The sequence below is a fragment of the Salminus brasiliensis genome, chromosome 4, assembly GCF_030463535.1.
Source record: "Salminus brasiliensis chromosome 4, fSalBra1.hap2, whole genome shotgun sequence".
Classification (NCBI taxonomy): Eukaryota; Metazoa; Chordata; class Actinopteri; order Characiformes; family Bryconidae; genus Salminus; species Salminus brasiliensis.
In genome coordinates, this window is record NC_132881.1 from 2,383,287 (window position 1) to 2,455,375 (window position 72,089).

Here is a 72,089-nt window from a genome sequence, read left to right on the forward strand (position 1 = left end):
CCCGGCCCAGCAACTGCGCTATGTAACTCTGGTGAAGCAAGCAGGATAACACTCGTTAGAACTGTGTAACGCTGCGTAACCCGAGTCAGGCTAGTGTCAAATTCTGTAGTATTACTCTGCCGCCACAGCCCACATGTTTCCCCACCTTAAGCAGAGACTGCTTCTGGCTCTCTCGGCTTGTCCAGAAAAGCATGTGTAAAGAGAGTCCTTTAGTGGTGCCTCGTTAAAAATTTCAGTAGAGCACTGTACCACCGTGAGTTCCGACTTGTGTCCTGATAATATTCACGCGTACCCTAGTAACAACCACCAGCCCATAAAAATACCTGTAGTTTAACTCTCCAGTTAATGAGTGGCAGCCGCAGCGTCTCCACGTTCTCCAGGCCAGTCAGCGTCTGCAGAGCTCTGTTTCCAGAGGAAGCTGATGTTCTACCAAAAACGGCATGGTTAAACAGCCATGTTTAATCAAACCATGGATAAACCAGTAGAGGTGGAAACCAGAGAGCTGTATGACCCTTCCTCAGTTTAACTACAGCAGTGCTCCCAGCTGTTTGTTGTTGTTGTTTTTTTGCTTGCTTGTTTGTTTATTGTCTGAAAATATGAACAATGTTTAAAACAGTGGTGTAAAATTGCAAGAATACCCTCAAGGTCATGATGTCCTTTGAGATATTGGCATTGGTGTGCTTATCTACTTGGCCTTCAGCGTAACTCCAGTGCCAGTATCTCACAGTACAGCACACCTTTTCATGTATTGCTGTGTAAATATTAATTAAGTGCATAATACAGTGTTCTGATTGGTGGTTTGAATGACAGTGGATCTTAATACATGTAGGAATTACAAACTGAGGTATTCTTAAAGAGGAATTCCACCAATTCTTCAAAATTTCGACATCATTAAATGGTTAAGACGTAAACAAAGCGCAGTGCCTTCTTGTTTCCACAGTTTCTAAGCTGAAATCACCAAAGCTGGTATACGTAGTGATGCTTACCTAACGTAACGCTACACCCATTTGTTTTTCTCCACTCTTTCATCCTTCCTTTCTTCACCCCTCAGTCATCTAGACATCAACTGAATTTTCAGGCCGTAGCTTGCAAACATGCTGAAAAGATGAAACTGTTGAGCAAAAGCATAAGTGCATAACGTCTTGCATAACGGCACTTCGTCCTGATAACACTTTCCCAATCTCCTTTCTTTCATCCCACCACCATTCCCTTTGAGGGAAACCCATTGAGCTTCCCCTTTCATGTTCTTGAAAGTTGTCAAGCTAGACAGCTTAAATGTTCTAAGGTCACGCGTTTTTTCTAATACATGCTGGCAGATGCTTACAAAATCTCCTTTCCAGCATCATTCGGCATCACTGCACCTTCGTCTGGAGGAAGGACGTGCAGCGGCTCTGCTCTGCAAAGTCTTCAGATTAAGGAGCATCAGTAGAGGGCGCAAACAGATAGACGTCCCTCCCAAAATCTGCCCTGTTAGACTTCTCATTTATGGCTGTTCCTACATGGGGAAAATATGGGAAACAAAAAATACAACTAAACAGCTGGCATTGTAGTTTTATCAGTCATCACACCATATATCCAGTGAAACGTCTATTACATTTAAATAACGTTATGTGTAATATGACTTCTTATAACTGCAGATTTTTTTCACTACAGCCAATTATTACACTGTGAACAGATCTTTAATGTGAGTCTTAAATGCTAAACTACGTTATCTAGCTGCCTATTTCACTGCTGGCTCTTTTCCCCACCCATACGCCGCTAAACCCCAGTCATTCAGGGCTCGGTCTCAAATCGCCCCCTGCCACCTATGTAGTGCGTTATGTGAGTCTGTTTTTACACTTTACAAAGCGCATTATATGTCTAGAAGAACTCCGGTAATATTCAGCTATAGTGATCACTATTTAGTAGGACACTTTAGTGGACCATTTGGGTGTGGGAACCCTAGTTTAATGACGTTTGAGGTGATCTATGTAGGGAGTAGAGATTCATTTGAGATTGAGCCGAAGTGTCCGTCGAGCCGATTAGGTTGAATTAAATAAAATCAAATAATTGTTTTTATATATTGTTTTTATATAAACGTAAATGTTTAATAATATTTTTAAATATTTATGTACTTATTTAATTATTTAGCCTAATTTCATCAGTCCTCGCGCGCAGCCAGCACTAACGGTTTTCCAACGGCAGCATCAGTCCAGAAGGTTCTCCGTGGTGGAGGTAGGCTAAACTAGCTAGCACTAGCTAACTTTTGGTAGCTAATTTTTGCTAATATTTTGGTAATTTTTAACGTATTGTTTGCCTAACTGTCGTTTAGATTCACAAATTAGACACTTTTTCACTTTTACTAGCTAGCTAACTATTAACTGCGCTGAACTTCAATATGGCTGCGTCTCAAATGGCTCGATGCTCCCTAGCAAGCTACCTAGTGCGCCAGGTTTTCAACTACGGCTTCGCCCCCAAAGTAGTGCACCAAACGTGAAACAGAGAGTCGCACAACCTGTAGTTTAACACGCCTAGCTTTTCTCTACACACATAATGCGCTAGGGGCTGTTATTTGAAGACTTATTTTATTTGAAGATTTTCCGACTTTCCCTAAAAGTAGGGACTGATTTGAGACGCAGCCTACGTTAGCGATCTAGCCCTCTCAGCTGAACTGAACGCTTTCTGCTGCAGTTCTGTAGAAGCTTGAGTGTAATTTTTTTTATTTACTTATTTCTGAGGTATCTTTGAGTCATTTGGGGTCATTATTTCCTCCTAAAATATAAATAAAATGTATATTTGACTATTTAACTAACGTTACTGTACGCGGCTCTGGTCGGGATCTGACCTGCCTTCTGTCTACTACTGAGGAAAATCCAGCGCGGGAATCAAGGGGGCGGTATCCATATGGACCCGTCACCGCCCACCGTGGAGTGCCGACCAATGGGAGCGCAGGTTGTGTGGCCTAGGCCACGCCCTCGCCTACTTTCGGCGGTTGCAGGGAGCCGCTGAACTTGTGCTCCTCAGAAAGCAGACGGAGGGGGAGTGGATGAGTGGGGACGGAGCTGCATGAGGATAACGGGAATAAATTGGGGATTTTATGATGGATAACCGTGTTTTATTCCCCGTGAAGCTCCCTTAACCTGACCGGAGTCATGAGGAGCTACCTGGGCAGCTGCTTCTCAATAGCTTGCCTGATTTTGTCATTTTGGACTGAGGTGAGCGGCTAAGTTTGCTAACATTTGTGCGCCTTTCCTTCACAAAAGTTGTTCGTAAACGCGAAAATTCGTGTTTTTACTCACTTTTAGTAGCTTTTTTAATTTCACCCAGCTCATTTTTACCAATTTATTGAATTTTATTTTTCTCAAATTCCACCCTTAATGAAATTTACCTCGTCTCCCTCAAACCATGTGATCTTTAAAAGTTGCTCGGGGTTAAAAGGTGCACGCGCGCCGGGTTAGCGCATTACCAGCCCTTAAAATGTGCAAGTCTTTAAAAGTCTTTCACTGAAACGTTGGTGTTGCACACTGCAGCTTAAATGCACTTTATTTATTACATGTCAGCTAGCTAACTAGCTATATTATAAAGATCGTGCATCATTGCAAGCCCGTGTTGCACAGTTCTAACTAGATAGTGTCGAAATCTGCAGTGTATCCGCCTGTCTCGTGCGTTATGCCATGCTTAAATGCTTAATATTACCTGTGCATGAGCCCATGTGCATGAGGTAGCTATAATAAGAGTCTGTGCGTTAGTATCAGCATGCATTCTCAAGTGTGCATGAGTTTTAGATGCTTAATTAGTAACCTGGCTAACCTAATTAGCTAATATATTCATAATCATTGTTTTTGCACTTCAAGCAGATGCTAGCTAAGCTCTATTTCGTTGCCTTGTGTTTGCACCGAGCAGTGACAATAAAGTAAGATTTGTAATAAAGGATTAGCTGTCTAATCTAATATTATTGGCTTTAACGTCGATGCAATCCACCCTCCTGCAACAGCTCTGCAAAGTCTGGCTTGCACAGCCGCTCTACAGCCCTGCGCTAACGTGCACATCCCTCTATTAGCATTAGTGTGAGGTAGGCGCGCTCTTGCCCCGGTGGCGGGTCTCAGGCAGCTCGTGCATCGCTCTCACCCCAGATGAGTGACGGCGTATTCCCCCGATACCTGCACGCGCCTCCATCCCCACTTCACCTCTCTCTAAGGGGGCTGCTGTTGTTGATTTTGTCGTTTTGTTTTCCTGGCAGGTGTGCCGGTCATCCGGCTATCTTGAGCTCCGCTTGGCGCGCGTGGAGAACAGCGACGGGCGGCTCGCGAGCGGCCGCTGCTGCGGAGGAGAGGGCGTGTGCGCGTGCCGCACGTATTTCCGCGCGTGCGTCAAGGAGTATCAGGTGGAGGTGAGCCTTGGGGGCCCCTGCATCTACGGCAACGGGGGCAGCGGCGTGCTCGGGGGCAACTCCTTTCAACTGGACAACAACCGGGATAAACACAGCGAGACCGGAACCGGAACCGTGCTCATCCCGTTTGATTTCGCCTGGCCGGTGAGTACTGATGAGAGGAGACCATGTCTCAGTTCGGGCACTGTGCCCACTGTGTGTGTGTGTGTGTGTGTGTGTGTGTGTGTGTATATATATATATATATATATATATGTATTTTTTTGATAAAAATACACTGTGTTCTTATTATACACTATTCTTAGGCTGTATGTTCTGCACTGTATTTTTGGATTATACACTATTATAGTCTACGTTCTTACAGAATGTAATTAGTGTTATTCTTATACATTATGCTGTAGATTTTGAGATTATACAGCACATTCTAATACAATACATTATGCTCTATATCATGCACAGTGCAATGTATGTTTACACTCTGCACCAAATTCATACACTATACACACTTTTACGCTATACACTCTGCACCAAATTCTTACACTATACACACGTTTACGCTATACACTCTGCACCAAATTCTTACACTATACACACTTTTACGCTATACACTCTGCACCAAATTCTTACACTATACACACTTTTACACTATACACTCTGCACCAAATTCTTACACTATACACACTTTTACACTATACACTCTGTACCAAATTCTTACACTATACACACTTTTACGCTATACACTCTGTACCAAATTCTTACACTATACACACTTTTACACTATACACTCTGCACCAAATTCTTACACTATACACACGTTTACTCTATACACTCTGCACCAAATTCATACACTATACACACGTTTACGCTATACACTCTGCACCAAATTCTTACACTATACACACTTTTATACTATACACTCTGCACCAAATTCTTACACTATACACACTTTTACGCTATACACTCTGCACCAAATTCATACACTATACACACTTTTACACTATACACTCTGCACCAAATTCTTACACTATACACACTTTTATGCTATACACTCTGCACCAAATTCTTACACTATACACACGTTTACGCTATACACTCTGCACCAAATTCTTACACTATACACACGTTTACGCTATACACTCTGCACCAAATTCTTACACTATACACACGTTTACGCTATACACTCTGCACCAAATTCTTACACTATACACACTTTTACACTATACACTCTACACCAAACCCTTACACTATACACACTGCACCAAACCCTTACGCTATACCCTCTACACCAAACCCTTACGCTATACACTTTGCACCAAACCCTTACGCTATACAGTCTGCACCAAATTCTTAGGCTGTACACTCTGTACCAAATTCCTACCCTATACACACTGCAACAAACTCTTACACTATGCACAAAACCGTCACGCTGTACACTGTAGATAACATTTTGCACTATACACTGTTCATTATATTCATACACTGTGGACTACACATTGTGCATTATATGCTAATACTTTACATTGTGCAGTATATGCTAATACTATATGCTGCACACTGTGTTCTTATATTATGCACTCTGCCCCAAATTCATACACTATACATTGTGCACTTAAAGCTTATACTATACACTGTGCATTACATTCTTACAGTATTCCCTATATATACTAGCATTATATACCAAGCTGTGTTATTAGACTGTACACTACATGCTTTTTCCTTACACTCTACACTATGCATTATATACTATCTATGTCCCATATTCTTACACTATATTTTTACAGCATACACTAAGCAACAGGTTTTTAGACCAAACACTAAACATTTATCTTTTACACTGTGTTCTTAAACTGTACTCTATAATAAACATGAAACAAGAGTTTCATTTAAAACTGATAGTTACAGTTCAGTACTCGGTGCGTCTAGTGCAGTTTGCTTTTAAACCAGAGGGGGCGACAGAGTCTTAAACACAATGACTAAAAGAGGAAACATTTAAGAAGCAGCTTTTAAAGTACAATAATGAATGTCCCTAATGTAGCAGCTAGCAGCTTACAGTCATTTACGCTGTGGCCTTTAAGGTGACTCGTGGCTGTTTGTGAGTTTTAGTTACACTTATATTTGCAGATCTTAAAAAAGATTGCATTGCAAAAGATATGAATCCAGTGATGATTCTCAGTTCAGTTTTCAGTCTTAATAGCTGTTAACAACCTGTTAGAGATGGCACAGTGTCACACTACTTCCCCCTGTACCCTATTTCTTTTACTCTAGTACCCTGCAGGAAAACACACAGCTAACAACAAGCTAAATACCAGCCTTTTCCTATTCTCTATTCTCTACACTCTGTAATTCACTGTATCATACAAACATGCAATTTAAACACTCTACAGTATGTTGTAGAATTTAGCATTTGTAATCTTTGAGGTCATACTAGTAGATTAGATAGAGATTAATCACTTTTAATGCCCATGGTGACTTCAGTGCTGGTGGGTTGCAGTGTGGTGTGCCGACAGGACTGCAGTATGTGTTCCAGGCATTAGCTTAGCATGAGGAGGATGGTGTTATCTTAGTTTAGTATAAGGTGTTTCATTTGATGTCCGCAGCAGCTGTTAAGAGCAGGGTTGTTACAATAGCACAGTTAGAGTTTTCACCTAGAAACACTCTTAAAAACGTGTGTCCTTAAAAAGGGTCGAAGAACCATGTTTGTAGTAGAGATGTGTGAGTGTGTAGAAGCAAAATATTCTTTACTTTACTATTACAAACATGTTTTTATGGAACCCAAAATGGTTCTGCTATTGTTTCGCTCAAAGAACCAGCATGGTGCTCGATCTGCCTTTAATAAAGACTTATTTTTGATAATTTCATTTCTTTTAATGTCAGTACAGAACCCTTCATATCTAAACTCAAATGTCTCTGAAGCTGTTTAAGCTGATTGTATGATTATATAGCATAACTCTACTCAGATAATTTATTATAAGTACCTTAAGTATAAGGTATAGAATTGTTTACCAATATTTCAGCACGTCAGAGACCGAATACAGAAGCTGAATACAGATTTTGTGGTGCCAATCAAGCTTGCAACGTTTTTTCAAAGCACCATAAATATACAAGCCATGCATGAGCAGCTTATGTCAGCGTGGAAGCTCCACACATATCTGTGATGGTACAGTGTTGAAAGCGGAGGTGCGTTTTGCAGTGTAAGCAGGACGACAGTCATGGTTTACATAAGAGAGTGAGACTAGACCTGGCATGCTCAGAGAGCGATATGAGATATGGGACAAGGAGAGAGAGAAAGAAAGAAAGAAAGAAAGAAAGAGAGGGAGACGGGGGGGCGAGGGAGTTGCCTGTGTGATCGCATTTCAGATTGATGCATTGTGATCGAATAACCAGGACAGATTGTAAGATTAGAGACATTCCTTTTGTTGAAACAAGGAAACTGACAGAGTTTTTCATTAATGGACGTCTGTCTGTTGGTGTGTTTCTCAGGAAAAAGTGACTCACGCTGTATGAGCGTGCTGGATTTAGTCCACCAATGGTGATTATAGGCTTAGCTGGTCAAGGCCAAAAGCTTGTTTCAGGTGTGTTGATGACTTTTTGCTTTTCATGGTAAGAATGATTGATGATTGATGATTGGAATGTCCTCAGCTCGGGTTTTCTGGCAGGCAGTGAACACATGCAGTAATGTTTCATGACTCAGCACGCAGAAGATTGCATGTAAGCCTTCTTTTTTATTTCTTTCTTTCTCTCCCTGCCTACCAGTAATAGGACAGAAGCTGATATAACACTCTTACAACTCATTAATCAGTGTGTTATATAAACCACATGGCTCTGATGGTGACTCCGGGTCGATTGATTTGGAAAAGGGTTACTAAATACACATAATTGTACAGAAATTACACAGAAAAATCCTATAAAAATATAAAGCGACTAAATCACAGGTACACTGGCCAGTCATGTTAGAATAAAGGCCAAATTGCAGTGTGAGGTCTGACAACAGAATTCTAATTTTACACATTTAGTTTGCTCTGGTGCTTGTTTGGAGTGACTTTTGCTGATGCATGGTGCTCTCGTCTCATTATTAAACACAGCGATGCTCTCCTAATCGTGCTTCTCGTATAAGACGTTTTTTATACATAGGCAGCATCAATGACGTCACATTGGAGTTCCCTGCTCTGGCACGGTTAGCGATCACACGAGATGTGTACCATGCAGTTGAACCAGCGCTCGGGCACGGAGTGGAGCAATCACACCAGTTGAACAAACCCAGTCCAGAAGTGGGCACTTTTTTTGTGTGCAAAAGTCATGACAACATAGGCCAAACATGCACAGACAACACAGGAGAGAAGAACAGTAGTCACACTTAAGGCAGGAAGGTATGTCCAAATACAACATTACAGCATTTGATGTAAAATTATAAAATACTGGCTGGCAGCAAAATCAGCTACTTACTCCATTATTTATGGAGTTACTATGTACTGGTTGTTGGGCAGTGGTGGCTCAGCGGTTAGAGCGCCGGGATTTCGATAACAGGGTTGTGGGTTCGATTCCCGGGCTTGGCAAGCTGCCACTGTTGGGCCCTTGAGCAAGGCCCTTTACCCTCTCTGCTCCCCGGGCGCTGGAGTTGTCTGCCCACCACTCTGGGTGTGTGTATGTACTCACTGCCCCTAACACATGTGTGTGTGTGAGTGTGTGTTCACTACCAGATGGGTTAAATGCAGAGGACACATTTCGCTGTACAGTGTACAGTGACAAATACGTGCACCTTTGCAGGCTCTCTGTGATTGGTCTGAATCAAATGCACCTCTGATATACTTAGGAAATATGAGTAATCTGAATAATTTATCATAATATATTGTCATATTGCCTGGCTCTAAGGGATCTATAGACGTTTAAAGATGAGTTGCTAAACACCACACAACATAATGCTAGGTTCTCTGAAATTTCCACAGAATTGAATCAGCACCTGTGAACTGGTCTGAACAAAAACTGAATGTTAATGCGCTTCAGAAAACTGAAATTTACAGCAGGGCTGCTGTCCAGAAACCTCTTGTTTCAAAGACCGGTGCACAGATGCGAAAAAGATGTTCTCCACCCACTGTAACTATAAAATATGGTGGAGCTTCTAAGTGGTATGGAGTGCATGGTCAGCCAGGGAACATGAGGCTTTTTACAGGATAAGATGGACCTCATCATGTTGTCCTCATATTTTTGGTTCTACAGCACCATGTTACACACTGAACACACATAAGCCCACATAAACCGAGATGACCCCAGAATCCCAGTTAATTAGTTGCAAACATCATTGCTATCAAAAAAATATCGACTAGACTGCACCATATTTGGACAGTCAAGGAACTGGACTGCAGAACGCACCAGTTTCTCATTGCGTGAAGATCAGGACATTAGTAATAGTGTACTGAACTCAAAGTACTGAAGCTGTTTTGAGGACTGAGTAGCCATGCTCCTTATACCGACTTGATGAAAAATGTTAGGATTTTCAGAGTTTAAGATCTTCTGGCCTGAGGATTAAACCCCCAGTCTGCCACAAGATGGATGGTGGTACTATCTACACCAACTGTTGTTTTTTAACCTAGTCTCTGTCTGCCACATGTGAAGCATTCAATCTTAACAGAAAGAAAAGGGCTTTGTTACAATAGCAGAATCCATTTCAGTGCTGGGTAAAGCCATTTAATCACGCACAGATTTATTTAAATACTCAAATGGTTCTTTGAATTTTCTATGTTTGTAATAATTTATTCTTCTATATAGAATGATTAAAGTATTGTCCTGATATTTGACCATATACTACACATGCTTCAGACTCATAGAATCTGCCCAACACATCAATATTCTATTAAAAAGTGCACATTATTGTTGAGAGAGGTAGACTGATATGATCTTTGAGAAACTTCTCTGGTGGTGTCAATCAAAATGTCAATAAACCCATTTTTGCTGGAACAGAAGCACCAGAACCTTGAGAATTTGTCTTGAGAGCTTGCAGACAGACCACACAACATGATGACTTTGTTTCACACATGACGGCAATATTTCTACGTCATTACATCAAGCGAATTAAAAAGAAATCTACCAGGGCTGCCATTGTCTATTGTGTCTCGCCAATGTGGGTGCGCCTGAGGAAGAGGGGCACCGTTTAGGAAAACGGTGTTTATGGAAATGGAGAAGCATGCTGTGTGTGACGTCTTGTTGATGCAAGATCTTTGATATGGTAGAATCCCACCCTTAGATTGTATATAAAGCACTAGCCCTTTTATGGCCAGTATAGTTCTTTTATGACTTTTTTACTTCTTTGACATAAAGCGAATGTACTGACACACTGAACTGAACCTACAGTTACATTTGCAATCCCTAAAATGAGACCACAGCTACAGAAGATGTAGGAGACTTAAGAATGGTTGTGAAGGTTTGATAGATTTGACTTTTCATATTGTATCATTATATCTAATGACTGTCTTAATAGTGTTGGAATATTCTGTGCTACAGTGAAAATGCTTCTTGAGTGCATGGTTTTAGGAATATGAACATTCCCCACAACCATTTGATGCCCTCAAAGCACTCACAGGTGTGCAACATGTGTGGCGAAGCTAAAGATAATGGACCGGCTGGGACTGGCCTGATAAGCAGGAAAAATAGTCAAGCGTAAGGATCTGAGCAACTTTGATAAGAACCAACTGTGATGTTCTAGACGACTGGGTCAGAACATTTTCCAAAACATCTGGCAGGTCTTGTTGGGTGTTCCTGGTGTTTAGTGGTCAGTACCTACCAAAAGTGTTCCAAGGAAGAACAGCTGGTGAACCGGCAACGGGGTCATGTGCACCCAAAGCTTACTGATGCTCATGGAGGTCCCACTTCCCAACTTACAGGACTTAAAAGATCTGCTGCTAACGTTAGTCTTGGTGCCGGATACCACAGGACACTTTTATAGGTCAGAGCTGTTGTGGCACAATACTCAATATTCGGCAGGGGGTTGTAATCTTATTGCTGTTCGATTTATGTCTTTTTCTCCTGGTTGTACTTAATTGTACTGCATGGTGACTCTGTTACCATGATCTTCCTAGAAGACAGAAATGCTGCAGAGACCAAAAACAAAAAAAAGACTTATGAGCATGTAGAATTTATGGTGTGATGACATCACATTGATCTCTGCAGTGGCGCTCTAAGAAGCTCTGGAGCAACAAAGGGAAAATGCCTCTCATTGTTTTTCTTTTATTACTGTTTACCCAGTTCCCTACCCGGTGTTACTTGCCAATTCCTCACCACTGACTAAGTGTCCCCTGAGGATTGATAGCTACCAATCTGGGGTGGGAGGCACGACACGTTCTTCCTCCTCAACTCAAATAAGCCATATAGTGCTAATGTTTTTGAAGACAAGGCTGACCTCTCAGTTCTGTATAGCTAAATCCATCGCAAATCACCGGGTTTAAAGAAGAGGATCCTTACTGCTTCATACTATCAAGATGTAATTATATTGTTGAGTAGATCTTAGACAGTTTTCTTTACTTCTTTGTAATTAATTCTGAGATACAGAAAATATGTTGGCCTGAATAGTCTTTGTCTGAATATATGATATTTTAAACCATTGATTCAGAGTTTGATTCATGATATTTTCAGGGACTAAAAGGGACTGGACACCCAAAGATACATTTTGCTGAACAAACCTAGGAACAAATACTTCTAGGCATTGCAAGTTTGCATCTTGCACTTGATTTAGGACAACAATTGAGGCCACTCTTTTTTACATGCTGTCTGCCAGACACAATGACAATTCCTGAAGGGAGTTTATTAAGCAAATCTGAGATGGTCACTCAGGAGGCCTCACATAGTTTGTCCCAAATACGTGGCCTGTCATTGCTCTGTATGAACAGGCTGAGAGAAATTAATGCGCCCTTGCCAGTTGTGGTCTCTTGGACTCTGGGTCATGTATGGCTGCGGCATTGCTGAGATTCATTCTGGGGTCTCTGTGACGGGGCACAACCGTCTTAGCCAGTTGTGCCAATTAAGAGCCTGTGGAAAAAATGGCTCTTAAATAGACAGAGCAGAGTTCTTTGTGGCTTACGGAGTTTTAATGCATGCATGTTTGGAATAGCTGTAGATACTAAAGCCATTGTTGAGAAGAAAAGTCAGATCACATACCCTGTAACTCAAATCGAGCACTTGTGTGTTCGCAGCGCAGGTATGTACTGTGTGTTCACTGTTAATTACCGGAAAGTGGACTAGAACTAGGCTGCCTGCCTTGGCAAAAGGACTGGAACTAAAAGAGGACGCTTCAGCTTAGTATTTTAGATGTTGAATATGTTAACTTATGTTAAATACGTTTAGTATTTTTGTGCAGTGTTATTGCAGTATGTGGCTATGGATGTCAAAGGTTCTTGCTTCTAATGCAGTGCTATTTAGTGATGGCCGGTGCCACGTAGCAATTAGTTGTTTTTCTTTTTTTAGACTTACAAACCAAAGCCAAGAAGTTTGGTAATTGGTAATTGATCACAGGGTTATTGGTTCAACCCTGGTCTACTAGACTGCCACTATTGGGCTCCTCTTAACCTTAGATAAACCTACCACCTATGAGGCAGTGTTGGCTTAGGAATTAGAGGGCTGAGCTATTGTTCACAGGGTTGTTGGTTCGATACTCAGGTCCACTAATCTGCCACTGTTTGATTTTAGGTCAGTGCACATAAAACACTCTCTGTAAGCTGGAATAGTTGTGTTGTACTGAATAAGTATAAAGACAATAAAGGTGCTTAACTTAATAGAGTGTAGAGTATTCAAAGATCCACACTCTATATAATGATTTGTTATGTAGGAATAGGAGTTCATATTTGCCCAAATAAGGCACAGGTATAGTTGAGGATGCACCTTTGTAGCTGTTGTGAGCAAATATCTATATTGAATGCCAATACTTTAACATAAAAAATGTAGTAATTGGAAATAAATCCATGTTGATCGTTATTACAGAGAAATGTGGCTTTACTGGAAAATCAATAAAATGCAGGTATTTTAGTGTGGTAGATCAGTGCCGCAGACACATCCTGCTCTAATTGGCTTTAATAATATAGATCTTTAAATATCAGCTTCTAATATTTGACCGAATCTAAACATCTCTCTGATGAAGCTTTTTTTTTTTAATCTGCCAATCAGGCAGTTCTGATATTAAGCACCTCTGCAAAAGTTAGTTTTCACTATTGAGGAAACTTGAATGAATCAGATGTTGCAGGGCACAATTGGAATGAGCACTTAGGTATACGTAGGTACCGCAGCCCTCTGTCATGTAAACATGAATTAGACAAACAAAGACTTCTCAAAGATAAAAACAGCCTCTCCTGACTCTTCTCTTTCCAGTAATTCCTGAGGTTATTTTGAACCTTTTCCTGTTCCCTTTCCCCCTCGCGCCTCTCTTGGTTTGAATGGTAGATGAGATTTGGCTCTCGTGTTTTTTCTCTCTGGCCTCAAAAGTTGAGCTCTCTGCTCTGCACAGCCACAACTGGAACAAATAGCGGTGTACAAACATCTGATGTTTAAGAAAAGTAGTGATTAAGCAGATTTTGTTGGGAGTTGGGAGCAAAGCTATTCTTGTGATCCGTTTTTGTACTCAGTGGAAGCGTATTTGGTCTCAAACTTGGCTGAGAAATAAAGAATGTGAGTGTGAAAGCCTGATATTAAAGTGAAGAAGTGACCCTGTGAAGAAAAGGCACTATATTCTTCTTTAGTTATCGTTGTTATTATTATCGTATCAGAACCTCCTAGTCAAACCCCCAATGAGCAGCCAAAGAACAAGACACACAAGGAGGACCCATCCTTCTCTGATTATAAATATATGAACTATTTATAAATTATCAATAAATGTCACAGAACCAAGACCATGTTCTGTAATATAATACCTACTATAATCATAGTAGAGATGGTGAGAGTAATGAGATTAATGATGGTTAATGGTGGTAATAGGGAAATAATAACAGTGGCAGTTAGTTTCATGTCCATGTAAATGTTAACATTAGTCATAAGGCAGAGAGCAGTGGCAGGAGGGTAGGCATCTAATCTGACACGGGTGACAGGGGAGCTTGGTGGTCAGTCTGGTGGGTGGCTGTCTTCCAACAGGTCGGGCCGGATATGTGGGCAGTCATTAACTCTAAGAAGGTAAAGAGATCTGATTGGATTTATGGAGAACAGAGTGTGGCTGATGAATCTGGCAGGTCTGACTATAACAGCCTAATTAAAAGGAGAGAGCCAGAGGGTAACAGAGCCACGAGAGCACCCTGAAACACCAGGAAACACTGACCAATAGAAGTGGCCCAAAATGAATTACTGTACCTGTAAACATTACCTTTCTAATATAGTTTGTAGTTTTGGAGATATGTCTGCTTGAAAATCTTTATAGTCAGAGAGTTTCCGCTCTCGCTCTGTAAATAAGTAATAAGCATAACTTCATTTTTTTTTGCTTTGATGATCATTTTCGCTTTCTGTGAAAGTGAATGTGGATGAGAGATTTTTGCTAAAGGCAAAGGTGTGCATTTTTAACATGTGCGTGCATGCTTGTTGTGTGGGTATCCGTGCCCATTTCACATAAGCACATCTGTGTGAAATCTCCGTCTGTTCTGTTACTAGACTCATGGTTCGGTCGGTGTTGCATCAGTGCTGTAGGCCGCTAATTGCGTCCACTGTCTGGGGCGCAGTTGAAATGCTGTCTGAAGAGTGGACTGGTTCACAGCAGGGTAGGGCAGGGAAAAAGACCTAACGGCATACTGTGTGTCCAATCATACAACTTTCAGCCTAAAACATTTGGAGAATAGATAGTGGAGCAGCAACATTAGCAGTAGCACACGACTGAAAGTTAGATGAAAGAACGTCTTTAAGTGACTGATTTATTGTTTTCTAGCAGATGCTAAGATTTCTTTTGCTAGACGCTACAACCAGCAACATGACAACCCATTTGTTTTCACTAGTGAATGGACAATTCCATTCGTTTACACTTACTGGAATGGACCGTAGTGGATAGCTCCGATACCACTGCTCCACATACTTGTGTACATAACTATATGGTTGCAAGAAAAGTTATTGAGCTCTTTGGAACTAACTGGGTTTCTGCATTGATTACTAATAACAAATGTGATCTGATAGTTCTGATTGATAACATCTAGGTGGTCTTGAGCAAACCTGAGATGGGCCACAACAGCGGACAACAGCGGCTTTCCTTCCATGAGTGTATAAATTCGGACCTCATAATTGGGTAAACTACAGCGGTATCAATTTCATGCGGTGATATCGTTCACTCCTAGTGTGTTAACGGAGTGCTGCAGGATTCCTCTGAGTGTGTATGACTGTGTAGCACGTTTAGACTTGCTTTTCTTAGGAACATTAGCTAGATGGCTGATCATAGACGACCCCCCCCTCGTTTTTGCGTGTTTAATGTTGTAGAGGGGCATAAAGTGGACATGTTCCACATGTAAAGCAGCAGGGATGGTGGCTAATTTATTCATTGAATAGCTGGTTTACGTGTGTGTGTGTGTATGCGTTTACACATGTGCTTGTATTTGTGAGCATATGTTGGCGTGTCTGTATGTGTAGGGTGTCTCATTTCTCTCCCACTAATGAAAACTAACCCCCCCCAGTAGACACGTTGCTGGTGTCTTGTATCCCAGTAAAGGTTAGGCGCTGCTTCAGCCGAGTGCTGATTCAATGACCGCTCCAGCGGAGCTCCAGACCACACGCCGGCTGAAGTGCTAAGCGTTTTAGAGAAATTGAGTAACTGGACCATTTTCCTTTGCTGGAAGCTCTTTCCTCTTGGTTTGATTTACCGTAAACAAGGTATGCAGTATAGGTGTGTGTAAATCTTTCACTTCACAACAGTTTGGTTCCAGTTTTGTCTTGGTATCCCCTGCCAGGCTCCGCCCCTTAAAGTCTCCACCCTCTGTCTTTCCCGGGGCTGTGTCACTACTGATGGATTTTGTCTGTGTTCATGTCAATCGTGATGAATATTGTGTATCATGAAAATGTCTTAAAATATGTAATACAATATTTTTACCATATCGCCCAGCCCTAGTTCACATCCTTCACAACACTTTCACAATGCTTTAACGCTTTATTAAAGGATGCATTTATTGAGTGTTTAAGTTGTTGTTTGATCTATAAATAGTAAGCATGCTCAGATATGTTTACCACCCTGTTATTTAGCCTCAGAATAAAACATGCTTGTGAGAAATACAGTTAGGAGCTCTGCTTTTATTCACTGGTTTACTTCACTGCCACAGATGATCAGTAGCCACATAGAATATCATAGCTTAGCTTAGCCTAACAAATACTTTTTTTATTTTTTGGTAATCATTCCTGAGTTATGTGTTGGTAGTGTTGCTGTCTTCGCTAGCTGAATAGATTGTAGCCAGTCAGGTGGAATAGCTTATAACTATGCTTCCCACCTCCCTCGCACCCGTTCGGCCCTTGTTAGCCTAGCGTTAGCTTTAGCTGCGTTTCTGGCTTCTTCGCTAGTTCTGCTTCGCAAAAGCTCATGTAGGTTAACCAATACTTTTGTCCATATAGTGTACATGCAGCTTGATACCAAATACAATAGGCATAGCAAGTGCAATTCTGAATGAGCTGCATGCACCCCTGAGTAACAAACATAGAAGTGAAATGTGTAGATGGATTTATTTCTCAGGGCAAATGGTGGGAAATCATGTGTTTGCAAGACAAACTCCAAGAGTGGCTGCTGGCATATGATTCAGATAGCGGGTGGGAATTGATGATGACTAATGATTGGGGGGGGGGCAAGTGGGCAGAATTCGCTCCTGGGAAAAAAAGAAGGGCTTTTACGTTTCATGCAGTTTATAAATGCAAGAGTGACACAGAAACTATTAAAATAAAAACTGTTAAAATAACGATTATAATTATGATGTTGGCCTCATACTTGTCCTTACACACACATGTGCTGTCTCAGTCTCTCCCTGGCATACACACACACACATGCGCACACACACCCACCCTTGTCTTTTACCACTGTTCATCTGGTTTATTATGAGCTAATAAGTCACCACAGCGTGGGAACCAGGTTATTCACATATTCACACTGTTATGACACACATACAAACACGCACAAGTTTGTACACACATTCACACACCTTCTGGCCCATGCACTCACTTACACGCTCATCCTCACTCTCACAGTCTCTGTCACGCACAGATACACACATTCACCGACTGACAAACATTACTCCCTGCAAACAAGTGAACCCAAGCTACTAAATGCAAACACTGCCAGTCACTGTTCCGCTTATGTGGTGACTTTTTTTTTTTTTTGCATGTTTTCATTGCAAAGTCTGATAATCCCACTCACTTAATAAGAAGCTATAGCCCACAAATCAGTACTGATCAGTGTGCTAAAATGTCTGCTGAAAATGTTCTGTGTAGATCGTCTGGGAAGTCGTGTAGGAACCCCTGATCTTCTGCCAGTTTTATCTTTCTTGCTAACCAAATTACTATTATTAAATGGAAACTCCACCTCTTATTTTCCTTTATTAATCTTAGCATAATTGATAGGCTGAATGTAAACACAGTCGTTCAGAGTGGGTTTGGTGTGAAACACTCCGTTCTAGAGAAACATAGCCCATCAAGTTTAATGAGTCATGATTTCACAATAGTTTGGCCTATAAGACATACTAGTACATTTTTTTTTAACCCAATAAAAAAAAAAAAAAGGTTACCCAATTTTAAATGGCTGAGCAAATTAACCAGTTAATCACATGCAAGAGTGAGGACAAGCTCATGCCTCCTCTGATGTAAAGTCAGCCTCCGCCTCTTTTCGGACTGCTGCCGATGCAGCATCGCAAGGCAGCCAACGCACTTGGAGGCAAGCAGCGGATCCCCAGCTTTGACACATCCTCGAACAGACGCCTGTGCCGACCAGGATTACAATGGGAGTGATGAGGGGAGATCTACCCATCCAGAGAGAACACAGCCAATTGTGCTCTCTCTGGCTCCAGCTGCTGATGGCGAAGCATCCTCAGGCCGTAGGGTCAGCATCTTAGTCTGCTCAGCCACCCGGAGCCCCTGGCCTAAAACATACTTACAACACATAAATAGATACATAATTAATATTTATGGTGGAGAGATGTCATAAAACAAAATATTCTTCTCCAAAATATGTAATTGGTCAGATTTGCCACTATTGTACCATCACCAGTATTAGGGCTGCACAATATACCATTTCAGCATGGTCATCGCAGTCTGGGCCTGTGCAGTAGCGACATCGCAGGACGTGCGAGGTTATGTAAGACAAATTGAATTACATGTTGCAACATTTTAGTGTTTTGATGCAAAAGGAAAATCTGGACTGCTCTCATTTTACATAAGAATCTTGAATGACGGAGGACATTATTCATATCATGTTGGTGAAATTAGGTAAAATCACAGTGGATATATAGCAGAAAAGAAAGTATTGCAATGTCAGTTTTTTTCTGTTTTTTATGTTTATTGTGTAGATCTCTGGTTTCCATCACCACCACTGTTAAGAAATCAGAGTGTAAAGAATAAGAGATTTATGTCTGCTGATCCATTTTATGATTGAGTTAAGCAGAAGAGCATGTTATTTCAATCAATAGCTTTGATGTATATTACGTATATGTTTGTGAGTGGAGCATGGATGGATCAATTTTGAGGTGGTGTGTATTTTGTCTGTGTGTGTACTGACCTTTTTTTTTTCTCTCCCCCTAGAGGGCATTCACTCTGATTGTGGAGGCGTGGGACAACAGCACAATCAGTGATGACAGTAAGTAGCATATTTAATTAAAAGTTTTAGCCTAGTGAAGAACAGCGTTACAAATATAATGTCTTGTTTTGGTTTAAGGGCCCTTGTGTCAACACAATGTCATTACCTTCAGAAAACCTAATGTCATGGTGGTGTAGTTGCACAGGGTTTTTTCGCTTAACAAATAACACGCCTCGATTCACAGTTTGGACCTTGCAACAGGACAACATAACAATACTCCTGAATCCACTACAGTTCCGGCGGCACCGTGCAAATCCAAACTTTATTTGCTAATGTCTTATAGCTCGAGGTTTCCAGGTAAAACTTGCAAAACTTGTGAAATTTAGATGACGTGATAGACCTGTTGCTAATATTGTAAACTACAGGGAGCACTTCGGGCCTTGGTGATGAAGGATAGTCTCTACTTTGTGCTTAGTAACACACTGATTTACTGAGTAGTGTTCTCCTCCAAGAGTTAAAGCAGAACTATATTAGAAATAAGTAGATTTTTTTTATCTGGTTTAAACAGAGCATACACTATGTGTCCAAATGTTTGTGGACACTTTTTCTAATGAATGCATTCAGCCACTTTAAGTTTCACCCATTTCTGACACAGATGTGCAAATGCGCACACACATGGCTTGTCTAATCTGTGAAGAGAAGTATTGCCAATACAATAGGAATATTGGCACCATGCTGCCTAATGCCAGGCGTGGGCTAGAGGGGTACAAAGCCCCCCAGAATTGAGCAGTGGAAGAAACTGTGTTCTCTGGACTGATGGATGGTGGTGCTCCATCCAATACGTTTGGGATGATGAGTTGGGGAGGGGACCATCATTCAACATCCTGACCTCACTAACGCTCTTGTCGCTGATTGCAATCAAATCCTCACAGCAGTGCTCCTTTAAAATCTAGTGGAAAGCTTTTTTCCATGGATAGTTGAGACAGTTACTCCAACAAAGGCAGGAGAAACTCTTTTTAATACCCAGGAGAAACAGTGAATAAGATGGTGTCCCAATACTTTTGTCCATATAGTGTAAATTGTACTGATAAACTGCTATTGTTTAATTATTATTTATTATTTGAGATTATTTAATAAAGCAGATGTGTAGATCAGAAGGAATGTTCTAGCTCCAAATAGCGCAACTATACACCTGCTTGCAGCGCTTGTTCTCACATGGGCTTTCAATAAAAGTTTCAGTAGTGTGAATTTACAGTAGATTTGGAGGTTAGTTAGGGCTGATGTTAAAATTCTGTTAAAAACATGGTGCAAGGCTCTGTTTGGATTGGAGGTGTTCTTGTAATAGTTGCCCTTTTCTCCATTTTTAGATTTTCCTCTCCCTGTAGATACAATGACCGTCTCTTTTCTGAAGCCTTGGTGTGATGTCTTTGGAGAGTGTGGCTCTGTGGGTTGTTGTTGTGATTACAGGTAGCTTGATGTTGTGTGTTTTCTGGGTCGAGGTCAAGCCAGCTGTATCCTGTTTTCCCCAAATCCTGCGGTGCTTTTGCTCTGTTACGTATTCTACTCCAGCAGGAAATGAGGTTAATTGAGGAATTCGGTCTATGCGAATGATGTCGTTGGCTCTACACTTGGGATATGTGTGTTGGGTTTTTCGTACCTTTTGCTTGGCTGAAAATAAGACCACACCTTGAGGCTCAGGTGGGATTAGGTTAAGATTGACCTTATCGTAGGTGAGTGTGTGTGTGGTTAATGTGTGCTCATTAAGAACACTGTAATTTTGTAGGGTGATATTAATTGATAATTGATCATTTACCTTGTTTAATTGGTTTAGTTTCCCTCACTCTGGTTTTTGTATTTTAATACTTTTTTAGTATTTCAGTATTTTAATATTTAATTATATTTTAGTATTTTTATCATTCTGTCGTTTAAAGATCCTGGGAGCCTACATCTTTTCCTTCTAATTAAGCTAATCTGGCTTGTGTAAACGTACAAAATGTGGTTTATGAATGTCTTCCCTAATTCTAACAAAAGTATGAACACAATGCAAAGCAGTAGCATCTAAACAAACCGAACCCAGAGTTGAGCACAAGCACGGGCATGGGCAACGCCATGCCACCCACACGTGCCTGCCTTATCACGAGTGAGTCTCCGTGCAGACCTGCCCACATTTCTGTGCTTTAACTTCTTCTGTCTGACGCTTTAGTTTGGCTAAGACTGTGGGGCTGTGTCCCAAACCACACACTACCACACCATTACACAGTGGTTCAACACCAATAGAACTGCGCTCATTAGTGTATTTGCCTTAGTAAAGTTAAGTCTTCTTTAAACAAGTTAGCACATGTTAGCATGTACATTATCAGAATTGTGGATTAGTACTGATATCAAGATGACTTTGTTTAATAAGATCCAGTGGGTAAAGTATTATTTATTTATAAAGTATTATTTATTTATTATTTATTTGCATGGATCAAGCAGGACCTGCAGACAAACCCACCTCATGCATCACCTTTTTCTCCTTTTGGTTTGTTTACTCGGTCTGGACCTAAGAAATCAAACGAGAGAATAACTTCGAAAGTATGACCTTGAAAACGTAGTTGCTGTAACAGTGCCTGTTTTTTTTTTTTAAGTGTTATTAAAAGAATGAAAATGCATATATGAAAATGAAGCTACAAGAGCATTGAATTGAATTCATTGGTTTTATGATGTGACCTTTACATATATCTGCATATTCAGCCTACAGTGGCTCAACCCCTCCCATTCACCCTGTAATCATAAGAAGTGTTGAAGAAGCTCTGATCTCCCTGGTTTCTCCCTGATTTAGTCATTTCCAGTTCCGACCCAGTGGCTAGGACTCCCCATGACACGATGCAACCATTTGCTTCCTTTGAGACACTACTGCTTACACTACTGCTAACGCAGCTCCATTGGACAGCTGAACATGCTTGTAGAAGTATGCTAACTGCCAGTTTGCATAGAGCTAACAGACGTCCAACCTGGCTAGCATCGTGCTATGTGATGTCACCGGCGATAAAACAAATACAGGCTTTTACACTGATCTAAGTTAACCCATCAGTTAGAAGCACCTTTATTACATTCGTATATTCGTGTATTCTTGGTTCAGGATTGAGTTCCCCTCAGAACGCTAAAGTAGTGCCCTTAATAGGCAGCAAGGGGATCCAGCCTGAAGCTTTTTTTTTGAGGGACTATGTTAAACTCCTTGGAGAGATTGTGTGTGTGGTGTGTGTCTCTGTCTATCTATATAAAGCCATGAGAGCATCGCCTTGTTAAGCCATTAATTACTGTCGGCTGCTCGTTATTTTCCACTGATGTGTGTATGCTCATTACTCCACAGACAGCTGCAATGCTACTGCATGCCACACACACACACACACACACACACACACACACACACACACACACACACACACAAACACCAACATGCACGCTAAAATACTTGCCCACAGCCCAGTGTGTGTCGGTACACACATCGTCTACTTCATTATCGGCCAATGAGGCTCTGACATGAGCTAGTTACCTCGTTAAATGCAGAAATGAGCACGTTCCACTGGAGCTGTCTGCTGTCTGCAGCGGTTAATGTGGAGTGAGCTGTAGCTCTTAGAGCTGTGTATTGCAAGCCCAGTGTAATCTTTTATTAGTCTGTGGAAAGGAAACATTGTGCAAGAGTAGTTTTAGAGTTTTTAAGATTCATTTTAAAGGCTAGAGAGCACTCAGCAAGAGGGTATGAAGAAATCTTAATGTTGAAAGTGTGTAAAAGCGTGGACTACAGTATGTGGGCCAAAAACTTAATTAAGGAAAGTTAGTTCACTCTGTGCAGTCTTAGCCACACCCCCGGGCGGTTAGCTCCTGCAATATCAGAGCAGTCTCCTCTGTTTAAATAAGAAGAGACCTGCAAACATGTCGTTACTGTCACACAAAAACCTTGTCTTTTTGAACATGATCACTGCTGTAGAAATCTACTATGACTTCTTCGAAAAGAAAAAGATGCGTGACGAGTGGTCTTGTAGCAGTGAGGGACCCCACCCAATGCAGCACGTACACCAGTCGGGGTTGGGGGGGGTTGCAGACGTTTTTCCAGCTTTTCACCTTTCACTTTGCTACCAAATTTAGACGTAGAGGAAAGTCGATTCTTAGACATCTTTTTAATCACCTGTTTTTGCTGGATGAGAAAGCTGCTTTACGTAGCTTCAGGTCCGAGACCCAGGTAAGCCAGTCAGCAAGCTTGTTGGTGTAGAGTAGCAGGCTTGCCTGACTTGGGAATTGAACCCTAGTCTGCCATGTGGAAGGCTGTGTTGTTACCTACTGTGCTACACCATCCTCACATCACACAGTGTTGTTGATATCGAAGAGATATTTTAGCAAATCGATCAAAATATATAGTCACAGTTTCAGTAAGTCAACGTCTCTCTTCATTTTCTGTTTAATACACCCTTTGCTTGTTTTGCTGATCCCCTCTCTAATTCCAGCTAGAAATTGATTATTACATATTCCGCAAATATCTCACAATTACTACTCGTCTGGGTGGCAGCTTTTTAAGCCGCCTGCAGTTGTTTTCGTCTGTTACCATTTACAGTTACATTAACAGCATTTAGCTGATGCTCTTATCCAGAGCGACTTACGAGGTAACTCGTATTACAGAGGTGGGCCAATGCAGTGTTAGGAGTCTTGCCCAAAGTGGGCCGGTCTCCCACATGGTGTAATAGCTCTCTGGCAGGTAGTAGTGTTGCACCACCCAACCACACATCAGCTCTCACGATCCTGTGTTTATGTCTCAGTGTACAGAATGTGACAGGAGTGTGGTTTGTCCAGCGGTTTGAGGCGAATGCATTTAAATAAAAGAAAGCTTCACTGAGACACTTTGTGTAGCTTAAGAATAGATTAAAGTGTAAATAGCAACAGTGCGCTGAGCTCGAGCTTGTCTTCGTCAGTTGAGCTGCTAAGTGTCTACAGCTGGGAAGCAAAATGGCTGATTAGCCAATCTGGCCACTTTAGGCTTGTACTTTAATAGATGCATTCAATGAACAGAGAAGGGACTGTTAGATTGTTAATCATGTTGTTTGTATGGTGATTAGTAGCCAGCTAAAGGGTCCTGATTGTGACAGGCAAACTGCACATTTAGGCTCATTCACATTTATATAGATTGGCACCACATTTGTGTTTCTGTAGGGAAACATCTAATGATTGGAATTGGATGAGACGTTATTGCCTATTATATTATATATTGTTTTTATTTTTTGACATGAAAAAAACAGAAAAGGCTCAGACTAGAGCAGTACTTAATGTTAACAAAGGTAAATGTGATGTATATGTTACCCATACAACTAATTGTTAGGATAAATAAATATAATGTGTAGCAAAAGGACATCATAACAGAAAGTCATAGCACCTGGTAAAGCAGATCCTGCAGATCTCTGTGGGCAGGTGGAGTGTTAATTACATTTCAGACTATTAACCAGCTCTTGACCTGCGTACTCGCTTGATTATGACGACTCCCATGTGTGTGTCTGCTGGATTACCTGGACTGAAAATGAACAGGACGTGTGGTTCCATTTGTATAATATATTTGTAACTGTATTTATATATTGATAATAATAATAGTAATAATAATAAGAATTTGTGTATCCCATATATATATATATATATATATATATATATATATATATATATATATATATATATATATATTCAAGACTGGATTGTGTCCTAAAAGGATGTATACACACACACACACACACACACACAAAGTACTACACTTTCAAAAATACACTCGTGTGTAAGTGCGGCCACTCTCCCCAGTAACAGTCTGTAATTGTCTCCTTCAGTGTAGAGAGGGAGAATGATTGGTCTGTATTTTTATAACTAATTGCTGGAAGTGAATTAGGCGATGAGTGCTGCTGCTTCTTTTTCTTTTTTTCTTTTTTTCTTTTTTGTTCAAGTAGAGGGTGAGGGAGAGAGGGAGGAAAATGGGGGATGACACATTTTGATATGAACCACAGTGTTAACTTCTTTTTTTAAGGCAGAAATTAGGACAGTATGTCAAAGCATTTTGTTCCATTTCTCAAATCCCATCTCCATGTATGGAAAAGGCTGAAGGGTGTGGGGCCTGATGGAGTATTCAGGGAGCAAATCTGGAGGGGAGGGGTTTTTAGAGCACCTTGGCTAACGGTCAAACAGCCCGCGCCCCTTCGGAAGGGTATCGGAGCTCGTTCCCCTGCAGTTTTTAAGAGGTTCAGCTGTTTTGGCAGATTTAATAGAGTGGGTCGTATCTTTCTTTAAAGGAACGCTTTGACCAGAAATGGTCACATTGCTAATGCAAATAACGTCCTATTAACAGCTGGGTGTACTAGATTTCACTCTGCAAGGGTCTGTATGTGGGCCCACTTTTCAGTTCTTCACTGCAGTAGTTCTTCACTGCACTGTTTGTAGTGGGTATTTTAGAATTGATGGCTCTCATTAAAAAAGAGATATTACGAGTAATAGCTGCATAATTAACTCCTGTGCAAGTGTCTAAGTGTTGTGTACAGAAATGTGGGTCATGTTGACCTCACTGTGCTTTTATAAGCTTTAGGTAGATTAAATGGACCATGCAGAGCTTCACAACTGGTTTGTTTGTTTCTTGGAGTCTTTCACTGAATGCCCCACCTGAACATGGCTGTGGCTTTAAATAGGGTCACAGTGTCCTAGCTGGAGAGAGAGAGAGAACAAGGGAGTGGCAAAAGAAGAGTGAGTGTGTAAGAGGAGGAGAGAGAGCGAACAGGAGGACCAATGTGAGAAAGAGTGCTTGAGTGTGAGTGTTTAAGTGCCAGAGATGAAACCTGTGACTAATCCCTCAGAAATCACAATCTCCTACACTTCTTTAACAGTTAGTTAGACTAGCAGCACATGATGTAAAGTGAATGTTAATGTTATGCATTATCTAACTGTATAATCAACTGTAAGTATATATAAAGAATCCCACAATTTAAATCTAATAAACAGCAAAAGCATGACAAATTGAAGTGATACTATAAGAGCAGGGCGAGCCATCACTCCAGCATTGAAAGGGGTTTTGGTTGTCAGATTTGGCTTGGAAAGTCACATGGCTAAATAGTCTCAGACCTCTTCATAAAGTGATCAGATTGAAGTCTAGTTTAAATATGTCTAAGTTTGGCTCCAGAGAGCATAACATAATTGGCGTTTAGTGTTCTCCTCCAAGTTCGTTTAGCTGTCCAATGGTGTTGCGTTATCGGCAGTTCAGGAAGATGTGGTGGAGCTTTGTGAGATGCAACAGCGTATGCTAGACTTTACCCTGGCAGAATGGGTGGCATTGTGTGATAGTGTTGAAATCAGGAAAGCATTAAAATATGGCGACCCATCCACGTATAATACTGACACTGAATACACACCGAAAAGCCAAACAGGTGTGAACAGGGGTGTGTGGAAGAGAAAGCGAGTGGTTGTGAGGAGAAGGGGAAGATTAATTGAGTGAGTGAGAGACTGAATGAATGAATATAAGTGGAAAAGAGTGAGAGAGCGAGAGAATGGAAGAGCGAGAAAGTGAGCTTTCTTCAGTCGCCCTTCCTCGTCAGTTCCCCCTATTATTTCCTCTCTGGCTCCCAAACTGTCTGAGACTTTGCTTCCTGAGAGAGAGAGAGAGAGAGAGAGAGAGAGAGAGAGAGAGGGTGAGTGAGTTAGTTTGAGTAAGGCAGGAAAACATTGAGAACGGCTTTGTTATCGAGCTTTTGCAGCCCGCTGTCTGTGTTCTTTTACATTTCTATTCTCCGCTGTTCCTTACTCCGGGACCTTGGCGCTCGTTTGACCTCGAGTCGCCCTCTGTGCTCTCGAAGGGAAGCCATAAACACTTAGGACCGATCTAAGCATTTCCTCGAAGGCTCTGTTGTTGTGGATGGGTGTAGAGCTGGCCGGCGTCCAGCCATTCAAATATTCACAACAAGTGATTGGGAGGGGCATTAATAGCGGCCTTACAAACACACCAGCACCCTCTCATGGGAATACGGACAGGCTACTGTGCTCCATAAGACAGACCTGATAACACAGAACAATGTTGGTGAAGATCACAAACATGCACATGTTTACAACTCTCTGCAGCCGGAACACATTAAAGTGACCGTTTGTCCAAAGAAAATTAATTCAATTGGCACATTTGTGCCTTTAGTCCAAAGGTAATCAATCAGCCAAGATTTAGCCAAGACTATGATGCTAATGTAGCGACTGTGTAATAGCTACATGTCAAAACTTGTCAAAAAAAGTTGATGCACAGTCTACACCACATTCTTTTATCAAATAGCTGCCTCTGTATGATATATTATTATCTGTTGCCATAACAGTAATAAACATTGCATACCTTTGTATGTTGCATAGCTTGAAATAAGTGATCTGGTGCAATCTCCTAGTCCAGCAAGATGCTTGGTTAAAGCAAAAGACAAGAGTAGACGAGAGTAAGATCAGCAATGATGGGAGAATTTCACGCTGTATTTATCACCAACACATGATTTGGAGTTGGAGACCATCATGGTTGCATGGTGGATTAAATAAAAAAATTGTGTTGGGCACTGTGTTAGTCTGATTTATCGACAAACCTGGCGCTTTAAAAAAATGTTATTCCCCAGACGGTAGACAGCTGAATCCTGGAATACATCAGAGTATCCCTATGAAGAGCTTTCAGTGTTTCTGTTGATCTGAGTACAATCCTGAATGTACTGTATTTATCCGAGGTCTGATGTTCTTCTTGTGTGTGTTTCTATAGAGAGGGATTTGCTGATTGAGAGGAATGTGTATCGTGGGGAGATGAACCCTGGAGACGAGTGGCAGTTGATCCAGCACAACGGCATGACAGCCAGCTTCCAGTACAGTGTACGCATACGCTGCGAGCGCCATTATTACGGCAACAAGTGCAACAAGAAATGCCGGCCGCGGGACGACTACTTCGGCCACTACGAGTGTGATCACCTCGGCAACCAGCAGTGCTTGGAGGGCTGGACTGGACCTGAATGCAATAAAGGTGAGTGCGTTATACTGTTGCATACATCATCTTCTGAGAAGGTGCTTTGCTAGGGTTTGGCGCTATCTGCTTTTTAATACCATCAGCCGTGCTCTACGTGTTTCATTCTGGCTCTCGTGGCTCAGTGTTTACAGACCGTACCGTTTTTCTCCACACGCTTCGTTCAGGTGTCAGACAGCTGCAGCTCTGTATCCAGATTGAGGGAACTACCACTGTAACAGTAACAGTGGCAGAAAAACTGGATTCCACACTGATATGGTTAAATTAAATTAATTTACTGTTCACGTGCGTCCTAAACAGATTATCCTTAACTGATGAACTGTGCAGAAACAAATGGGCTGCAGTCTGTAATTGTACATGTGCATAGTGTATATGATAGGTGTTTCTAATAAAATGGTCTGTGAGTGTGTGATGTTAATAAGATGTACATGCATTGTTTTGATTATACGGTTCTCTCTCTTGCAGCTATCTGTAGGCAGGGCTGCAGTGAGTTGCATGGAAACTGTGCTTTCCCAGGACAATGCACGTAAGTTTCTAAACCTACTGCACCTCTGACTCCCTTCTTCTAACTGTTTCTGAATTGTACCTGCATTTGGTGTGTGTAAGCCGTAGTGTCTCTCTCTTGATCCCTCCCCCATTCACTTGTCCTTTGCAGATAAAATACTCCATTAAGGGCTAGTCGCAGCTTGTTGTTTGTGTGGGTTTGTGGGGATGTCCGTGTGCGTGCTTGTGTGTGTATGTGTGTGTTTGTGAGATGCCTTTGCTGAGATACGGATCTGTGGTAGGAGGATTGGCTTCAGCAGAGCTTCTCAGCTCAAATAAAATAATCCTCACAATAACATGATTCATATTCTCCACCTCCTTCACCACTGTCAGTTAGGCCACTTTTCCCACGTTTTTTCTTTTGGTGCTTTGAATAGGCCACTAATAACCTGCTTTATTGTTTGCGAGGAGAAGCAAAAGCATGCTGGTCGTTGGCCTGAAATTTGGCATAATGTTTTTGCTCCATGGAAGATTATTGTTGTCAAGTGTTTTTCTGTGGTTGGAGTCCATCCTGGTAAAATGACTGGCTGCTAAACATGGTTTTAGTCAAGTGTACGCACACCCACACTCATCTTTGTGTTTGTTTACTTAATTGGTGTCTCTAATTAGGTATGTACAGCAAAGATTCATGTGTTTGTACAGAATTAAAATGTTAAATATGTTTTTATCTAGGGGGCGAAAGTGTGTTTTTTGGGGGGGCAAAACAGATCAAGGGCGGGGCTGGATGCCACATTAACCTTTCCATGCATTATTTGGTAATGTTCCAACATTGACTTCAGCAGCGATCTCATCACTTTGAACGGGACTCCTTCAGCTTTCCGACTGCTGGTTAAATGTGGACTGCACTACTGCTTGGCGATATGATCTCAAATCAGGATCACGATTAATTGGATATTTTACCTAAATTCTGATTAATGAACATTTGATATAAGCTGCTTGAGTTGCTCATCTGGCTTAGCATTTTAAATCTCCTCCATTTTGCTTCCATGTCTGGACCGGTGGAGTCACATGACTATACATGCAGTAGTATGTGTTTAAAGGGTCAGTACATTAACCCAGTGGGGTAATTAATTACTGACAGACATAATATTTAAGTATTACCCGATTAAAAAAAAGAGTAAATGACACTGGAAAGATTACATGAATTAGAGCTTTTGACCTATGAAGAGAGCTGTGGAGATGTTTTAATAAACACTATGATGGAAAACCACAACTTTCTGTAGGATTGTTATGAGTGTTTAATCTAATATTAGTGTTTACCTTAATATTAGTGTTTGATTTTCACCAGGGACTAAAGGTTTTGCGCCACAGGACTGTGTATGTCAGTATATATATATATGTATATAGTGAAAATGTGTAGTATTGCGACGTTGAATTTTGACCAGATCACCCACCCTTAGGCTGGTAAAGGTGGGTGCCAGAGCGTTGCGTGATTCAGAGGTGAGTGTTTGTGCCAGGGATGAGTTTAGCACAATGCCATTGTCTGTTGCTGTTGTCTGTCAGAGGGCACACTTAGCCAGTAGTAGGTGTGTGTGTGTGTGTGTGTGTGTGAGAGAGAGAGAGACAGACAGCCACTTGGGCTGTACGATATGGAGAGTGTAGGCGCTTTAAATAGTTCTGAATGAAATGTGGAGACAGCTGGAACAAGGTTGCCACTGACACAGAAATAACACCACATCACACTAAACCAACTGATTAGCTAATCCTACACCTGTGTGTGTATGTGTGTGTGTGCGCGTCTGTGTGTATGTGTATGTGTGTGTGTGTGTGTGTGTGTGTGCGTGCGTCTGTGTGCATGTAAGAGAAAGAATGCCTTGTGAATGTATTTTACAATATTTATTCAGACTTCACTGATGGTCGATTCAGAGTGGTACATCAATTGATGATTCACCCTGATTAGGTTTCAAACACATTTCTGCAGCCCTCCAGCTAAACGCACTTCTTTTATATTGTGCACACAGCTGTAAAGCATCCAGACTGGTATGCATCATGATTTACATGTGCTCGTACTAAGGTCACAGGCCATTTCCATAACCTGACAAAACAGCAACTGGTGGGAGACTGGTGGTGTGGAATACGAATGCAGGCCTGATACAGTTTAAATTCTTGTTCTTGCACAGTGGAGTTTTACAGTACCACCAGATGAACACGCTGGCACGTCAAATTTGATGTTTCTCAATGTTTCTGTTAATAACTGTGTGATAATATCGGACAGGAACACGGTTCTAACATTTTCCCGATCTGTCGGGCCCGCCCTTTCCATTGCAGATCGTACATGACTCACATCCGGAGATGCTGAACACGTGTGTCCGATCATCTGTAATTGGTGCATTTGTGTATTAGTCTTTGAAACTGTCTGTGAGATTTTTTTGTCACTCCAGCGAGTATCTACTGCAGACAACAGTTGTTTTTTCATCTGCAGTTGAGCCATCACTCTGCATACACACACACACACACACACACACACACACACACACACACTCACACAACCACACACACACACACACAACCACAGACAGATCAGCATTCCACTAAGACTGAGGGTCAAAGGCCATGTACACCACACATGCTGTCCAAACTCTAGGGGGAACTGCATTTACACACACACACAAAACACACACACAGAGCACATAGAAGTCCACTACAAACAATCTGAACATGCATAAAACTCTTAGACAATCATCCAATAAAATCCACAACTCTAATGTCCTGATAATGTTATCAAATACGCTGCCCTTCTCATAAAACAGACACACGGTTTAACCCTATGGAGTCGAATCGTTTCTAGATTTCTTCAGTAAGTCGTCCTTAAAGGTGTTTGTATGTAATGTTTTATATCAAGTCAGATTTTAGAATTTTTCATATTTCCTGTCAAAACAAATTGACAAATTGATTTGGTGCTTAAACTGGGATTGGGGATTACCAGACTCTTAGCTTCACAAAGCAAAAGGATTCATGAATAACACAGTATATAAACGGCGAGAGGCAGAAGACGAGTGCCCATTGGTCAGTTTCACCCATCTAAAAGTAGTTCCCCCCGAAGTTCTGATAGCATGTGTGGTGTACATGGCCTTTCACCCTCAGTCTTAGTGGAATGCTGATCTGTCTGTCTGTGTGTATGGAGAGTGATATCTCAACTGCAGATGAAAAAACAACTGTGGTCTGTACACTTGGACATTCTGATTTTTATACCATTTGTAATGTCCTGCTACCCTGCGCAGTGTGTAAACATGTCATGTCATGATAAACCTGACTGATATATTCTTTGGCGAGTGTTACTGATTGGCTGATAACAAGACTGCCACTGTGGATCCAAAAGTGAGTGTCATGGAAATACAGGCTGAACTGGTAGAGTTATTACAACAAATCTAGAACAATTAAAAAAAGTTTATTTATTTATTTATTTTTTGGGGGATTATATTTGGATTAAATAATGACCTCCCTCTAAAGCACCTATTCTTTCTGAGGTCAACAATAAACAATCATTAACAACTCAACAATAAGTATAGGGGAAAAAACACAAAACTATTGAATTTCTGACCATATACAATTAAATCAACCAGCATATTAGCCAATGTCAAAATGTTTAGCTGTTTATGTATCAGTAGCATTTTCATATTATTCAGACGTGGGGTGCACAACTATAGTTGACTAAATGTAGTCAACTAAAATCGATGACCAAATTAGTTAAAAGCTTATTTAATAGTCGATTAGTGGGGTCCTTGCACCCTCTAAGACGGTGTGTTCTCATTTCAGATGTAATTACGGATGGCAGGGTCCTCTGTGTGACGAGTGCCAGCTATTTCCAGGGTGTGTTCACGGCACGTGCGTGAAGCCATTTGATTGCACCTGTGAGAAGAACTGGGGCGGGCAGCTGTGTGATAAAGGTGATCAACGACACACACACACCTATCGCTCTGTCTCACGATGAATGTTTACTGTAACATGCTTTTTACATTCAGGAAGATGTGCAGATGTACAGAACTTCACGCTGATACACAGACGTTTCATTCATGCAGGCCATTTACTAATTTTACTCTTTTTCATTCTTTTGCATTTATTTTTTTTTACAGACCTGAATTACTGTGGACGCCACCGGCCGTGTGTGAACGGAGGGACGTGCTTTAACACGAAGCCTGACGAGTACCACTGTGATTGCCGCGAGGGCTACTCAGGAAAAAACTGTGAGATAGGTGAGGAGTCATTCCTAACTTCACCATCATGCATAAACATCAGCGAGGTGTTATCTAAATAAGACTTGAGTGTGGTTAGTGTAATCAGTTATACAATCTTATTTAATAAGATATTACTAATCTTGTGGTTGTGTGTGTGTGTATGTGTGATTTTGTTGTGTGCAGCGGAGCACGCGTGTATGTCCGACCCATGTGCCAACGGCGGTACGTGTCATGAGGTAGAATCGAGATTCGCGTGTCACTGTCCACCGGGTTGGTCAGGACCTACCTGTGCCAAAGGTCAGACACCACATCACACCTTAACATTTAAGTTCAAGAGGCTTTATTGTTTTTTTAGCCAAATTACAGTACATTTTTGTTTTACAGTTAATACACATTATGTAATTATTCACATGTAATTATACTTTATAGTTATAAAGGATGCACTGATCATACTTTTTCTGGCCAGTTCAGATGCAGATTATTATTTTACAATGAAATTAATCAGTAGATGTTTTTGGGGCCTATTTTTGAATAATAATAATAATAATAATAATAATAATAAGACCTTAATTGAGCATAATTGACTGATCATGATATTACATGATTTACATTTGATTTACATTGTGATTTTGACTGATGTTTGTTTCAAGATGAGAAAATGTTGTCCAAATGTTTGTGGACACCCCTTCTAATGAATGCATCCTTCTACTTTATGTTGCACCCATTGTTGACGCAGATGTTTAAATGAACACACACACAAACAGACACAGCTTGTCTAGTCCCTGTAGAAAAGTGCTGCCAATAGAATAGGACTCTCTGAAGCAGATAAACATGAACCTTTTGTCACCATGCTGCCTAATGCCATGAGGGGTATAAAGCCCCCAAGCATGGAGCTGTAGAGCAGTGGAGATGTGTTCTCTAAAATGGTGGATGGTGCTACATCCAGTACTCTTGGGATGAGGTGGTGTGGTGATCATCATCCAACATTCTGACCTCACCACAACAGCGCTCTTCTAAAATCGTCTCTGGACAGTAGAGACAGTTACTCCAACAAAAGCAGGGTCAACTCCTTTAATACTCTTGATTTTCGAAGAAATAATGAATGAGCAGGTGTCCTAATACTTCTGTCCATATAGTGTGTGCTTATTTATTTACAGCCCTGTATTTTTCTTTCAGATATAGATGAGTGTATGTCTGGTCCCTGTGCACACGGTGGCACCTGCATTGATCTGGAGAACGGCTTCGACTGCGTGTGTCCCTCACAGTGGACGGGGAAGACCTGCCAGATAGGTAGGACAGACTGTGTGTGTGTGTGTGTGTGAGACTTGTGCTGATGTATTGAACGTCATGTTTAAAGAGTCGTGGTGCGGACTGTAGGAGAGAGAACTGTAACGTGTGCAGAAAGGTGGATTAATGCAGCATGACTAAATGGGGGCAACTCCTCTCAGATATCAGCCTCTCTCTGAGTGTGCAGATTGCATGTTTAATTTAATGAGGTGTGTAACCGAATGTTGTGTTTAAATCTTACACCCAGCAATTACTGTGTGTGTGTGTGTGTGTGTGTGTGTGTGTCTCCGTGACTGTGTGTCCATGGACTCATTTATGTGTGTTAGGGGATGTCTAAGGTTCAGACTGCATGTCTGTTACAGAAAGCTGTACATTATCAGTAACCCAAGCCTAGCCATTTGAGTAAATCTAAATATATCTCCAGCCCTGGCAACTGCCAACCAGTGGGCTAAATATACCCAAACAGGGGGCTATCTTTGGTGGAGAGAAAGAGAGAGAGAGCGTGTCTGAAGGGGGGTTGGTATTTTACTCCAGCGTTCTTGTTTAGTTCAGTAAGAGAGGGACTGCCTAATAACCTGTAAACAAGAGCACCCTTGAAGCCACACAGCAGAGACCACCCCAGTGTCACGGGCTAGGCTCCCTTTACCTTTACAGAGATAGTAGGGCTACCTGGATAGGGCACCGTTTTCCACATACAGACAAGACGAGCCCCAAGTACCTGCCCTGCTACCAAGAGCTTTATGCTCTCTGACAGTAAACTGTTGACCTCCACTGCCTGCCAAAAGTAATGTAGTAATATGTAATGATTTTTTTAATTAAGCAAGAAAAATACATGTAGATGATATATGAGTAAACGTCTTAAACGGAACATTGTTGCTGTCATGTCTCCAAAAAGTCATTTGGCTCGTTTCCATTAGTCCATTCATCATGAAATCCTAAGACTGAAACTGTCAGATTCACATTATGTCAAAACGGGAAAAATTAAAATTAAAATACAAGAATTTTCGGACAAGACGGTTGCTAGTTAGCTCTTTGGATGAGATCATCCATGACCAGCTTTTGTGTAGTTATACAGTACAACACCATAACCTTAAGTGCTCCTTGGTGGCGGGACTTTTTATTTATCTCTTACTCCCATGCTCTCTCTCTCTCTCTCCCTTAATCTCTCTCTCCTCTCTCTCTCACAGATGTGAATGAGTGTGTGAAGAGGCCTTGTGTAAACTCTTACTCTTGTAAAAATCTGATTGGTGGATATCACTGTGCCTGCTACCCAGGCTGGACGGGACAGAACTGTAACATCAGTCAGTACATCAGCTCAGATACAACCTGCTTATTACTGTCTCTGTCCTACATGAATACACTGTCTGCACTGAGTTGCCTGCATAGTAGTTCAGTAAGTCACAGCCGAGCAAATATCATTAAGGTAGTAGATCGGCACTGTCAGCATGGCATGCTAGTGGCAGGTAACACTTGTACCAGGGCATCATCCACTGACATGCCACTACCATGCCTCTGTTACCTGACAGTGGTCCACCGTCCAATTAAGATCTGCTCTGGTCTTTTTCTGTAAACTGGCAACTCTGTGTAGATCAGTAATCAGTAGACTGTTAGCGTGTAGTTTTTCCCTGTTTATTGTAATCAGCAGTGTTGCTGCCTGCTTCTCCTTTTCCGGCCCTTTCAGCTTTAAGCCTCTGTAGACTTTTCACAGTGAATATTTCAGCCTTAAAATAAATGTACTGACTGATTAAAAAGGATGAACTTTAAGGGAAAAATAAGAACTTCGAGGAATAAAAATGTTATTAATTAATTTGTAATTTGATCATTTTCAGATATTTTTTTTAATCTTTAAAAAAATGTTTTGGATCTCTTCGGATGTCCATACCTGTTTTGCAGGTTATTTTCCCTGGAGAGCAGCTCAGCTCTCTCCAACATCTCTGTATCCTCTGTAGCGTCAGTAATCTATCCAACCCAGTTTTAGATTGAATAAAGATGTATTCACGCTGAAAGGAGAGATTAGTGGCTTTGTTGTCTTTCAGCTCAAACTCTTCCTGTCCAAGTGCATTCCCATACTAACACGTTCCTAATCGAAGCTTTAACCACGCATGTTTAGACTGACTCGGGACTGCTGCTGTGCACTGGCCTGCAAATCACTGAGACTTTAGCTGTTAAAGGAACACTCTGTGATTTTACAACAAGCGAAGGGCAAGCCCTATCAGTTAACTGCATTAAGGGGGCCATATCATTCCTATTTCTTGCACTGTATATTTTTATTACTCTCTGAAGTCCAACTTTTGAGTAGGTTAGTATGTTCCAAAAAACGCTGTAGAACAGATGTAACTTTTTATATGAGCATTCTCCAACCTAAATACCTTTATAGATTTAAACAGAGTTCTGTTCTCAGTGCCTCCACAGGAACCATCTATTCTAACCTGGCTGAAACACTAGTTTTAGTGACTACTTATTCAGTGCTGTCTGTTTTTTTTTTAAATAGGTATTTTAAAATGACTGAATGGACAGCGTAAGGAATGCTAAAACTAACAACAATGAGTGATCTGGTCCTTTATAACACTTTGATTGGGTTTAGTAGTACTCCAATCAAGAGTACTCATAAAAAAACCTCTATAATCTACTATTATAGAAACAAAATGGCTCCAAAAACACAGAGTGCGTCTTTAAACTGTGAGCTGAACACCTCGTTTTTATTAGTATCATATAATAATTCTGATTTTCTGTTGCAGATATCCACACCTGTTATGGTCAGTGTCAGAATGGTGGCACATGCAAGGTGAGCACATACGGCAGTTTTGTCCTGCAGTTTGGTGAAAACCAAACATTTAACCCATAAATTATTAAGTGTTGGTTTTATTGATATTTTTATAATAACAAGCAATACAAGGTCTCATTACACACTATAGCACTATATATGTAAGTGTTGGGCTGAAATCAGTAAAAGGGTTAAAACGTTAACGGGACAACCCAGTTTAAAGGTGCAGGGTAATTGTCTTGCCACTGCTTGTTTTATGCTTTCATGCTGTCAGCAGTGTCTTAGTAAGCATCAGTGAATTTGGACATGCACTAAAACATTCACATGTGAAATGTTCATAATACAGTCCAACATAGCTGCAAGGTGTTTTCCAACTTCGGCTCCTGTGTGTGTTCCTGTTAGGATGGTCGTCATGGCTATGTGTGCCTGTGCCAGCCGGGGTTCGTGGGTAGGCACTGTGAGGTGCAGCAGAGCGGGTGCGCGAGCGCTCCATGTCAGAACGACGGTCAGTGCCGGACAACTCACGCCGGCTACGAATGCCAGTGTCTGCACGGATACACAGGGACGAACTGTCAGGTGGGCAGTGCAGAACACAGAAACGTGCCTTCTGAGTCTCACGTTCACATTACAGACTTTATTACACAGGTGGTTTATCCATGTTGTGCTCAGAAATAGTTAACATTAGAGTTTCTCATCGGGTTAAATGGGATGTTTGGGCACATTCTGTGAAGCTGGTCCAACCTGCCAGCAGTGGTTATGGTAGGAGTTGGAAAGTTAACACTCTTAAACTGTAACTCTAGCAGTATTTATTTATTAGATTTTTATGTTCTGACAGGAAATAAATGTAAGACTTTAATTCCACCACAAATTCAATGCAAATTTAATGGTAGTCCAGCAACAGTGGACGTGCCTAGTCTTGTTACTTGTCCTTCCGCTATTATATCTTATATTTATATAATATCTCTCTCTCTCTCTATCTCTCGCCCTCCCCCAGGTGCAGGTAGATCCATGCACCCCAAACCCCTGCCAGAATAAAGCTCTGTGTCACGCTCTGCAGGGTGATTTCTACTGTGCGTGTGCCGACGAATATGAAGGGAAAACTTGCGGTCAGCTGCGAGATCACTGCAAGACCAGCGCCTGCAAAGGTTTCACACTACACTGTTTTTATAGAACCCGAAGCTAAATTTAAAGTATATTATTGTGTTAGAATGCTTTACCAGTAGCCATGGCTGTATCTACATACCTAGTCACCAGTATAAACTCATTGTAGTAGTGAACAGTTAAACATCAAACACAGTGTGACTTTTTATTTTGAAAATAGTTTCAAAATCATAATGATTTGAGGTGATGCTCCATTGACCTGTAATAGGGAGAATAGCGTCTGTGTCATTACTACGACATACTCAGCATGCTGCTTATTGCGGAATGTAACTGTGAAGAGGCGGGCAGGAAAACGCTCACAAGAACTGTATAGTGCTGTGAAACCTGATCTTAACTCGTCCAGAAAAACATGTTCTTTAGTGGTGGCTCAAAGCACGAATTACACTTACTAACTCTAGGGGGAGCTCAGGAGCAAGAAATGCCAATTTTCCATAGTGTTGCTTTAAATCTGTCCACACATCAGGCTAGACGGCCTCTAAAAATCCAACTGTAGATATCAAATAAGCGTGCAGACAAACAGACGTTTGTAATTGCCTTAATCGTGTTTAGCACACGTTCAGCCCTGTTGTTGAGATACCCAAAGAATCTGATGAGGCCTTTTGTGTAGAATGAGTGAAGCAGAACCATTTTATGGTTTTGGTCAATCGATATGAAGAATGTGAAGTTTGTGGGACGAGACACAATATTTGAATTGCACTGAAGCACAGGAAGATCTTCATCTGGTCCTGCAAATAGCCTACATTTGATTTAATATGTAAAAAGGATGTTTTGGTGACACAATCTCCCAGTTATCTAAATAAATAATAAACAAACTACAAGCCTAAACTGCATCACCACACTCGCCTCACACCCCACTAAGTAGAATAGATAGACAGATAGAAGGAGCACAGATCAAAGTGCAGGAGCAAAATATTCAATAAATATGAATACAAAGAATATGACTATATATCTATAATAAATATAACAAGCTATATGTTGTTATACATGGGCAATAGATATGCACAAGCCGGTATAGAATATATAGAGTGCAGAATATTTACAGTCTGTTGTTATTATACAGAAATAAATATATAAATAAATACAGTGTATACAAGTGAACAGTATGGTGTGTATTTGAGACATTTTAGTTTTTTTAGTGTTTTAACTAAACTCTAATCTGACTTAAATTAAGCTAAAGAAAATTCAAATGATGCTTTTGCTGCCACAGTGTAAAAAACCCTCATATTTTTATTTTTCCTTTAATCCTAGTGATTGACAGCTGTACCATTGCTGTGGCGACCAACTCTACAAAAGAAGGAGTGTGGCATATCTCTTCCAATGTGTGCGGCCCTCACGGTCGCTGCATCAGCCTATCAGGAGGCAACTTTACCTGTGCATGCCAACCTGGGTTCACGGGGTCATACTGCCACGAGAGTGAGTAACTACACAAATGCCAAAACGCACCACACCACACAAACTCTCAGTACCTTCAGTTCCCCTTTCCCCTACACCTCAACTTTACCATCCAATATAGTGATAGAAGATGCAGTAGCAGGCAGAAAGCAACAGTTCCATATACTAATCCTTTTTTACTGACCAGTGCAGATCACAGAGTTCACTGGAGCCAGATTCAAGTTAGTTAGCTGATTAGATGCATAGATAAATTACACAATATAAATAATAGAAGTCAAAAAACTTGATGGGGGAGATGGGGGGAAAGCATCAACATGTACAGAGCATGGTGATTCCTAGACCAAGTTTTCACAGATGTCCTCTATTAGACAGGATCGATTTATCTGGCTAATCTACAGATCCTGCTTCATAAAATACCCTCAATTCTCACATTTACTTTTTGCTTCACACTTATACATACTTCTGCTAACATTTCGATAAGATCTTCAAGCTGCCCTGTCTGATTCTGTGCTCCACACTACAGATATTAACGACTGTGCGTCTTCTCCATGCCGGAATGGTGGAACATGTCTGGATGGAATCGGCTCCTTTCAGTGCCTTTGTCCTGACGGCTGGGAAGGAACCCTCTGTGACCAGGGTCAGTCTGTTACTCTCTTCCGTTCTCTAAAGCGTGTCTCAGTCCCTCCTTTTCTCTTCTCACTAATCCCCCTTTCTCCTGTACAGATAAAAACGAGTGCATGTGTGGACCCTGTATGAATGGTGGTCATTGTGTGGACCTGCTCAATGACTTCTACTGTCAGTGCACTGACAACTGGAAGGGCAAGACCTGTCAGTCACGTAAGTCTGTTTGTGTGTTTGTGTTTGTTAGTATGAGAGTGTGTGTTTTAATACATCGAGCTCTTCAGCAAACTCAAAGATGGTCGTGTCATTTCTTGTGTGTGCGCATGTTTGTGTGTAATAGGGGAGAGCCAGTGTGACTCAACTACCTGCGCTAATGGTGGTACGTGCTACGATCATGGAGCCTCGTACCGCTGTGTGTGTCCATCTGGATGGCAGGGCAGTACCTGCAGCTTAGGTGAGCATTAGCTGTGTGTGTGTAGATTTGTGCGTCCAGCTTGGGCATGGAGGATGAGGAGGTGCTTTTGCTTTAATTAAATTTAATTGAGCCATGATGCAGATGCACAGGCTTAAGAGAGTGCACCGTAGGCCCCGTTCACACCTGGCATTAACATACGTTTCAGCTGATCCCATCACAAATGATTGCCACAACACATTGCCGCTCACAACTGGTATTTTAAATAGGTCTCCTGTGACCACTTGTGACACACTCGTGTGGATGGTGTGGTCCTGCAGTTGTTACATATTTTCTGGCTGTGGGCGGTGCTTTTCTGATGGGAAATATCGAGGCGCTTTGGCATTCACACTACAGGAATAACGTGGTCATGTGCCTCTGATCACCTTTGATTGTGCTTTGAGTGATCGGATTACATTGCCACCTAAAGATGCACTGTACCCCGTTTACTTTGTGCTGGCCACATCTGATCAGATCTCCCAGGACGCGTGTTAGTGCCAGGTGTGAACGCGGCCTCAGAGTGCTGTATGTTTATAAGACAGTGACGCACAGTACAGATACAACAGCATACATAGCACTTCATTATGAAGTGCTGGAGGCAAATTAATAAATTACATTATGTTTAGTGATTATCTAAGATAAAGCTGAAGTGCTTAGTGCGCTTGTTGTAGGCTGCAAATGTGCATAATCAAATGACATGCACAACGGCTACAAATACATTAGGCTGAAAAGATACACAGGTAGTTCAAGTGGAAGTGATTCTATCAAATGTACATGCAGTGTGAAGAACAGCTGGCATTTTTAAGTAGTTTAAAAAGTCAGGTTTTTTATGATAAAAACAATATGCTAATTTCTCTCTTTTTTTGTCCTGAACGTCCTCCCTCTGTAGCTACAAACAGCACATGTGATTCTCAGCCGTGTGCCAACGGGGGAACATGTGTGGGAGGGGGTGAATCTTTCACCTGCATCTGCAAAGATGGATGGGCTGGGCCTGACTGCACTCTGAGTAAGACCACACCCTTAACCTGAGTGTCGTTTTCATCTGTATTATAGGTTCATCAGTGAGAGCCTGACACTGACATTTTCCCTATCTCACAATTTTGTTTGTTTTGTTAATTTTGCAGATGTTGACGACTGCAATCCTCATCCCTGGTACGTTTTGCTCAAAGGAATACTGTCTTGCACAAATCACTTACACGATTGCTGGCAATCATGCTTAATAAATAACATCTAGATCATTTGGGACAGCTGACACTTCACTATTCGCCTCCCCTGAATAGTATGTGTCACATTATACATCAGTAGCTAGGCCCAGACACCTCTGTCAAGCTTTCAGAAGTGTACGGTATGCTACAATGCTCTGTAGTTGACATGCCAGGCTTGAAAGTTCCTCAGCTTAGCAACAGTAACCCAGTGACTGTATTTCTTAGTTGAGTGATTTGTGGTTTCTGAATTGACTGTGTTGGAGTAACATTTCCTCACTTCTTCTCTTTTTAATCTTTTCTGTGTTTAGTTACAATGGTGGTAAGTGCGTTGATGGCGTGAACTGGTTCCGCTGTCAGTGTGCTTCTGGGTTTGCTGGACCTGACTGCCGCATTAGTAAGTACAGCAGTTCCCAAATACATTTAAATTGTTTAGTACAACTCTGAAGTTTACTGAGAGGTGAATTGGTTAGAAAACAAACATTCCCCCCAGGATTTTGTTCAAACAGCCTGACTTGTCTAATTACCTCCAATCAGCAGCAGAGGTCTAGAAGCGTTGGCTCTGAGGTCTCGGAAAGGTTGGCTTTATGTATGATGTTATATAAGAATTGCATATAGGAGTTATATACTGCTGTTGTGGACTAGGTTGTTATTGCCTTATTCTCATATCTGCTGCTGCTCTAGTGTAGTGTAGTAAGTGCAGTGTGTGTGTGTGTGTGTGTGTGTGTGTGTGTGAATATGTGATAAATGCACGTTCCCAAGAAACAGTTTTTCACTCCTCACTCAACTCATGACCGTGTCGAGTGAGAGAGGTTTGACTCGACGTTTCCCAGGTTTCTACATACAAATCAAAATGAATGTTCTCTCTTTTTTCTCTCCTCAGATGTTGATGAATGTCAGTCCTCTCCCTGTTCTTATGGAGCCACCTGTGTAGATGAGATTAACAGCTATCGCTGTGTGTGTCCACTGGGCCGAGCTGGACCTCATTGTCAGGAATGTGGGTACCCTGCAAAAGCACTCTAAGCACTAGTGCAGGCTGCATGTTCTTTCCTGTAGACAAATGTCTAATCATTATTTCTATACGTGAAGGACGTTACCTTTTTTTGTTAGTTTAAATAAACATTTTATGCCTTTAGCTCTGCCTTTTAGAGCCTTATTAGGATCTCAATTGTATGATACTAAATGGGTATTGGTGAGCGACGGGCAGCGGAGCATCTTTGGCTACGGTGGTGCGTCACGACCTCACATGGGCATGCTAGGCTCAAGCTTTAGCTCGTCAGGTTTAACTTTAGCTCTCCAGGTTATTTAGACTCGAGGAGAGGGCGGCACCATGTTAGCCTTGTGATTGACCTGACACACTTTTAGGACCCGCCCATTTCACATGAAGAGCAGAGCAATACTGGTGAAATACAGCAGATGTTTATTAGACAAGGGAAGAAATGGGATGGGAAGATCTTCATGAGACAGACTTTGTACCTTTATACTGGGGGCCCTGAAGAGCCAGATTCACTTAGTTAGAAAGAAAAAAAAAAAACCCATAGATTTAGGTTCTCCGAGGTTCTTCAATGTAATATGTAGGGATGTACAGTGATCGAACAGATGGTTCGATTTGACCTCTTTTTCAAGCCAATATTTGATGAGAGGTTTGTAACGTTGTTGCACTTTGTAGACGTTACTTGGACAAGTAAGCCACACTGTTCGGGCCCAGTTACCCAGAAGCATTAAAATATTAAGATCACACTTAACCGGTTCAGAAAGTGTTCAGTGTGATTCTCGCCCAACCTTTTAAAAAAGCACTTTATGCCAAGGTGCTTTTGGGAAGCTCTGCCCAGAACAGTTCAAGTTCACTTCAGGTTAACAGTGCTTTGTATGCTTGTCAGTTGGCAGGAAGTATTTGCCATGGCCTGGTGGAATTCAACAGACTTACATTTTGTCCTTCTATCTTCTCTATTTCTCTCCATGTTTTTTTTTTCTTGTAGTTGTTGGTGTTGGTAAGGTGTGCCAGCACTCTGAGGAGCCAGTTCCACATGGAAGCCGTTGGGAAGAGGAGTGTAACACCTGCCAGTGTGTGAATGGAAACACAAAGTGCACCAAGGTACCAGTGTAATTTTTGTTATTCCTGCAAATTCCATTAACCTGCACACTGGAATAAATCCTGTGTAAGTATAATAAAGGATAAGTGTGTAACTGGTACCGTACATCTTCTGTAGGTGCATTGTGGTGGTCAGCTCTGCTTGTTGCACACGAGTTCAGGTGAGCCGCAGCGCCAGCATTGTCCTGGAGGACAGGAGTGCACAGATGATCATTTACTTTCCTGTCTCCGCCCACCTTGCCACCAGTGGGGCATGTGCTCTGTCCCGGATTCTCCACCAGTTGACACCAACTGCAAACCTAACAACAGTTACCTGGACAACAGCTGTGCACGTGTTACTCTGATTTTTGATACAAACAGCCTACCCCAGGTAAAATACTGATAATATATATATATATATATATTTTTTTTATATGACCCTGTGATTTAGAATATTCTAAATCTGTTTTTTATTCATTTTTACAGGGAACAACTGTAGAGGGTATCTGTTCAGAGCTAAGATACCTCCCAAGCACTCGTACCCTGGCTGAAGACCACATGCTGTTTATTCTGTGTGAGCGGTCACCTTCTAGCAGCAACTCAGTGGAGGTCGCTATGGTGAGTTTCTTTCCCAGAAGCCTTCATTAAACACCTAGGGCTATTGCATGCCAGTACCACAGAATTTAACCTCTGAATTTAACCCATCTGTTGCAGTGAACACACACACACACACACACACACACACACACACACACACACACATACTTACAGTAGTTATTAGAGCAGTGAGAACACAGCAGCCATCTCAGCACTTGATGGGAGTTAGGTGCCTTGCACAAGGGCACCTCAGTCATGGATGCCGGTCTTGGGGATCAAAAACCTCTGACTGTCCAGTCCCAAACACACTTCTCTAACCTAAGATGAAAAACCCTCTTCATACAAAACGTCACAATGCGGAAATCCAAACTAAATCTAAACAGATGTAAAACTGTTTTATGAAAAAAGCAATGATATGTACTATGTACATTGCTGACACAGATGTGCAAATGCACAAACACAGCTTGTCTAGTAGAGGTAGAGAGCTGCTGTAATCCTTAACTCACATATATAATCTGATTGGCTCTCCGGATTAGCTAAATTAGAGAAATATCCGCCAATCACGTATTGTTGCTGAAAATCTTCCGATGCATAGCCAAGCGATTTTTCCATCTGTAATCCTGCCCTCATTAACATCACTCTTGTTGCTGGATGCAATCAGATTCTTGCAGCAATGCTCCTCCAAAATCAGATCAAAATCAGAGCAGGATCAGCTCTTTTTAATACCCTTAATTTCAGAAGAAACAATGAATGCACAGGTGTCCCAATACTTTTGTTCATATTTTACTTCTGGTCTCCCTTATGCCCTTTTCAGACTTGTGTTTTTTTTTACAGATAGATATTAATTGTAGTTTTCAGAAAGCTCTGCATGGTTTCTTATTGTTTAGTATTAAGTTCAGCTCACAATAATCCAAAGTGTTGTTGAAATCTAAACTTGCAAGCAGACAGCTTCTTAGACAGCTGCCTTAAAAGGCCATTACATCTGCATGTTTTTAGTTTACGATGCACGCTGGTTTACTAGCCTTCTCTCTGTTCTGTTCTTTTCCCGACTTCTTTTAAATTAGATATCGGTTTCCTTTCTTTCTCTGTCCTTTTCTCTCTCTTTCTCTCTCTCCCCCCCCTTTTCTCCAAATTGCCGTTCGCTTTTCGAGTTTGCACTCTATTAAAAAGCAGGCACTTAATTCAGAGCTTAGATGGTTTCCAGAGAGCACTCATAAAACCTCTTTTTTTTACCATTTGTAAAAGCGAAACACCAGGCATTGTTCCCCCCCACCCCAGCCACCCTCAACCTTTTGGCTTTTTACTTTACATCTGCTTATCATTTCAGACCTTTTACCTCTGAATTCTAAATACCTACCTCCTGCACTTAGGCAATCAATCTTCCCTCCTTTACGCACATGCACCGTCTCTCTTTCTACTTCCCTCCATACGTATACCCCTCTACGCCTGCCCTTACTCTGATGTCACCTTTGGCCATTCATACTCTCGCCATAGAAACAAAGAGAGACAGGTCTATCCACTCTCCCCCCCTAAGCCCTTAATGGGCAGAATAAGCGCTTGACCCTCACTTCCACGCTGTAATGTTTGTAAGATTAACGGCGTGCAGTGTTCGGAGAATTTTCCTGAAAAGGAGTGGTGCTGTTTTGTGGTCTGTGCTCTCATAATACTGTCTCTTGTGTGGATGTTGAGCTTAACGTTCTGATATTCCTGTGGAGCCAAGTTTCATTGTTTCCTGTTTATTGCCTTTAATATATTGCATTAAAAACAAACCTTATAAGTGTTAACCCTGTTATTATTATCGTAACTCTTTCAGAGACTGAGCGATATGTTGGCTGGCATACACTCAAATCAGGGTGTAAAGGGTTTAATTGCTCGCCTAGTTATATTAAATTTGAGCAATTACTGAATACCAGGATTCTGTAGTGCCTTATGATTAATAAATCAACATTTTAATAACGGGTGGGTCTTCTACCTACTTCCGAATAAGCCGTAGCTTCTTCGTAGCTGCTTTATGTGTGTGATATACTTTTTCTGTTAGGGTCAGATCTGGAAATAACTTGGATAGAAATGTTTGAGTTTGAATGCAACTTTATAATTATTCACACACACACACACACACACACACACACACACACAGTGTTATACTGTACTTGGCTAATAAGCAACCTGATTGTGGTTCTCTGTCTTGTCTTTCTAGTCATATCAACAGTCTTCTGCAGTTGAGGAGCCAGGAAAGATACAGGAAGTGGTCAGTTCTATCATTAACGTTCTGTCCAGACGTCACAACAGCACTCTGCTCCTGGCCATACGAGAGGTTAAAGTTGGAGCACAGGTCATGCCCACCTCCATGGGTAAGTGTGATTTTCCTCCCAATTAAATCTTTGGGGGAGTCTGCTTTTTGTACAGGGACCCCAGCTGAATAAGAAAAAAGCAGGACAGTGGCTGCACCTCATGCCCCTCATTGTCCCTCACATTCAGAATTTAGTGGCTGAGTGTCGAGAGGGATGGGAGATCTCAGTGCAGCACAGTAGCAGGGGCGATACGATGCCTGATGCCCACCTGGGTACGCATAGCCGACTGCCGCAGGGCTTGTATCCGAATATGGGCCGGAAAAACGGTTCCAAATATCAGAACCTCTCCGTCTCAAGGCAGGGTGCGTTGCCATGGTAACGAAACGTTAGCAAATTTCGTTCGCTTTCAGTCACTCGTGTTAATTAGAATATTAAGACCACGCCCAGACTGTTCTCAGAGAGGTGGGAGGAGGACATTTTGGTTTGACAGATTTCTGCTTTGTGTTTATTATTGAAACTTTGCTGAACGCTTCACTGAACACCAAAGTTTAGTTTTGTACAAAATAATTTCCTGTTCCTGGGCCAAAGGATGAGGACAAGCTTGATAGCTAATTTACAAAAACACTATTTACTAGGGGTGTAACAATTCACACTATAAAAACACTATAAAAATAATGTTTTTTTAACTTCAAAAGAAGCTGCCCCAAACTTTTGATTTAATTTTAAAAGTAAAAAACACAGATCTGACAGTGTGCTTACAAACTGTTTTGATACGTTTTTCAATGAATCACTGTTAATATTTTTATATATATCAGTTTATTAGAGCACTGAACTTGTGTTATATAAGAGTACAATATTTGAAGCAGCTTAACTTAGATGTTAGCCACGAGCTAAAATCATGTGTTACAATATGATACGTTGTGTTGCTTCATCCGCAATGTTAACATGTGCTGTTCACAATGAATGACTGCAGTAAAGAAGGTCAGCAACAGTTAAAGATGGTCCCACAGTGAAGAAATTGGTTCCACCCATTAAAGGGGTGATTACAGTTGTATTACCTTTCTTCCTGATACGCTTGGAAAAACGCATTTTAAAGTTAAAATGATTTACTGATTGAAGGGGAGCTAATCTTCATAATTAGAGTGTCTATTCGCGATCTGCGGTTGTGTTCTGAACGCTCTCACTCATCGCCCTATAAACTCTCTTCATAGATTATCTGGTTCCGCTGCTGTGCGCGTTGTTCGCTTTGCTGTGGATCTCCTGCGTGGTGGTCTGCATCTGCTGGTTCCGCAAGCGCAGGAAAGCAAGAGAGAGGACCAACGCTCCAATAGAGGAGAGCAGCAATAACCAGAGGGGGGCGCTACTGGACGCTCAGTCGCCCCATAAAGACAACATAGACATTGGAGAAGAAAGCAAAAGCCTAATGTACCCTCTGGACAGGGTCGGAGACGGGGCGGAGAAGGAGAATGAGGATGAGGACGGAGAAGAGGGAGGTGGGAAAGGGCTAGTGGTGGATAAGTGCCCTTCTCTGAAGTACACTAAAGGGGAGGTAGTGTACACTATTTGCACTGCGGCCCAGAAACAGCCCTCAAGGACTCACTACAGCGCTAAGGACAACCGATGTAAGAATTTGAACAATAGCGAACAGGTGAAAGATCACTACGTATGAGCAAACTGGGAAAAACACAAGCATCGGACATTGGTTTTATATTTTTGTCCGAAAACGGAGCCGTCCATGACCCTTTTTTTCGTTCAGACCTTTTTCTTCTGTTTACACGTGTTTTTGCTGATTGTGAAAAGGAAAAAAAATAAAAATGACGGAATTAAAAAGCAAACAAACAAACAAAAAAAAAACAGCGGATGCGTCAGTAATTGTGACCTGCGTGGCCGAAGACAAATCCACTAAAGGCAGCTTCGGTTTAGTTCGTGTCTGCGTCTTGACATGCCTTAAGTTTGTGTGAAGCGCCGTTTCCAGCTTTTGAGTTTCTGCATTTTTCCTCAAGGACAGCTATTCAGCTTGTGTACTGGGTAAATCCGTGGATGCAGTACTACTATCAAACATTGGATGGTTAGTTGAAAAACTGACATTTTCAAAGAGAACTTTTCCGTTTTCAAACTTCAAATTTGTCTCGAATGCCTTCTGCTGGATTTCTGTCCTGGTCAGTTTATGAATGTTTTAATATAGCTTGGCTTTCTCTGACACTTTTCTGACATTTAAGGTCTACATAGAACCTTTTTGCAGAGAAATAAATACTAACTGTACATATGTAAATAGAAAAAGGTTATAGCTGTGTATATTTGAGTTTAGTAACTTAAAAGACTTAAGACTGTTTTTTTATTAATATTTCTATGATTAATATTTCTGTTATGTTTTTAATTTGATTCTGTTAAATGTGCTTCTCTTTTTATAATGTCATTCCTTTTATTTATGTTGGTCAAAACAATTTCAAAGTTGTTTTTAATGTGTGTATATTTACGCCAAGGGCTTAATCCGGCCTCACGCTGTACACATCAGAGCACTCTCATTATCATGGTCTTTATGTATAAATGTTGTTGTTTTGCTGAAATATGTGTGGGGTCAGCCCAACATGCTGATTAGAGGAGATGCTTTATAAGTGTGAACGTTTTCAATTTCTGTTCAGTTTTCCTCCGGCAAATCAGAAGTAAATCAGCAGCGACTGATGTTTGATTATTATTTTTTTTTTCTTTAAGAAATTTATTGGAATTTATTGAAATATTCCCGTTAAAGTAGTAAAGCTTTGCTGTTTATTTCCCCCCCCAAACTAAATTCCCAACAACTTCGAAAAGTCTTAAAGATTTGTCCACAATAAAGAATCCCAGAATATTTAACATAATTGAGAAGCGTTTTCTGACAGTAAGAAGCTTAACTTAATAAAAACCACTCGACAGCAAGACAACACAGACATGTCTGATCATTTATTTCTATTGGGTTTAATTGATTTTTCTGCATTTTAATGTCAAAAATGTCTTTTCTGTTCTCAGTTGTAGACATGAAGGGAACAAATATTTTTGTCTTGTTGCCCAATGATGTGTGTTTAACATGCCAAACACGAATAACAAAGATTTAAGGGGATTACCACAGATGTGGCAATAAATAAAAAATGATTGTCTCTCTGTTTTAAATAGTTTCTTTTGTGTTGTTAGTGGCTTTGAACTGCTCATTTTTTGATAGCTACCCTAGACAGAGTTCATCTGTGACGTTCTTTCAGTGAGTAAAACTAAGCCCAGCTTTATTTGAACTGATAAGTGTGGTGACGCTACCAGTTAGCAGCCAAAACTAAAGCTAAAGTTAGCTTCTAATGCTAACTCTCCATTCCACCTTAAATAGTGCCACAGAACAGCACTGCTGAATCATTTAAGGTGGAACGGAAAGTTCGGGGAAGAGGAAAACTTTAGCATAGCGTTAGCTCAGAGTCTCGCTGTAAATGTGACACAACAACAGCAGATTGAGTTAGTTCATCTGTCAAAAGAGGGGGATCTAAACTCTCCACTCTTACACAAAATGTTGGTCTGTTTTCTGACATTTTTAGTTAAGGAGATATGAGGTTTTTACGTGACAGCGACGATTAACTTAGTTTTTTAATCTATCGTCTTAAATCAGAGATAAAATCTATCTTTAACCCTGTCTGCATCTTCAGTTTAATTCTATTTAATATAGATATTAGTATATATAATATTTAATGTAGGTCCCTTGTTGCCCTGTAGTCGTTTCTAGATTCAGACGATGAAGCAGATGTAGAATTGACCTTTTATTGACCTAAAGTCAGACAGTTTAACCTAAACCAGGGCTGAGCGACAATGGTCGGAGTCCAGCACAGTTTGCTGATTTCCCTGCTTCAACAGAATTAGGAACTGACCATCCCTGACCTAAACCTAAAGATGTCTGTCTTGTCTTCTAGACGCTGTTTGATCACTGACTGAATGCGTAAGGAATGTCAGGCACACCAAGAAGAAGGACAGGGTCCAGTGAGCGATATGAGAGAATGCGTGTCCCTACCCTCAGTGAGAGTAATGGTGTGTATCATCTTCAGATTGAAGATTAACCTCAGCAGTAGAAGCTAGGTATCTCCAGAGGGCCTGTTTAGTTCCCAGGAAGGATGAACATTGGCTTACTCCCTTAGTTACAGTCGCGGACTCCAAAAAAAAAAAAAAAAAAAATCTGAGTGACAAAAACACTGCACTGGCAATAGCTGCATTAGCTGTGTCCCAGATTGAGCCGAACCCTAGAACCCTTGCACCCCAAAGTTTTTGGCTGTTATGCTGATGTTCTGATGGGATGTGCATTCCCACCACCTATTGATATTTCAGTGCGAGCGTCCTGATACTTCAAAGTTCAGAGAGTTCTTGTTTTAAGATGATGTGAAACTCCTTCACTGACCCAGTGACCCTCGCGTGAACTCCTGAAGCGTAATGACTTTAGCTTGGCGCCCTTGCTTCCAGTAGCAGCAGAGGTGATAGTAGTAGGAAGGTGTTGGACGTCTATTTTTGTGCTCTTCGTTGGCAGTCGGTTCTAATGACGTACTCGTGGAGTAAATGTAGAAAGCAGGTGTTGATGGTTTGGCTGCGATAGGAACGATGGCATCCGTTCATTCAGAACCTTCTTAATCTTCATATTCTTAACCTTCTCTGGGTTTTTTAGCTTCTGGGGTTCTTCAGCTAGCTGTTGCACTCCAGTCTGTCAACGTTTGCTGTTGAAAAATGAAATGACTGCCTGCAGGTTCATGTTTTGCATATTGAGGTTCTTGGCAGGTTGTTGTTGAGGAGTAGAATCCTTGAAAACAAGGTTAGATGGGGTCCTCCATTCAAACTTGTGCTTTCTAGACTGTCACTTCTGCTTTTCATTTGTGAACGTTTGGCCTCTGACAGCCTTGTAGTGTCATTTGGGAAGTGTTGTGAACTAATGATCTCCGAACTGCGAAGTTCCCCTCTTATTTTAATTACATTATATACTGTTACATTTACGTTGAAGGCGTTTAGCAGAAGCTCTTCTCCAGAGCGGCTTACAACAGTAAGCTTGGTCAAAAAAATACCCTTAGCTAGTTTGTATCGGCTAGAATCCAAAAGATCCCTCTAAGTTTAGATACTACTCAATACAGAAGTCAATATGGAGGCCACAATACACTACATTTGGAAGAGGAGGGTCTTCAGTCTGGGTTTGAAGACAGCGAGCGCTGGACTCTGCTGTTCCGACACCCAGGGGAAGTTCGTTCCACCACTTCGGTGCAGGACAGAAAAACATCCTGGATGATCCTGGTAGATTTTAAAGGATGGCGGGTCGAGCCGAACCGTACTTAAAGCTGGAAGGGCTCTTGGTACTGATCTGGTTCTGATCATTGCCATCAAGTACGGAGGGGCTGGTCCAGTCTTGGCTTTGTAGGCCTGTAGATGTGGCAGCAGCTACAGGAAGCCAGTGAAGAGAGAACGCAGCAGAGGGATTGAATTTAAAAGCATTGAAGATGACCCGTGTCGCTGCATTCTGGATCAATCAGACCAGCCAGAAGGGAGTTGCAGTAATCATGTCTTGACACCCCAAATCACCCTCAATCAACACAGGCAGTTTTCTGTAGGAGGGGAGAACCAGACACATGTTGTCTGGGTAACAGTGCAATTTTGCTACCTTTTTGTCCATGTTTACAGATAACAATGAGTCAGAAACCACATAAGCAAGTCTATTAGAGATTACTGAACACCTCCACACTGTAGGAGGAGAGTGACGGTTTAGGTATGCAGTTAGCTCATTGTTAATTGGCAGCTACAAGCTTCCATTATTTGTTAGCTACATTAGCTTTGTAGCTCCACTGTAAAATTACAGCAGTAAACTCATAGGCACCAAACAAGTCTTGGCTGATCGAATGCATTTTGAGGAAAGGTGGTGGGGGGGTTGTGTATGAATTGTTGTTGGTTTTGGTTTTGACGGCAGATCTGGACTTGCACAGGCTGAAGAATTCAGAGAATATGATTTTGGTGCCAACAGCAAGAATTTACCAGTGCAGCCGTCTGTCAGTTTGGCCTCCTACACCTAAATCCAGATGTATCCAACCTTCTTCCCTTCTCTGTTCTAAGGTTAGTCCGTCTCAAGTCTCCCGAGGTAAAAGCAGGAGGGGAAAAAATGTGAGAACTTTTTGAAGCTGCTGATTTAAAGCCGTAATGACAGACCGGTGAATTATGTGCAAACCCTGCGTCTGCTGTTGGTGGATCTGACTAGATTTCCTGTTATCTCCTGATGCAAAGATGAATCAGCCTTTTTCCACCCGCAACACTGGAGCTTTTCAGTACCTCAATACTTTAATTGTTAAGGGAACCAGCTGTTGAGGGTTGCATCTGCAGGATTAAGAGAGTGTGCTGGTGCTGAAACCTTCCCAGAAAACATTCAGCCCTGTCTGTACTGAGCCTTGCTGGTTAATGCTGGCAGAGCCTTAGAGCAGCTGCCTATTAAAGCCCCCCAACCCCTCCTCCCCTCGTCCATTCATTCTGTCCCGTCCATTTCCTAGCTGTACTCCCAGGGCCCCAAGTCATATTGGGTAACACTCAGCATGAACCCTGCTTCATAACACTGACACAGCCATGTCATAAAGGTGTCATATTGTCAGCAATGGTAACATGGCACTGTTACCAACACTGATAATCCTGTCATGACAGCACATGGCGGCACATGACAGGACATGACATCTGTCACAGCATGATTGTGCCTGTGTTATGTAGTGGGGTTCAAGTAAAGTGCTACCATGTGCTTGTTGTAGGCACTTACGACGGTGGACAGGGGTCAGTATGGGCACTCTGACCGGTCTGCGCCCTTATGCGCAGCAGGGGCCTCCTGTAACCATCATTAAACGTCACTGTTCTTCTGCCAAGGTAGACCTTCTGTCAGTTTGGCCCATTCTTTGTTGCCCTCAGGCATCAACAAGCCTCTGAAGTTCTAGTTTGTGATTTGTCCATACTGGGACCACTGTTGGTAGGTACTCACCCTTGCTGACCAGGATCCCCTCAACAAGCATCGTAAGACAGTCCAACGCAGTCGTCTGGCAGTAATGATATGACATTTGTGAAAATGGATCGGATCACATTGACTAAGAGAACCGACTGTTCTCACTAGACTGGACCATCTAACTGAGATCCCAGCACCATGAAGGTCCTGCAAATGACCAGCTTCTTCCAGCCAAGGCTTCTTCCAGCCACGGCTTCTTCCGATAGAGCAGAGTAAGCTTTAAAAAAGCCTTTTTTTAGGGGAACTGAAAAATGGCCAATATCAGCACAGTGAGAACTAACTGCTCGAGTTTGAAGAGACTGGAGATGGAAAGACAGTTTAGAGAAGAAGAAAAACGAGATGGAAAATGGGTGTATGGGGAAGGGCGGAGCTACATATCGTACTGCATCCAGCCAGCAGAGGCGCTAGACCTGTAGTGGCTTCACTTTTGAGAGACATTGCGCTGTCCATGCTTTGTACAGTCATTGTACAGGTCAGAACTGCTGTGAAAAGCTTAGTACAGAGGACCACTCATGAAATTATTCTGAATTTAGGGGGTTTTGGTTAAAACTGAGTTGAGTCCTGCAGTCTTTCAGTAGGTTGAATGCATGGGATAGTTTACCAGTATTTGTGGGCAAAGTACAAACAACAAGGAGCAGATCTTTCAGTCCCAACACTCAGCTACATTAGCCTCAGCTTAATGCTCTAATCAGCTAGTCATGCAAAAGTCTCAGCAATAGAAAAACATTGTGAATAATCCATTATCATGCCTCAGGTCTTATCATTGACTTTGATGTAAAACTGGTGTATTACATTTTTGTCCTGTCAGTCGTGGAGCCTTTAGCGTGCTAACTCAGCAACTTGTAGCCGTCAAATTACAGGAAGGGTGCCTCCCAACCTAAAGTGCAGGAAATTTAATAGTATGGTTTTGAAATGTTTGGGTGTCAGGAAGAAAGGATGGTCAGGTCGGCATGGCGCAGTCCATACTCATGCCCTCCATGCAAGTAACGGCCCAATTCTGACCCACACTTGTTAAGTTCATCCGGCCTACCTCTGTGTAATGGCTGCAGTGACTTTGGGCCAGTTATGGCCAAAAACACAAGTGCTTTTTTAGACATTGTGGCCCAGAGTTCAAATGCGATGACAACCGTAAATGCAGTGGCTACAGCTGCACCCGTTCAGGCCCACAGTATAATCGCCATAGCCATAACTGACCCGTAACTGACTTGACCGATCCGTATTTGTCCCAGAATTGCCCGCTGTCTGGATAATCAACTTGACTTGAGCTATTAAAATAACGGAACAGCCTCAGGACCCTGAGGATGGCGTCAGGATTCCCCCCCTCCCAGGCCGAGTGGCCGAGGGCTTGTTAAAACAGGCATTGAAGTGGACGCCTAGAGTTACAGCAATCAAGACAGGGCGATGTGAAAGCACGGATGAGGACACGTGGAGTTTGTGTTTCATGTTCAACATGATGGAAAGATGCGCACGAACTGTGAACGAGTTAAAACAGCACTTTTAACAGGTGGCCTAAAATGAAGTTCAGAAGTAAAAGTGGAGGATGAAAGAGTTCCCTCAGAATTACATCCATATTCACACTCCCTTGGGCTCCGTGATCTGAGACAAGTCAGGGCCAATGAAGGAATTTCAGTTTAAATCTCATGAGCCTCAGCACACAGCAATTTAGCACCGTCTCTCTGTGAATCAGACGCCCAGCGTCATCCTGTGCCCTGCTGTTGAACACATAATGAGGGGGTTTAACTGTAAAAATGAAAAACGGGCCTAATAATTTTAATGGAGAGTAAAATACAGTGGAGATTTCTAGTAGTAATTCACACTGGACAGCATAATGGCCACTTGCTTTAGCCATGTCAATTCACTGTAATGGCTTAATGACACTCTGTCAGCGGTGAAATTAAAGGAGAGCAAAAAAATCACAATCACAGTTGACAGGTTTTTCCCCTTACCCCAGATATTAACGCCAAGCCAGAACTAGTTAGTTTGCTTCATTAGGTTTGCCCTGGAGCCTTGAACTAATGAAGCCGGCAAGCAGTGGGGAACTGCCAGGGCTTTCAGAGACCATCTAATAATCTCTGCAAGTTCATTTCACAGTTAACTTTTGCTTGGAAACAAAAGGGTTAAAACCTTAAAACACCCAGTAGAAAATTGTCCACGTCAGCTTAAAGGTGTCATAGGATGCATTTATTGAGTATTTAAGCTTCTGTTTGATGTATAAGCTGTAAGTCTGTGACTTTGATTTGGGTGAAAATTGCTCAGATGCACTTTTCCAAGCCTGTTTACCACCCTGTTATTTTACCTCAGATTAAAACAGACTTTTATGGAGGTCTGATGAAAAAAGAAAAAAAAAGATAAGCACTGCTTTTATTGGCTGGTGTAGATCACTGAGACAGCCTAGCCTAGCATAACTTTAAATTATAACCAGAACAAATAATATTTTGTAATTATTCCCAACTTTTGCCGGATAGTCTTGCCGTCCCCTCCTGTGTCCCCGTGGCGCAGTGTGCGATCAACTAGCTGTAAAGATTGTAGCTTGGTTAGCTTTAAGCCTTTTCAGATGCTCCACAGGCTTCTCCGGTCAGCCCAGCATTTGTATTTAGCCCTTTTAGCCTCTCTTCCATATCCTCTCGACGTAGCCGTTGTTGTTTAGCCTCTAAAAGCTTCCGTTAGTTCGGGTGAGTGTACATTTTGAGGGTGTAAGTATAACGAGTCAGGATTGTTTCATAGCTCAGTTCTGACAACAGTTTTACATTCATGGGCCATGCAATGATGGTGTCATACCCCTAGAATGATGTCAACCTTTAAATTATGAGGACAGTCGGAGAGAGATTTGATATTTCTCTGTGTCTCAAATTACAGCATGAAATGTGTGTAGTAGTGTGGTTGAGGGTTAAGACAGAAGATCCAACAGTGTTCATTTCTCTGCTTCTTTTATTTATTTATGTATTTATTGGACATAATATGAACCTGGAAGTTGTTCTTTAGATTGTGCCCAAATGAGGAATGCTCCAAAATTACATATTGTTACATTGACTTCCGACAGAGATAATTTGCACCTGTGTTAGATTAGCACATACTAATAGAAGTCCTATAGGGAGAATAGGAAATTAGTGTAATGGTAGAATCATAGTTGTGGAGCGCCTCTGAACCTGGCTATTACTCACTCATTCATATTTAGCAAGGTGAAGATTCTCCACAAGGGGACGCCATTATTCCTGCCACTGCTAACGAGTATGGAGCTTAACAACTGTATGGCATACTGTTACCTAAAGAGGTCTAATGATGATTGCTACTGTTTTAGCCATAGCAAAGTAATTTAGTCAGAGTCAGGAACCACAGCAGCCACATTACACTGAACACCTCCACATGGTTTAGGCCCAGTGTGTGAGGATTAAGGCAAACAATTAGCACCATGCTAATTGAGACAATGCTTCCATTACATATTAGCTACATTAGCCTTGCAAGTCCAACACAAAACTAAAGAAGCAAACTTCAGAAATCAAACATGTCTTTGCTGATCGATTCAGTCTGAGATAATGAGCAAAGCTGTGTAAATTTCTTTCACGTTAACTACATTTTGTCCTTCACTTCACAGCCTCTGGTTAAAGCCAGATTAATTGCTTTTAAATTACCCAATGTAAAAAAAAAAGTACATAACGTCTACACAGATATGTCAAAACAGAACTTGTTAGAGTCCAAGTGCTTGGCCACTTCAGAGGAGCTTCACTGGGAACGCTTAACCACATTGTTTTCCTCAGCGAATCATTAAATTCCAGCTTTGTCCGGATCAGCGAAAGCTGCAGCATGAGTGGGCAAGTTTAGATCCGCCCTGATACCCAGCCACGGCCCAGGAGCATCACAACTCCTGCAAACACATTGAATCCACTACACTGAGCTGTGCCTTCAGTCTGTATACTGTAAACAGTAAACTGTTAGAAAAGGGGTAATTAATGTCCTTACCAGAGTAAATGAACAGTTACTTCATTACAGTAGTTTCTGCTCTTTTAATTGAGTTAGATTGGGGTACAGTACCATACTTTCACTATAGTACAGTTTCAGCTCTTTAATTGAGTTAGATTGAGATACAGTATCATACTTTCACTATAGTACAGCTTCAGCTCTTTAATTGAGTTAGATTGGGACACAGTCTCATACTTTCACTATAGTACAGTTTCAGATCTCTTTAATTGAGTTAGATTAGGATACAGTACCATACTTTCACTATAGTACAGTTTCAGCTCTTTAATTGAGTTAGATTGGGATACAGTACCATACTTTCACTATAGTACAGTTTCAGCTCTTTAATTGAGTTAGATTGAGATACAGTACCATACTTTCACTATAGTACAGTTTCAGCTCTTTAATTGAGTTAGATTGAGATACAGTATCATACTTTCACTATAGTACAGTTTCAGCTCTTTAATTGAGTTAGATTAGGATACAGTACCATACTTTCACTATAGTACAGTTTCAGCTCTTTAATTGAGTTAGATTGGGATACAGTACCATACTTTCACTATAGTACAGTTTCAGCTCTTTAATTGAGTTAGATTGAGATACAGTACCATACTTTCACTATAGTACAGTTTCAGCTCTTTAATTGAGTTAGATTGAGATACAGTATCATACTTTCACTATAGTACAGCTTCAGCTCTTTAATTGAGTTAGATTGGGACACAGTCTCATACTTTCACTATAGTACAGTTTCAGATCTCTTTAATTGAGTTAGATTAGGATACAGTACCATACTTTCACTATAGTACAGTTTCAGCTCTTTAATTGAGTTAGATTGGGATACAGTACCATACTTTCACTATAGTACAGTTTCAGCTCTTTAATTGAGTTAGATTGAGATACAGTACCATACTTTCACTATAGTACAGTTTCAGCTCTTTAATTGAGTTAGATTGAGATACAGTATCATACTTTCACTATAGTACAGTTTCAGCTCTTTAATTGAGTTAGATTAGGATACAGTACCATACTTTCACTATAGTACAGTTTCAGCTCTTTAATTGAGTTAGATTGGGATACAGTACCATACTTTCACTATAGTACAGTTTCAGCTCTTTAATTGAGTTAGATTGAGATACAGTACCATACTTTCACTATAGTACAGTTTCAGCTCTTTAATTGAGTTAGATTGAGATACAGTATCATACTTTCACTATAGTACAGTTTCAGCTCTTTAATTGAGTTAGATTAGGATACAGTATCATACTTTCACTATAGTACAGTTTCAGCTCTTTAATTGAGTTAGATTGAGATACAGTATCATACTTTCACTATAGTACAGTTTCAGCTCTTTTAATTGAGTTAGATTGGGACACAGTCTCATACTTTCACTATAGTACAGTTTCAGCTCTTTAATTGAGTTAGATTGAGATACAGTATCATACTTTCACTATAGTACAGTTTCAGCTCTTTAATTGAGTTAGATTAGGATACAGTACCATACTTTCACTATAGTACAGTTTCAGCTCTTTAATTGAGTTAGATTGGGATACAGTATCATACTTTCACTATAGTACAGTTTCAGCTCTTTAATTGAGTTAGATTGGGATACAGTACCATACTTTCACTATAGTACAGTTTCTGCTCTTTTAATTGAGTTAGATTGGGATACAGTACCATACTTTCACTATAGTACAGTTTCTGCTCTTTTAATTGAGTTAGATTGGGGTACAGTACCATACTTTCACTATAGTACAGTTTCTGCTCTTTTAATTGAGTTAGATTGGGATACAGTACCATACTTTCACTATAGTACAGTTTCAGCTCTTTAATTGAGTTAGATTGGGATACAGTATCATACTTTCACTATAGTACAGTTTCAGCTCTTTAATTGAGTTAGATTGAGATACAGTACCATACTTTCACTATAGTACAGTTTCAGCTCTTTTAATTGAGTTAGATTGGGATACAGTACCATACTTTCACTATAGTACAGTTTCAGCTCTTTAATTGAGTTAGATTGGGGTACAGTACCATACTTTCACTATAGTACAGTTTCAGCTCTTTAATTGAGTTAGATTGAATGGAGTTATGAGCACATGTACAACAGGCTGAAATGTGTATTGGAAAACCTTACCGACTGATTGTGTCTTGTGTGCAGGAGTGTGTTGGTGTGTATAATGTGATACCCATGGTGTCACATGATTTCCATGAGAACATACACACACACACTAGCTGTACCCGTATTAAGACTCTACATTAGAAGAGAGCTATTCAAGCACAGTTTCCCTTTGATGTCCTTGACGTGAAAAGGCCTGTGTTACACACACACACACACACACACACACACAGGTTAGCATTCTGCTGATGTTTCAGTCTGAATAAGATTAAAATCTCATGGCCTCAATTATCACACATCCTACACCCGTTTGCTCTTTTACTTGAAAGAAGAACCCGGCTTTCTCAAAAGAGAAACCTGAGACTGATACACCAAGATCAAACCTACTCACCGTACAGTCGCAGGCAAAAGTTTGGACACCCTTGGTCAAAATGTAAGCCGCAGAAAGTAGCAGGTGACCTGATCTTCAAAAGGCAGGAAGACATTTCTTTAATAAGTTTAAGCTTGATCACTTTCATATTTACGTATTTACATATGCATCCATTGTATGGTGCATGGTCAGAACTTAGTATCCCCTTTAGCTGCAGCTAAGAGTCTTTCAGTTCCTGTTTTGGGGGATCTTCACCCATTCTTCCTTCAAAAGGCTTCTAGATCAGTGAGATCCTTGGGGCGTCTTGCTTTTTTGAAAAGGTCTACCCACAGATCTCTGATGTTTAGGTGGAGGGGCTGTGGAAAAACCTTCAGCTTGCTTCTCTTGAGGAATCTGGATGTAGAGGTGTGTTTAGGTTTAAGCTCATCCTCTTTCCATCTTCAGCTTTTTTTGTTGTTTTTTATTTTTACAGAAAAATTTAATTGAATCCATTCTTCCCTCTCCCTGTGAAATGTTCCATGTGCCACCGGCTGCAGCACAAGCTCAAGACATGATCGGCCTACCCACATGCTTAACAGTTGGAGAGGTGTTCTAGTCATGAAATCCTGCCCTCTTTTTTTCCTCCATAGTTTTGCTTATTGTGGTCAAACGTTCTAGTTGAACTTGTTTCCCAAAAGCATCAAGCTTGTTTAGATGTTCATCTGAAATCTTCTGCCACTGAATTTTGTGGTGAGGGTTTCAACGAATCTTCCATGAAGGTCAATATTTGAGCAGGTGTCACTGCACAGTAAAACAGTGCACCACCACTCCTCCAGTCTGCCGAACCTTCCTGAAGGTGTTTTGCAGTCAAACACCTGTGGTTGTGATTAGCCTTTCTAGCAGGCCTGCATCTGAGAGCGGGTGCTGTGTTTACAGGTTCTGTGGGCACTAACTGATGTTCCTCTGTACTGAGAGATGAGGCGGGCGTCAGCAGAGCTCAGCTCACTGATCAATGAATTACTGTTTACTGCAGCATGTGGAGCACGCCATCTGTACGTCACACTACTGAACAGCTTTAATATACTGTCTCTGTGTGTGTGTGTGTGTGTGTGTGTGTGTGTGTGTGTGTGTGTGTGTTCAGGTCATGCCAGTTGTCATTCCTCTGACAACTGTCCACATCTCGGATTGCAGCTGTTACTGTGCAGCCATCAATGAGGCATTACACTTCTGCCCAAACAACTTGTGTGTGTGTTTGCATGCATGCCAGTCCATTCCTTTGAGTCTTCTTGTGTGAATCTCTCTGTATTTCTGCATAGTCACTTATTTCCATAGTTTACGATTTTGTGATGTATTCTGTAACACAGGCAGACAGGCAGTGGTCTCACGCACACCATCACTGGAATAATACGGAATATTTAGTAATAATGACTAAATACTTTTTAGTATTTAGTAATTATTACTCATAATTGAAATGGAATACTTGTGTGTTAGAGTCCATCCACTTTGTGCAGTGTATCAAACAAAACAGCCCCAGAGCTGGCCATAAAATCTGCCTTTTCTTCATCCACGAGGTTCAGCTGCAAACTTTACCCAAGCTGAAAGGTGTGGGCTTTGGAGCAGGAGCTTCTTTCTTCTCTCTCAGTCCATGGAAATGTGAAGCACGTTTGATGCTGATCCAGCAGCTTCCAGCTGATGGTAGGCCTGTGCATTGGTGGGTCTTGAGATGTTCCTGACCATCCAAACCAGACTGCCAGTGTCTGCTACACCTTCCAAAAACAATTGTTTGGACTGATGATCTTGTAGTTGTTTAGAAAAAGCTCAAAGAGACGTTCATCCTTCTCAGATCTGCTCTTTGAACTTTCCCACTGTACTGTGTGTTGGTCAGTCCAATGAGTGCTGTCAAACTAACCCTTTTTATGTGGCACAGAGAAGCTGCCAGCTGTAGTCCATCATGATCACTAACCGGAAGTTAGGAGGCCTTGGTTTGGGCAAGGTAAAAAGATATTCTGGAATTTCCAGCACCACGGAATTAATAATGCAAATGGGTGTATGGATATTGTTGACCCCCCAACAAAAAAAAATTTAATTAAAAAGAAATGATTGGAAGCCCAATATTTCAATGACCTTCATTAAATAGATAGTCATGAAAACATCCCACCATAACTGTATGTTTATTGTGTGTGTGTGTGTGTGTGTGTGTGTGTGTGTGATTAATTTATCTGTGGGGAAATTAACAACTGTTACCTTCACAAATATTCATCCACTCATGCATGTGTGTGTGTTGGTGGGGGTAGTAAAGGCAATCTGATATTGTCAGTTGTTCGCTGAAACAGAGGGCAAAGAAAGATTACCTGCCAAAACGACAAAACACACACACACACACACACACACACACACACACACACACACACACACAGCAGCTGTTATTTGTAGTTGAGTTTGCATGTTCAATATCAACGCCTAACAGAGATCACTCACAGTACTACACCTCTCATAGTGTGAGTGTGTGGACACAGATTTTGGGCTTGAATCTGGAGTTCCATTAGTTTCTAAATGATAAATATATCTTATGTATATTAATTATGAGTTAGATATACATAAAAAGCATCAGTTCAGGCAGTAATGTTGAAATTATGTGACTGCTTTACAAATACTACATATGAAGAAAGGGAAGATACATGATATATACATTTATTTATTTTGAAAAAGTTGTAGCCATCTGAGAAAGTGGTCTGTAAAGTCGTTGTAAAGAACTGACCTGCTTTTAACATCCAGCACTAATCAATCTAATCAGACCCTCATTAAAGGAAATCAGAGGAGCTGCTGCTGCAACACATCCATACAGTGTCTGGAGATCACAGAGCAGATTACAGGGAAGCTCTTCCCGTTGTGTTCTTCCGACTGTGCTCTTTCAGCTGTGCTCTTCTGACTGTGTTGTTTTATACTGTGTTCTGACTGTGCTCTTCTGACTGTGCTCTTTCAGCTGTGCTCTTCTGACTGTGTTGTTTTATACTGTGTTCTGACTGTGCTCTTCTGACTGTGTTGTTTTATACTGTGTTCTGACTGTGCTCTTCTGACTGTGTTGTGAATGTGTTCTTCCTTCTGTGTTTTTCTGACCCTTTTTTTCCGACTGTGTTCTTCCAACTGTGTTCTGTTAACTGTTTTTCTGACTGTGTTCTGTTAACTGTGGTCATCTGACTGTGTTCTGTTAACTGTTTTTCTGACTGTGTTCTGTTAACTGTGGTCATCTGACTGTGTTCTGTTAACTGTTTTTCTGACTGTGTTCTGTTAACTGTGGTCATCTGACTGTGTTCTGTTAACTGTTTTTCTGACTGTGTTCTGTTAACTGTGGTCATCTGACTGTGTTCTGTTAACTGTTTTTCTGACTGTGCTCTGTTAACTGTGGTCGTCTGACTGTGTTCTTCTAACCCACACATCAATACTTTCACTGACCAACAGCTCATTCTGGCCACTGACCACTGTAGTTTTTTGGGGTTGATTCTAATGTTTTACAGACAGTATATGTGTTGGCCTCTGGGGTACCTCACAGGTGAGTCATGGATGGTGGTCATGCTGAAAGCCCGCGGGACTTTGGGCTGATTTATTGAATCTCTTTGCGGCACTTTGTTTTGTAGCTACTGTCTGTAGTCAGATTACGTAGCTGTCACAGGCACTGAAGCGGTCTGGGAAATGGCCTTGGGCTTTAGGGTGTAGCCTGGAACTGAGTGTGTGTGTGTGTGTGTGTGTGTGTGTGTGTGCGCTCTTTGCCTCTCCGAAACTCTCATCACATTAGTTTAATACATGATAATATGCATTCATTTTGCCTTCATTCTGAAAATCACCATTTTAATTTGATTTGACGTTTGTTACCTTTTAACTTTATCATAAACTTAATCATTCTGGATAATCATGTGACTTTAAACTCATTCTCATATTAATTTAATTATAACAGCATTATAATTCTGGAAAAGAATTAGAATTGGATACAAAATAATTGTGGATATTGATTTAAATTTAAATACATTCATCCTGGATACGACTCCCTGCTCAGGGTACAGAGACAGCACGTCTTTGATAATGTGTAGTTTTGAAGTTACAGTACCATATTTATATAAGGACTGACCCTCACGTACAGACAGTGTCATTAAATGACGCAGGTTCAGTGACCCGCTGACCACATCTGTTTACTGCCCCAAACACCTTATAAGCAGACGGTCTAATGGCCAGTTTCTGTCTAGCGGGGCATCTGAAGCCCACATAGTGGTTACTTCTCACAGAGGTCTGAGACTGTGCTGAATGCTGGTTATCAGGTGCTGTTATTAGATCAGGGGCGGTATTGGTGATTAGGTGTTGTGCTGGGGGTGTGTTTCTTACTCGCAGGCAAAATGATGAGTGCTTAAAAGCCTCAGGACTGCAGAGGCCTGTAATGAGAGAGCTGATAGCCATGTGTTTAAATGGAGCCTAATGGGCAACAACATCCTCAGACCAATCAGAGAACAGGAGTGTGAAGCCTACTCATTCATTGTTTCTGCTGAAATCGAAGATTTTAAAGTGTTCATCCTGCTTTTCTACTAGATTTTGATTTGGGTGGAGCATTGCTGAGAGGATTTGATTGCATTCAGCCACAGGAGCATTAGTGAAGTCTAGAAGTTGGAAGATCACCACCCCATCTCATATCTAACTGCTCAACCTCATCCCAAAAGAATAGGATGGAGTGCCACCATCATTCCAGAGAACACAGTTCTTCCAGTGCCCCACAGCTCAATTCTGGGGGGGGGCATCTTAAAGTAGCTGAATGCATTCATCATTAAAAGGGGTGTCCACAAACATTTGGACATAGTGTATATTTACTCATGAAACCTAATGAATCACACCCTGTAGGCTACCTTCCCCAGTTTCTACATTTATCTTCTGTGGTTTGATTGATCACCTCGCCTTGTTGCTATTGGCTGTGAGAGTGAGTTACCGTTTCTCTGGTGCCAGATCAGCAAGATTTGAACCCAGACTCGGCTCAATGGTGGGAAATCAAAGTGGCTCCCATTGTCGGGCCTAGGAGTTCCTGTTGATTAGGAGCACGACGGCATGTGTGTACTAGTGCTGCGGAACACTGTGTTGTGGTCGAGGGGTATTTATAGTTTAATGGAGGGCTATATCCAGCAGCGTTCCTCTGCGGCGTGGTGAAGGTGAGAGGGGCCGGACTCTCTTGCAGGCGCCGTGTTACGGGACAGTTCTCAGTATGAGAACAGCTGTTGGTCACAGGGTCTCGGTCAGGGTTTGCTTTGCAGAAGAATAAACAAACATTCCTTAAGCAAACAAGTATCACTTGACTTTACCAAAGGACGGTTGACTTATGTGGCCTTCTTTTTAAGCCACAGTGTTTTGTCTATGCAGAGCGGTTTGGGAGGGGGCCTTTCTTACAGGGGTCCAGCCTACAAACAACGGCAAATTAGATGGCAACCCATTCTGACAACATATTAGTGTTTGCCGACTTTCATTACTCACTGTTCTGACTGCTTACAGATGGCCTAAGTGCTGACCAATCCAAACTGTGCTCTGATGGAGCTCATAGTCATCTGGAAAAAACATAGAGCATCCAACAAGAGCGAAAGCCACGTCCATCATTTACACAACAATAAAAACATGGTAGCTCACGGAAAGTGCCTACGGAATTCTACACACTGATCTATTTTGGACAAAAGTATCGGGACACTTACACGTTACACCTACCAAAGCTTTTATATCCCTTTGCTCTAAGCTCTAACAGCAGCAGCAGGTCTGGAGCTCTGCTGCAGTTACTGAGTTAGTTGGAGGCTTTTCTGCACTCTGCTCTGAGCTCAGCACTCGGCCCTGACCCCGCTCTGTAGCTTTACGTGGTCTGACAGACACTCGGTGGCTGAGCTGCTCTCTGTGAGCTGTTCCTCCTAAACTCTTCCACTGTTCAATAATAACACCACTCACAGCTGATGGAGGAAGATCTAGGAGGGAAGGTCTAAATTTCACCAGCTGACTTGTTGTTGTAGTTGTTGGTGCAGCGGTGTCTCCTATTACATACAGAACCACGCTGGAGTTCAGTGAGCTCTTTAGAACCTCCCGTTCTTTCACTGATGTGTAGAAGAAAGGCAGACTGCAGGGCTAGGGGCTTGATTTTATACACCTGTGGCAATAGGACCGAATCAAACACCTGATGAATCAATAGATAAGAAGTGAGTCCCAATACTTTTGTCCATACAGTGTATATATATTTAAAACATCCACCAAAACCTCCATATGTCTGCTCTTACCACTGTGGAGAAACCCACACCAGAACTTCTTAACTCAGAGAAATGACTTCGTTATGAAGCTCTGGTAAAGCCCTGGACATGTCAGAGCTTGTGCGGTTCTCAGCTAGATTAGCGGCTAGGCTAACGTCTTACCTGATAACCTTACACACAGGAGCCTCAGAACCGAGGTTCTCCTCCACTAAATGATGTTGTACATTTAGCTGCTTATTTAGCAACCACAGACGCAGGTCCTCTTCTTCTTTGGATATGGCGCCCCACAGCACCCTGATCCTTTTGTGTTGTGTTCGAAAGCTAATGTTAGCTAGCTCTGCTCTAAATAGCTCTAAATACATTTAATAGCCTGCTGGGGTTTTGGGTTAGCACAGCTAGCTGCTTTATGCTCAGTGTCCGCTCACTTAGAACACAACAAGACCAGAAACCATCTGACACCAAATGACCAGCAGTTCTAAGACAGAGTTAGTGGACACAATCCTGAAAGTGGGCGTGGCAGAATAAGGTGGACAGATCCAGTTCGAGATGGATCTATCTGAGGGTGATCCAGCCAACATCTCCCTTGAGAGTAATGTCAGAACAGGTCCTCGAACAGTAACGGCAACAGTAGTGTCAGAGTTAATCATCTGTCTCTCGCTCTCTCAGTCTCGCTCGCTGATGTAACAGGCAGTGTCTCTCTCTCCCCCATGTCGTGTCTGGAGAGCGTTCGTGTGGATGTGTTTCCACAGCTGTCTCCAACAGTTGCTTGTGGCGTTTTTTTTTTCCTCTCTCCCTGCGCTTCTCTCTTTCAACGCCTCAGTGACTGACCACGGTCACGAACACAGCCGGCTCACGGCCTCCAGAGACAAATACCAAACTGCTCACTCAGTGAAAGGAACGGCTCTGGATCTGGTTGATATAACGGAGCTAACCGGTTGCTACATGATGAAGCACGTTGCATCAACATACGTTTTTCCAGCGTGTGCAGATCTCAGCTTAACAACAGCCTTCTGGCTGGTCTCCCTTTGCGCACCATCAGGCCCCTGTAGTTGATCCAGAACACAGCGGCACGGGTCGTCTTCATCGGTTCTGAGTTCAGCCATGTTCAGCTCCTCCTCTGCTGCGTTCTCTCTTCACTGGCTTCCTGTAGCTGCTGCCTGTATCAGATTCAGACCCTGACCCTGGCCTACAAAGCCAAGACTGGACCAGCCAGCCCCTCCGTACTTGATGGCGACGGTCAAAAGCCGCCAAAAATCTGCACTGAGAGCCCTTCCAGCTTCAAGTACGGCTCGGCTCGACCCGCCATCCTTTAAGATCCACGGATGACGAGCGTCCAGACTTTTTTCTGTCCTGCACCAAAGTGGTGGAACGAACTTCCCCAGGGTGTCCGAACAGCAGAGTCCAACGCTCACTGTCCTCAAACCCAGACTGAAGACCCTCCTTATCCAAGAGTACTTAGTGTGCAGAGTGTATTGTGAGATAGAGTATAGAGTATTGTGTCACCAGACTGACTTCTGTATTTAGTAGTATCTAAGATTAGAGGGATCTTTTGGATTCTAGCTGATACAAACAGTGAAGCACTTTTGTAAGTTGCTCTGGAGAAATTAAATGTAAATGTTAATGATTGCACGTTTACATTCCTCTCCTCTCATCACTTTCACTGTTAATAAAGTGGCTGCGGGGGCTCTGTCTGTCTCCGTGCTTAAAATGCTGGCTTATTGGTCCCACGGTTGGCACTAGGATTGGGCGGTATACACTTTCTTCATACAGTTATACCATCTCAAAATAACACCATGGTATACGGTAATACCTGGGATGCGTGGGTGGCTTCTGTACAATCTCTGTACAAGCCTTATTTTTAACCCGAAAATGATAAATGACAATAAAGGCATGATCATTGAAGAACCTCTCTTAGTGCTCTGCTGAAGAACCTGTGTTCTTCAGCACCGGTGCAAGATCAGTCCATCCTTCTCTCCAAAGCTTTCCTCCGAAGCTACGCCATGATTCATCCAAAACATCCAGACGGTGTTTGTGATTAGAGGTGGACAATATGGTACTATTACGATAAACGACACCTTCGACACGTCAGCTTTCTAACGCTAACAGAGACATGTACACAGTCATTGTTGGGTCATTTCCACAACATATGGTGGGACAGGTCTGACACAATAAGTATTTTTGAAGAAGATATATTTTTCCAGAAATAATTATGATAAATGATATTATTTTATTTTTAAGCTTGTTTTAATGACAATACAATGAATATAATGCAATTAGACCCTTTTAAAGAGCAGTGAGCGTTTAATTATTAAGAATATTCAGATATTGGAATTGGAATATAAAAATGTTTAAATATTTTGAATAATTAACACTACTGTTTTACATACCGGCTCATTCACGTTAATGGGCTCTCCTCGCTAAGTAAACACAATGGGCAGAATCAAGGTCAGCAAAAATTGAGTTTTGTCTTTCAGCCACAATTCTGAGGAGAATGTCCTGTAGACTGGGATTTCTGCCACTGCTGGTAGACCCATATAACCGTATGTGTATGACATCTGCTTTGTGACCCATTTTCCACACATCCATCAAGACACTCAATGCACTAAACCAACTATTCTCAAAGTCTGAGTCCTGTGACACACCCCAGCATCCTCAAGCAGTGCCATCTTTAGAAACCTGAAGTTACTACCACTTTAAACACGCATAAAAAACATGGCTCTCTATGAAAACAAAAATGGTTCTTCTATGGCATCACCTTTTGTAGCACCCTCATGTTTATTAGTGTAGATGTCTGCCCCAATTGATCAGGACCAAAATATCATGATACATTTAGCATGAGAAGACGATCTCGATAGTCATTTTCACCCATCACTGACCCCTTAGCCATGAGAGTGGACACGCCTGCTGTAAATGGACTACAGCTACAGGCCTGTCTGCTGGGTTCAGTGGTTTTTCCACGCTCTGATTCGTGATTCTGTTTTAGTTTCAGTGCCAGATCAGTCACCTCAAGCACACCTGCACACACACACACACACACACACACACACACACACTGAAGCCAAATGTCTAAGAGGGGTCATGTCTCAACCTGCCCATCAACTCATTAAAGCACACAGCACCCTCCAAAAAGCTTAGTTGGGTGTGTTTTGCTACTTTCTTGAGGCTCAGTCGTGCAAATCCTCCCACGTCCTTCTAGTTCAGATGAGTAAAGAGCCGAACATGGCTGTAGAAGAACCCCACTGATCCGCTGTGGATATAAACATTTACTATACGACCAACTGCAAGTGAAGGGGCTGAAAATGGGCTGCTGCTGAATACACTCCATGTCCAAATGTTTGCGGACACCCCTTCTAACGAGTGTATTTAGCTATTTTAGCTTGCACCCATTGCTGACACAGACACAGTGCAAATACTAGATTAAAGTACTGCCAATAGAATAGGACTCTCTGGAGCAGATCAACATGACCCTATTGGCATCATGCTGCCTTATGCCAGGCGTGGGCTAGAGGGGTATAAAGCCCCCCAGCATTGAGCTGTGGAGCAGTGGAAGAACTGTGTTCTCTAGGATGAGGGTGGAGCTCCATCCAGTACTTTTGGGATGAGTTAGGGAGTTGAGGATGATGATGATCATGGTGGGGATCATCATCCAACATCCTGACCTTACTAATGCTTTTGTCGCTGAACGCAGTAAATTACACCCTCACAACAATGCTCCTCCAAAATCTAGTAGAAAGTCTTCTTCTCTAGACAGTAGAGACAGTTACTCCAACAAAAGCAGGATCAGCTCTTCTTAATACCCTTGATTTCAGAAGAAACGGTGAATAAGCAGGTGTCCCAATACTTTTGTCCTTGTAGTGCTTATAGGCATATATTATATGCCTCGTGCAGCAGTGCCACAGTCTAGAGCAGATTTTTTTTTTGGTGTAAAGGCTATCACAGCCCCCTTCTGATGATGTACCTTCAGATGCGAGAGGAATTACTTTGCTTTGGGGGCAGATATTGCAAAATGCAAAAGCCACTTCGCCACAATCGCTGAAACCAGGCCTTTAGACTGTGGCTTTGCCTAAACTGAGTAGGAGGAGGCGTCATAAGCAGGTACACATGCTAGACTAAAAGCTAACCTTAGCCAAACTGAAAGTACAATGTTCTCGTTACAGTCCTAGAAACCGAAAAGCTATGCTATGTGGCTCCTGTGTGAGTCATCGAGGTCCCTCACTGTCAACCAGCCAATCAGAGCAGACCTGATCAGCCTATTCACAAGCTCACAATAAAAAACAGCCTGTTTCAATCTGAGGTAAAATAACAGGGTTGTAAAATAGGCCTTTAGGCTGCGTTTCACTCAATGACTGGAATTTTCTGTAGGTTTGCAGCTTATGGTCCTTGTGCAACGAGCGCGTGCGCCAGCCTACTCTCACATTACTGTGTACCATCATACCCCAGCCCAGCACGGCTATGTACATTCTACCGGAATGCCACTTTAAGAAAATGTTTATTCGGAAAATAAATAAATAAATACATTTACCAAAAACAGCTTGTTTAAGACTATAAATAAACCTTTATTTATGACATTTATTCATAATAAAACTATTAAAATAAAAAAATAATAATTATTATCGTTTACTGTACAGACTAGCATCACATCAGCGTTTATTATGGAGCAAGCTGTGAGTGGCTGTATATGGGCATATGTGTGTGTGTGAGTGTGTGTGTGTGTTAGCTAAGTAAGTAAGTGAACCTTAGTCACTCTTAGTCAGTGTAATGTAAACAGGCATTATTTCGGTGGGAACTGTACTTACGGAAAGGCCAGTGTGTCTGTGTGTGGTTATCCCCTGTTGTGACCATGTGTATGTCTGTGTGTTTCACACCCCATAATAATCTGTTAGGTCCCAGAGCAGTGCCTTTCTCTCTCACCGCGGAGTGAGAAACAGTGGAGGATCTTCAGGAGAGCTGGTCAACAGCAACTACAACAGCGCCCCCTGCTGGACAGGGAAGGCCTTGCATCACCACCACGACAGAGTTCAAAGAGATTTACGGTTAGTTCGTTTTTTCCCCTTTTTTCTCAGGATTAATAAAATAAGAGGAAGACAGATGGCCTTTAAACACACGTTCAGTCCATTAGTCTGAGTCAAACTATGTGATTCAGCAGTAGAGCTGCTGTGTTTAGGGTTTGTCCTGTTGTGTATCATCACTGCTGAAGAACGCAGAAACGTTCGTAAAGGGCAATTCCACAAATTTTTCAAAATTCAGTCAGTAAACAAAAAGGAGATCAGCTCTAACCCAAGTGGCAAAAGTGTGTTCGGCTTCGGAGAGTTTACATCACACCAGAAAAGCTCAATAAGTAGAACATGGATGTCTCAGACATGTGAACTAGGTGTGGTGAAGATAAAGGTACGCTGGAACACTGTATGTGGCGATGCTTGGCAGAAAGATCCCAAGATCCTAAGCTCTTCATTCTTACATTTTACCCAATTAACCATAAAAGTGCTGCTCAAAGTGTCTTGTATTGACATCTGCTGTCTTCTGGAAAAGGTGGGCCGACCAAATACACTGCAGTGGTTTAAGGAATCACCGACAGGTTGAAGGAAAGCAGGACTTATTTTACAGTGTTTTGGACCCATTAGTGACCCGTCAGTGGATTGGTGGTGGTGATAGGAGCCATGTGGTCCCACCAGTGAACCTACATGAGTTTTCTGAGTGCTTTTTGTAATGTTGATGACAAACTCATGGCAGATCTGAAACAGGAAGTACTTTAGGGGCTATTTTGCCAC

At 41.7% G+C, this 72,089-nt stretch overlaps 1 protein-coding gene and 1 long non-coding RNA gene across 3 annotated transcripts; one reads left to right on the top strand and one right to left on the bottom strand.

Annotated features, from left to right (window-relative positions):
- The first annotated feature begins 3,021 nt into the window (after positions 1 to 3,021).
- jag2a (jagged canonical Notch ligand 2a) lies at positions 3,022 to 49,772 on the top strand. 2 transcript variants are annotated; one of them, XM_072677317.1, is made up of 26 exons: positions 3,022 to 3,194; positions 4,220 to 4,513; positions 19,077 to 19,131; positions 27,836 to 28,090; positions 28,556 to 28,616; positions 32,390 to 32,520; positions 32,707 to 32,826; positions 32,992 to 33,105; positions 33,985 to 34,098; positions 35,283 to 35,396; positions 36,834 to 36,880; positions 37,262 to 37,435; positions 37,854 to 38,004; positions 39,269 to 39,433; positions 39,936 to 40,049; positions 40,136 to 40,249; positions 40,374 to 40,487; positions 41,374 to 41,490; positions 41,609 to 41,636; positions 41,998 to 42,083; positions 42,570 to 42,683; positions 43,666 to 43,781; positions 43,897 to 44,148; positions 44,244 to 44,375; positions 46,552 to 46,705; positions 47,857 to 49,772. In XM_072677317.1, the coding sequence occupies exons 1-26, from the start codon at positions 3,132 to 3,134 to the stop codon at positions 48,312 to 48,314; spliced, it is 3,657 nt and encodes a 1,218-aa protein (XP_072533418.1). In that variant the 5' UTR covers positions 3,022 to 3,131; the 3' UTR covers positions 48,315 to 49,772. The 2 variants fall into 2 exon arrangements, with proteins under 2 accessions (XP_072533418.1, XP_072533419.1); XM_072677318.1 differs by lacking the exon at positions 35,283 to 35,396.
- LOC140554385 (uncharacterized) lies at positions 16,578 to 22,682 on the bottom strand. The gene is made up of 3 exons (XR_011979607.1): positions 22,607 to 22,682; positions 21,566 to 21,613; positions 16,578 to 18,428 (listed from the first exon to the last, which is right to left on the bottom strand). It is a non-coding gene; the product is annotated as an uncharacterized lncRNA (long non-coding RNA).
- Positions 49,773 to 72,089: the final 22,317 nt, after the last annotated feature.

Excerpts from the sequence above, each read along its gene's own strand:
- jag2a (XM_072677317.1), top strand. The coding sequence starts at position 3,132 with ATGAGGAGCTACCTGGGCAGCTGCTTCTCAATAGCTTGCCTGATTTTG. Across the intron at positions 41,637-41,997 it reads GACTGCAATCCTCATCCCTG|TTACAATGGTGGTAAGTGCG; the intron begins GTACGTTTTGCT and ends TTCTGTGTTTAG. Across the intron at positions 44,376-46,551 it reads ACTCAGTGGAGGTCGCTATG|TCATATCAACAGTCTTCTGC; the intron begins GTGAGTTTCTTT and ends TTGTCTTTCTAG.